This window comes from Lathyrus oleraceus, chromosome 5, assembly GCF_024323335.1.
Source record: "Lathyrus oleraceus cultivar Zhongwan6 chromosome 5, CAAS_Psat_ZW6_1.0, whole genome shotgun sequence".
In the NCBI taxonomy this organism is placed as follows: Eukaryota; Viridiplantae; Streptophyta; class Magnoliopsida; order Fabales; family Fabaceae; genus Lathyrus; species Lathyrus oleraceus.
The window spans coordinates 178,814,097-178,886,185 of NC_066583.1; the positions used below are offsets into that span (position 1 = coordinate 178,814,097).

Here is a 72,089-nt window from a genome sequence, read left to right on the forward strand (position 1 = left end):
TAGCTATATTTGGTTGGCTGTCAAGGACCTTTAAGTTGAATTGGTGCTAACAAGTTGTTAAATACTTGTTTGACCGTAAAGCTCATGGCTAGGCAAAACCAGTTATTAATAATAGATCAGGAAAGTTAAAAGACTCACTGCTGTCATTTTGAATAAAATAACACTATTTATTTAATGGAAATTTTGAAGGTCGGAAATCATATATTCAACATAAGGAACTATGGAGAGTTATGAAGCATCATTTATTCACTAAACCCTTTTACACTGTCAGCTCTTGTTTTGATAATAGCTCCTATGTTGAGAAAACAAAAAGCCTATTGAATTGAACGAGACTTGGCGACATCTTATGAACTATAATCATGAATTGTCAATATTCTATTTTAAAGTTTTATCCATCGTTGACATTAATGATGACTCCTTAATTAGGATTTAGAGTGACAACTGGGAAGTGAGTGATATGATGTTCAAACACATATTTGCAATTTTTTTGGGGTTTATTTGTTACCATAAGAAGTAATAAAGTGGATCTTTATCATAATATTGTTAACAAAATCTACCCTACCCTCTCCATTTCCTCTCAGTTTACCATCCTCAAATTGATGCTCACTTGATAAAAGTGTGCAACACTTTTTTGACCATGATATTCTCATATTTGATCATAATTTATGGTAGCTGTAACATTCTTGTAAATTATGATGGCAAGTTATTGGCAAAGATGTTGAGAATTTTTTAGCTTGATCAATCAATGCCTGTTTTCTTGCAGGTCAGTGAATTTAAGTCGATAGAGAAGTTCAAAATTTTCAATACTTGTAAGTTTTGTTGGTTTGCTCCCTGATTGTTATAGATTATATTCACATTTGGCGTGCTTACTATTGACAACATATGATTTACAGATGGGTGAACTTAAAAGCAATTAAAAGGCTTGTTGAGGCTGATGCTCTGAAGATGGAGATTATTCCCAATCCTAAGGTTAATATCGGTCATTTTCAATAGACATGCAATAGCTCATCTTTTCCGTTTGTTTTATTTTCTTTTATAGGGTTGCTATAGCGTTGGCTAGTCGCCCGACTCTTTGACATTAAGATCTAAATTGCTGACAAAATTTGTGAATTTAGGAAGTTGATGGAGTAAAAGTTGATCTGAAGTTAAAGTTCCAGAAGGGTACTCTTCAGATATCAGAAGACTTGTGTCTATGAAAGACCTCAAGTTAAAGAGTTTAAAGACCCATGATTATATAAGGGGATTACGCAGCAAATCGAGTCAGTTGCATAAAAAAAAAAGGTATAAACACAATTATATGATATTTATGCATAGAAAATGTTAATTCTTGATCTTATACTTCACCTAACTAATTTTATGATATTTTAGGTTCATGCTATTGATATTGAACAAAAAGAGGTTGTTGCTAAGAAGACTGCGGCTAGCAAAAAAAACATACATCTCAGAGATGCTTTTGCTACTTAGTTTTATTTCTTTTTAAGTTATGAATTGGTTGTATATTTAGAATCTTTAGAAGTTAAACGATTATATATCAGTGGATTGTTGTATATGTATGGATTGTTGTATATGTATGGATTGTTGTATATAAGGCTTGTTGAATGCAATGTGTGAAAAAGGGCTTCAAATTATACAGTTTTAGGTGTACTGCTTCAATATACAGGTTGTCTAAAATAAATAAATATAGCGCTTTTTAAAAAAAAAAATTTAAATAACCACCCACTTTAGAGGGCGCTTTCCAAAATAAGCGCCCTCTAAACCCTTTAAATTTCCACTTTAGAGGGCGCTTTCCAGTAAAAGCGCCCTCTAAACCCTTAAAAGTTTCCACTTTAGAGGGCGCTTTCCAGTAAAAGCGCCCTCTAAACCCTTAAAAGTTTCCACTTTAGAGGGCGCTTTCTTTAAAAAGCGCCCTCTAAAGTGGCCCTTAAAAGGCTTAAAGAGCCACTTTAGAGAGCGCTTTCACCAGGAAAAAAAGCGCTGTCTTTACCTATGCCAGCGCCAGATTAGAGGGCGCTTTAAAGCGCTGTTATAGACCAAAAAAAGCACCCTCTTTTCCCTTATTTGGCGTAGTGAAAATAAAGAAGGAATAATTCATTCATAACAGTCAAAGCCAAAATGGTAAAGTCAAATTGGACAAATTGCCAAAATGGCTAAGTCATTACATACAAATCCACAAAGGGCATAAAGTCATTACATCAAAATCAAAATTTGCAAGAGACAAATGCTTTAAATAATTATAACCAACTCAAAAGGGGAGGGAATCCTTCATCTTCTGGTACTTTGACTTCTAAAGTTTCAAGTGTTGTTCCCATCCAGATTTGTTACAAGTAAGGTTATCAATTTCTTCTCCTAGCATTTAAGCCATTTCCATGTTATGCATGCCAATTTAAACTTCCTTCGCCAACTCATCTTCATCCAGTTTTAGGAGTTCCTCTTTGCGCTCCTTAGCCTTGACGATCTTGGTTTGCAACTCTTTGATTTGTTGTTCCCAAGCTTCAATATTTTTGTCACAGGCTTTGACCTCCTTCTTATTTTTCTTAAAAGCCTTCTCCAACTCTGCACTTTTTGCAATAGATTCAGTGGATGCTTCCCATTCTGCTGTTTGGGCCTCTGATTTGTTTTGAATTTTGTTCGAAGCTTCCCTTGATCGATTAAGGTCAGCAACAACGCAATCAATCAGCAGCCTCAAATCCATGACAAGATATGCAATTTCTGGGGAAACATGTATGACATCAATTTGTTTCAAGAGGTCCTTAATACCATAGGAGGCAGAAGTATCACTCTCCAAAAGCTGGATCAGATCAGTGTCGAAGGCCTTCTCTTTGAGTCTATGGAGAACTTCGCCACCAGACTTGCTTGTAGTTTTCCCCCTGACACTGTCGAAGTACTGATACTCTTCCCTAACGAACCACCCCTTGCACTGATAACAGTCTTTAGATATTCTAGTGGTTTGCTCTGTTTTAGCGCTTCTAGCTCTTAAGGAGATAACACAATTGTAGTTTTAATCGAAGGGTTTGTAGTGTCCTTGGCAAAATTAGCTTTTGGATTGGTCTCAGGTTGTTCTTGTGTTTGTTTGTCATCTTGTTCATTCTTTTCCTTGTTAGCATCATCATCTTATTCCTCATCCTCATCTTCAGAAGGCTCTGTGTCGAAGTTGAACATGGATTGATCCCCTTCTTCTTCGTCATCAGGACCACACATGCCTTGGCTAGTTTTTAGAGAGCCATCTTCTGATTTGTCTTCAAGAATCTCCCTAGCATTCTGCATTTCTTAATGCTTTTCAATGGGAGCATCTTTCTACTTTTCATCCCCGTGTTCAGAGCCACTAGTGTGGGAGTGTTGAATGTTGGTTTTGGGTGGCGAATCTTTCTGCATTTCTGCAACAGGTTTGTTTATTTCACCCATAGACCCTTTATCAGAGTCGTTGGGAGTTATGGGGTGGTATGTAGGAGCACCACTGCTTTCTGGGAGGATCGTTATGACAATTGGTTCGATTTGTGGTTGTTTGGAACTTCCTACAACAGCCTGAAAATAAGACGAAGATGTGTGAGTCGAAAGTAAAAGAGGATGCAATTAATTATTCAAAAAGATTAAGGTGAATTATTTTTCCTTAGGGCCTTCAGCCCCAGGACTGGAGTTTTTTCTTTCCATTTTTATGGAGTTTTCTTCGACTGTGACTCAGGTTCATCCTCAAGTACCCTTGGGGTAGGAGGTTTCTTTGCTTTGCTTGTTTTTGCTTTTGGTTGGGCAAGAGCCTCTTGAATCTTCAATTGTCTCTTTTTTCTTTGTTTGGCTGGTGTTGAGGTATCTGGAGATGGATCATCATCATCAGATTCGATTACCTCGACCCCAGGTTCCTTTTGCTTTCTTTTCCTGAGTGTTATTGGTGGTTTTCGGCTAGTCTGAGAGAAAAGAGAGTTCAAATGATTAGAAATGTGAAGGTAATACATAAAACGATAATATCAATGTATAAAATATACCTTTGTTGTTGTTGCTTTATTGACATCTTCTTCTTTTGCTTTGATGGGTTTTTTGGTTGTGGAGGCAGGTTTCTTGGGCGGATTTTTTATAGTTGGAAAAGAACCAAATTATTGCAAGATAAAAGTGAAGAATTAAGAGAAGAAGTGAGTCGAAAAAACCTCACATTCCACACCTTCATATATTTCAGACTCTATGTGAACATCTTCTATGCCAATATGAAGGTGCCCTTTGAAACTGTCCAAGTTGTGCTCGGTCGAAACCACCCAGTTAACCTTTTTCTAAGATTCTTGTCGAAAGATTTTTACAAAATCTCCACAGACGAACCAGTCTGGAAATGGAGGGCTAAAGGCCACACCAAATTCAACACCTGGAAGTCGAGGGAATTTGGGAGGATACATATTAAAAGTTGTTTCGTACCGTTGTTCAGGTTTAACGTACGAAGGCAGTTTTAAAAACTCCATTTTCTTGATGAATTTTTATTTCAAAGTGACTGCTGCTTCGCGGACGGTTCGACTAAGATCATCAAGTCTATAGGCAGTTTCAAAGTACTTTTGGAATGCTTGGATCTCTTTGATGTGAGTCGAAGTACCTTTCTTGACCTTCTCCTGCACAGAGGTGAAAGCTTTGGTGAGGTGTTGGTTGAATGCAAAGACATTAAAAAATTCTTCAGAATAGTAACCGTGCCACCAGGTGTCGAATTCATGGGTACAGAGGAAGTAGGGTTTGGATGCAACTGGAGTGAGTTGTGTCTGGCCAGCATATCGAGCTATTTGCTTGCTGCTTGCAGCCTCAGTATGGATTGCATTATAAAGAAGGAGGGAATTCTTCTTGGCATAGAGAGGTTTTGGTAGGATCTGAATAAGGCCAAATTGTCGTGCAATAAGATTTGGTTGGTAAGCTATGAGGGTGACTTGGCTTTTCGATTAGTTAAGCCTAAGGGATAGTACCCTGGGAGTAAGAAATGCTTCCCAGATGGCAATTGATTATGCCTTTTTATCTTTCGACGGAAAAGGGAATTTCCTCGTGAACCATTCAGGACCATACATTCTTGAGGAGAAAAGACCCATGGTTGGAGTGAAATTATAACGTTTAGTGAATATCATCACATAGTTGGTGAAGCTTTGTTGAAGGTTTCATCCTTCATCACTTGGAGTTAACATGGCCAGGCGTGTCCCTTCGACTCTCATGTTCCTTACTTCGTCAGCATCTGCGTCGATGGGGTTGCGAATTGGAAGGCATGCTTTAAAACTAGCATTCAACCATAATTGTAGCAGCCAGAAGAGGCGGAGAGTAATAAGTTCCCTTTCATCTTAATGTTTTTGAGAGCAGTCACATCTTCACCCAAAGATTCGTAAAGGTTAGCCAAAATCATTTCGCTGAGACAGACATGCGTCCAGTGTGGAGTTGGTTCTCCAGGGTAAGGTACTTCTTCGCTACCTGAAGGGACTTCGAGCAAAATATGCAACGGGACAACCATAAAGCAAGGAAAGCGATGTGCTATGTGTCAGAAACTTCGTCAATGTCCTGGTCATGATAGTATGATATATGGGTGGTAAAAGCAGCTCTAGAGGTGTCGAAACCAATGGTGTCCTTAGACATGAAGTCTGGATCGTAAGTTTCATTAGTGGGTTTAAACCCAGTGATGACAACTATATCAAAAAGTGTGAGTGTCATCATTCCACAAGGGATGTGAAATGTATGGTGAGTGTTATTCCAAACGTATAGGGAGGAAACTAACATGGTTTGGCAGTAGCCAATTCCTATTTTCGACGACTGTATCAAGTTGAATATACCAATCTCTTTACAAACTTGAGATTTTTTCTTTTCTATCTTCTCTAACCAACCTAGATAATCAGAGAGATCTCTAAGTAAAGGGCATGATCGAAAGACCCTAAAACCATTATTCATGTAGGTTAGAATAATGGGTTTGTTAGTCGAAGGGTTGCCTTGGTTATCTGGGTTAGGGTTTTCCTCAGTATGGATCTCATCGCTAGCCTTAGGTTTCTTAGCACATGCTATGGGTTTATACCTATGGTAGGTTGGGAAGGACTCCTTGAGCTTACTATGGTCAACATTTGATTCCGATAATGGTCCTAACATAGCATGAGTTTTGCCAGAATTAGAGATATGGATCAATACATGTGACAAGAAAATTCTTCTTTGTTCTTCAGTAAGAGGCTCAGGTACATATTGCTGATTACCTACAGTGTTTGGGCCTAATATCTTGTCAGCAAGAGGAAGACCTGAAGATTTCTTAGAATCTTTTGTGTTCTTTGTTGATTCTTTGGTAGTTTTTGCGGATGATGCCATTGTTGCAGAGAGATTGAAAGAAGAAGTAAAATGGGTTTTTGTTTGGGAAAGATGAATAATGGAAGAGGTTGTTTTTGAGGAAGTCCAGAATGAGGAAAAGGTTGGAAAAATGCTGAACATACCTATTTATAAGCTACTGAAGTGGAAGCGGTTTTTGTCAAACATTAATGGTTGAAAAGAAAATGGGATGCATGTCAGTCGGAGAAACCATGATGAACGGTGGCAGTTAAAGGCTAGCCACGATCTCTTAGGGACTAGGAGGCGTGATGATTGCATAAAGATTCTCGCGTGGGTTTTGAATAGACGTTTTGTAAAAGTTATCATCATAACTGTGACGTCATAGCAGGTAAACAATTTGTGACGTCAAATTAGATTTTCAAAAAATACCCTTTTCTTTGTTATGTCGAAAAAGACATTTTTTGGGGGCAATTTGTTAGCTGGAAGTTTCGACGTCGAGCCTGATTCAATGGGCAAAGGAAAAGAAACTATCTTTGAAGATGTTCTGGACTTCGACATAAAAACATTGTTTGAGAAATTCAGTCGAAGTGACCCTTGCGTAAGAGGGAATTGCTATATGAGACTTAGAAATATTTCTAAGTTTAAAGTGGTAATTCGACGGAGACAACATTAAGGTTGCATTCGACACAAATGTTTGAATTTGAATAAAAGAAGGATAACTGTATTTTATCCTAATCCAGTTTCAAGAAAAGACGCGTGGAACATTATGATGGATTGAAGACATGTCGAGTGCGACGTGTCATTGTCTGGGAGAAAAACCGTTGGTAGCAGTTATTTCGACTTAATATATATGGGTCTTAGTGTTAGGATTTCAATGTGTTCAATTGTTGTACAAATATTCAAAATTACTCAAAGTATCTAGTGTACTGAGAAAAGAGTGTCATTGAGAATGTACGTTTGATAACAACATTTTCCATATTTTAATTAAAGTTTATTTATACTTTTTCCAGAATTTATCTTCCCTTGCAAGTTATTTTCAAGCACCTTTATTGTACTTTCCTTTATATTTTACAATTTATCTCTTAAAAAACTTTTAAACAAACAATCTTCAAACATAAATGTTCTCGAAGTGTTCATCATTTTTCAAATATAATTTCAACATTATCACGTGTCTTAGGATCAATTTGATATATCCCATGAGTAACTAAAATATCTCTGATTTAGAAGACCAACTATTATTTATAAATTTTTACGGTAAACAAATACTTCATACCAGATTTAAGATTTAATTTTTTTTTTTCAATTAGTGATTATATAATTTTTTGAAATCTATTCTGATATTAAAATTTACAAGATATTTTAATATAAAAATTCTCTTTTAAAATTCTAATCCAATAAACACTAGAAAGAAAATAAAAAGTTGGAGAACACTAAAATAAATTACAATTTGCACAATAGACATAGACGAACACTAACACCATTCCCATTCCTTCCTTTCTCCCCTCTCAGTCGCCGTCACTCCATCGACACCATTCCCAACGCCGTTACAATGCAAGCCATCAACCGTTTCATCTCCGTCACACGAAGACTCACCACCGAACTCCGCCACGAAAATCGCCTCCATTTGGCACCTTCCAGAGCATTCTCAACCACAACTCCCGGAGGAGGATCCCTCGACGACGCGAATTGGGAAACACCTTCAACTTGGTCAACAGGCCTAACAAAGGACCACTTCAACGGCGAAGCGAATCCTCAAACAACTCTTTCGGATCTCCAAGAAATGGAAGACAAGCTTCAGGAGTTGGAAGAAGAGAATCGGAAGAGCAAATCTTATGTTGATAGTTGGAAGAAACGAATGGCGGATACGTGTGTGTTATTGAAACAGGTTCGTGAGCCTGGTGCGAGAGGATCGTATTTGAAGGATAGTGAGAAAGCTGAGATGTATCGCTTGCACAAAAAGGATCCTGAGGTTTATACTGTTGAGAAGCTTGCTAAGGATTACAGGATTATGAGACAGAGGGTTCATGCCATTCTTTGGCTTAAGCAGCTTGAAGAAGAAGAAGAGAAGAAGCTAGGTCACCGTCTTGATGATTCCGTTGAGCTCTTGCTCGACACTTTCCCTGAGTCAGTACTTTTTTTAGTTATACACAATTATAATTTATCTATTGATTCTTCATATGTTGAGTTGAATTTAGGGTTTATGGTTTATTTATTGTTTGGCCTAAAAAGATTGTTTGTATGTTCAGTTGAATTTAGAGTTTAGGGTTTATGGTTTAGTTTTTGAATTGAATGTTCATATGTTTAGTTGAATTTAGGGTTTATTTATTGTTTTTTTTCCTGTGTTGTTGCAGATTTTTTATTTCGCATGATAGGGAGTTTCATGTAGCGTCTCTTCCTTATAAACCCGACTTCAAGGTGATGCCTGAGGGGTGGGATGGCATTACTAAAGATTTGGACGAAGTTCATTATGAAATCTCCAAAAAGGAGGATGATATGCTTTATCGAGATTTTGTTGAAAAGATGAACTTCAACAAGAAGAAAGTGAGTTCTCTTTGGCGGCTATTCTATGTATTGTCAATGAAAAGCATACCTGTTATATTGAAGTAGATAGATAAATGTCTCGTGCACCTTATTTTGGCCTTACTATGTTGCCGTAGATTAGTAGAAGCATTTGATTTCTTCTTTCTCTTTAGAGATTTAATATGTATGGGGATAGTTTGGCATGACATATCAGTTGTTTGTTTGTTATCTGTAGAGTATAGATGGTATCCAAATTTGATGTAGAACAAAGTGCATATATAAGTCTCTGCTGAGAAATAGAAAATATTTTGAGTAAGAAACCAGGAAAGAAAAAGATTCTTCTTGATAATTCAGGTTTTGGGTGTGATATTCAAAACAAAGGACCTTCGTAAGCCTTTAGCTTTTATAGTTGCAACTCTAACCTTTCAGATTATGTGATCTTTGTTAGATGCTTCAGCAGGGCTTGAATTAGTTAGTAACAGAAATAAGAGGTGGTGTCTGTTAATGTTAGGATTACACAATAAGAGGGAAAAATAGTGTGAATTATGGAGTCTTTAATTATTGAGAGTGGAATTTGGAAGGAAAAGTCTAGGTCTTCTGAATATCTAAAATGTAGAGCAGAGATACATTTTAATCGTTACATTCTGGGGTCTTTGTACTTGTATCAAATCAATGCTGATCAGAGGGCATTCTTTTTGTAAAATAGATTGTTGTTTAGCATGTATTCTAATGAACCAGTGTCATAGATCTGATTTTCAATTAAGTTTAGTGCAGTTTTCTGTTAGAACCCAACCATGAACACCCTTAGTTATGATAACTCAATTACAGAAGATATGTTGCAACTACAGCACGGATGACAGTAACAGCAGATATGTGACTATAGCTAAAAGATTCTTCAAAAGAAGGAAATTGTGAATACCAGAGTTTTAATATGCCTCAGCTATGAAAAACCGCTTGGTAGGAAACAATGCAGGGACTAATTCCTGTAAAGAGCACTTGAAACCTTCATAATGTAGGAAACAGATGCTGGTATATAATGTGTGGTCCTGTTAAACCCATCAGCAACAGTAGGCTTTTGATTACTTTCACTGATGATTTTAGCACTGAAATATGGATTTTTATGGGTAGAAAAGTCATAAGATTTTGCTGTTTTCAATAGATTAAAACTTCATGTTGAGAAGGAAGTTGGTTCATTTCTTAGATGCTTACAAACTAATCAAGTCAGAGAGTTTATGTCGCACTATCCTAACTTTTGTGATCTGCATAAAATATATAATTGGAATTGAAAGTTACTTAGCATGTTAACACAATAATAGAACTATTATGTGAATATGGTTTGCTGTATGCTGTCAAAAAAGAAAAAGTCCCAACTTCTTAGAGTGTGTTTGGTTCAGCGTTTTTTCATTATATGTGCATCTAGCGGTTGAAAAAACGTGAAAATTACAAAGCTCCAACTTGGAGTGTCAGCCATAGGTACGTTTGGGTGGTATGCCACTGTGGTTCCAAACACTTAGTAAGTTAGAAGAAAACGACTTCTAATATACATATACTACTAACCAAGTCCGTTTAGGAACCCTTGCGACTTTAAACAAGACACTAAAACTCTTAAATTCATAAGCTTGGCCTGCAATATTACCCGGAACCAGAACTTATTTAAACAATTTGAAATGTTTGGAAAGTCAAAGATAACCCTCTTCTAAACTCTTTCTATTGCTCCTGCACAGACTGATGCTATTCACAATGATGCTCCTGACTACTGCTCAGTTAGCATATATTGTCAATGTAATTTGAAGCTGTGTTACTCATTTGATCAATATATCTTATGAAGATCTGGATGTCATATTATAGGGCAAAGCCTGGGCATAAAATTTGTATGGTTGTACGTATATTAAGAGAAATGGAGTGGAAGAGTGAGAAATTTGTATTGTTTAGGTCTATAACTAGGATACACAATTTTCCCAATTGTATTTTTTTTGAGTAAATTATATAGTATATTGAAAGGGAAATGGAGTGGAAGAGTGATGAATGATGACATGGATGGTTGATTTATTGAATGATGACATGGATGGTTGATTTATTGAATAATGACATGTTCTGGTGATGCTGTATTGAACGTTCTTTAAAAACATCTAGATTGTTCGATGGACCATTAATAATGAATGTAGAAAGTTTGTCTGAACTCTAATGTGATTTGGCAATTGGTAGAAGTTTTGGTGAGAAATGCAAATCAAATGGTAGGTTAAAAATGGTTTTCCTGAAAATTGTTGTATATCATTTTGGTTGATTCACATTACAACTAACCTCCTTAGTAAGATAAAACCTGGATGCTACTATATGATATCCTTTTCAATTGTTTGATCAAAATACTTTTCTATGTAAAAATATATTTCAAAATATAGTTTTGGCCTTTATTATTACCAAATTTCCGTGTTTGCTGATCAATGCACATTTAATAAGTACGCGAGTGTGCAGCTCCCCTAACATCCATATTCTGTCTATTCTATGATCTATGTGCTGCTAGTCGTTTTTTGTTGTTGTTGAACTCACTGAATAATGTGGTTGTGATCATTGTACAGATGGCTGGAGAGGTGAAATGCCACAAGTATAGTCGACGACGCCCTGAAAATGGATGGACTTTTACTGTGGAAAAAATGGGAGCCCGTGGGAAGCGAGGAGGTGGCGGGGGCTGGAAATTTGCTAGCATGCCTGATGGATCAACCCGACCACTGAATGATATTGAGAAAATGTATGTGAAGCGAGAGACTCCACGCCCGCGACGCAGGATCCTTCCCTGATTACATTTTTATTTGTTTTGACTAGCTGTTAAAATTAGAATTTTTAGTCCAATGCATCAAATGGTTTGGGATATGCAAAAATGTATTTTTGTTTTGTTATTTATCTTTTTTTTTATGGGGATTAGTTATTTAATTAATCCTGATCATATTGCTTAATTTATGCACAATGATGTCAATAATTAAGATCCTCTTTGTTCTCAAGAAAAAAAAATTAACTACCACAGTTTTAACGCATACTTCGCGCTTAAATGTTATGCTTGCATTCAATTTATTGGAAAAGTGTGTTAAAAACTATAGACCCTCATGAAGAGATGATATTCCGGAAAAGTGTGATTCTGGATGAGATTAACTTTTATAGATTCGTTACTTTTTATAATCTCCATGATTTGTTCATTCGAGTTATTTTGAACATAGAAAATAGAAAGTCAATCCTATTTAACAGTTCACTTGAATTTATAAGGCTTTAAGGGCGGGTTTGAGATAAGGGCATTCTTATTGCACCTTACTGGTGCTCACGCAACCCGGTGAGTGCTACTAAGTTATGAAATATACAAGGGTGAATTCCGGATTAATTTTATAGAAAATAAGATTGTGTCTCGGTTGAAATGTGTTTTGATGTATAATAGGTGAGTATTATTAAGTTGTGAAATACACAAGAGTGAGTTCCGGATTAATTTTATAGAAAATGAGATTGTGTCTTGGTTAAAATGTGTTTTGTTGTTTAATAGGTGTATGTGTTTTGTTGTTTAATAGGTGTCCAGACATGTACTTTTGGGTGAGTACTACTAAGTTGTGAAATACACAGGGGTGAGTTCCAGATTAATTTTATAGAAAATGAGATTGTGTCTCGATTAAAATGTGTTTTGATGTTTAATAGGTGTCCAGAGATGTACTTTTGGGTGAATACTACTAAGTTGTGAAATACACAAGGGTGAATTCCGGACTAATTTTATAGAAAATGAGATTGTGTCTCGGTTAAAATGTGTTTTGACGTTTAATAGATGCCCAGAGATTGAGATTTAATAGGTGTCCAGAGATGTACTTTTGGGTTTTATTATGGTTGTTCTTTAGAGGCGCTTCTGTTTAAGTGCTAAAGCTTATTGTATGAAGTAAACGACTAGTCTTGTGTTAATTGGATGTTCTTTTGCTTCAAAATTTAACGGGGAAGATGTTTTGTCTCTTGACATTTTTCATATTTTAATATTTTGTTAAAATTTTATTAAAATATTTGAAAAAAAAATCCGGTAGAATTTCACAGTAAAAATTGTAAAATCTGGTAATGTATTTCAAAAGTCCAGTATGCATTTTTACTGTTTAAAAAAGTGAATTTAACATATCGAATTTTTTGATAAATCTTATATTTTTGACAATTTTTTGGGTTTTTAGGAACTAGGTAGTTCATTTTTTTATAAACAAAAAAAAATTAACATTACCCGACTTTTTGAAAAATCAGGTATGCACGGTAGTTTTCCGGCATCTTCGAAAAAATCTGTAAAAATTATTTTATTTTCAAGAAGAAAATTATTATTTTATATCTCATATTTGAAAAATGCAGTATAAAAAAATATGATTTCGGAATGGAGTCCGAAAAATTATATGATTTCACACCTATTATTTTAAAAATATGTGTAAAAAGTATTCTTTTTATATTGATTTAAAAAATCCCGTAAAACTCATTTACATCCAAGAAAAATCCGGTCAAAATCTTGTAAAACTTAAAAAAAAATCCAAAAATAGGGTAACACGAAATTTCTCTACAAATCGTAAAATTTGCAAAGGGTATTAAGGTAAACATACTACTACTGTGGGATGTCAGGTCAATTTTGGAGATGGCAAAAAGAAACCTATCGATATACGCAGACAACACTATAACTATTGGTGGGATCAGTTGGAGAAACACTTGGATTATAAAGACGAACCTATCAATAATATTGTGATTAAAGATCAACTTTTATAAAAGTCTTTTAGGATCTATTTGAGAGTTGATTTTTAGAGTCAATCCTCCAACCCTTTTCCTATACTGCCATGAGCCAAACTCCTACATAGAAAATCATTCTCACTGTCTAACAAAATAACAAAAAAAAAAACATCACCCATCTCACATGATCTCTACATTACATAGAGCACACCCCTCTTTCCACATTCATTCTATTACAACCGTTGCCAATTCAATATCCGTTTTGTCTTTCTTACCCTCCCTCTTAGAAAACTTTATCCGATACTCCCACACTTATCTCCTCAACCATATAATTTATAAAATATTCTCATTTTGTCCTTGTAACATATTAACTAATTTATCATTTACTTTTTACCATTCCCTTGAGTTTTTTGAATTTTGAAGGATTTTGCACCCCCACATATGTTTATCAGATAAATGTGAGAAAAGTCTTCTGATGCATTTTTCTTCTATACCAGATAACTTATTATTATGTTTTCTGTTTTGTATTTTATTTTCCCGGAGAACTTGTTAGTATGTTCTTCGGTTTGTAACATGTACTTTGATAACTTCGTATAATGTTATTAAGTGAATTTCATTTTGTGTAGCATATTACTTAATGGTAAGTTATCCGGTAGATATTTTTAATATATTTTTTTATATTGTAGATATGAAAATCTATTACATATATGCAATAAAAATCAAATATGTGTAGATATCATTGATGCATTCTCAACTACACAAAATTTTGATACATGAGAAGAGGTGATATGGTGGATTAAGGAGGTTGGAATTAGACATAAAGTACTTGTTATCATCACTCATTCATACACCGAAATAAATAAGAGAGAGAGAGAAGTAACAAAGTAATATTTATTTGTGATAGAGGTGGAAAATATAAGGCTACATATAGTGGAACACAAAGTGCCATTAAGAAATATAGTTGTCCATTCAAAACTAGGTCAACATCGTCGAAAGATGGGTATGGATGGAAGATTGATGTAAAATGTGGATTTCATAACCACGGTTTACCTGATAGATTAAAAGGTCATTTGTTTGTTGGACATCTAAGCGTAGATGAGCAACAACATGTTGTTGATTTGACAAAGAATCATGTTCCACCCAGATACATATTGCTTTCCTTGCAAGAGGGATATGCAGAGAATGTCACTCAGATCACGCAAATATATAAACATAAGAGTAAGTTACAAAAAGAGATAAGAGGTCATAGAAGTGAGATACAACATTTGTTTAAGTTGATAGAGGATGCATATTATGTTTACTATAGTAGAAGAAGAGATGACTCAGATGTTGTGAAAGATATTTTTTAGGTCCACCAAAATTCAATCAAGTTGTTAACAATTTTCCTTTTGTGTTAGTTATGGACAACATACAAGACAAACAAATATAGACAACTTTTATTTGAAATAGTTGGCATGACGCCGACCGTGTTGACATTCATTGTTGCATTTTCCTATATGGAATATGAGTAGACAAAGAACTTTTATTGGGTGTTGGATAAGATGAAACAATTATTTGTTAAGAGTTGTGTCCACAAGTGATTTTGATTGATAGACATCTTACTTTGATGAAAGCAATTGAAGTTGTATTTCCAAGGATGATTAATTTGTTTTTTCGATTTCACATAAAGAAAAATGTTAGTGCAAAATGCAAGCAATATGTGGTGAATGACATGCTAAAGGTGATAAACACATTATGGATGAAAGTTATATGAGCTAGTGGTGAGGTTGTGTATCATCAACGATTGCAACAACTTAAGCATACATGTGTTGAGTGTAGTGAGTTTATTGATTACATGACAGACACATGATTTACTCCTCCTAGGCATAAATTTGTTGGAACATGGATTAATCGAATGTTGCACTTGAATAAGAACACGACTAATAGATATGTACCATTAGTATCTATATTTTATATTCTTTTGATGTGTTGGTTTGATTTTTTTTTCATTTTAGGGTTAAGTCTGCTCATTGCAAATTAAAGTAGATGTGAGTAACAATATAAGTGACATGTGTAAATGTTGGGAGGCTACGAATAACAACTTAAAGTTACAATTGGACAACACTAGAGCTTACTTTCAGGATAATTTTTATGAAGTTGAGCACACGCACACTAGTCCATTTTATGGTAATCTATGTGGATCAGTATCCCAAGCTGTTTTGAGAGGCATTTCCGAAAAGGTTTAGGACCCTATAACTAGTTATCTTACTTCAAAAATATAGGACAATGATCATATACGTCTCGGGGGAGAGCCCATTGAGCATCAATCCCCCGTCGACCCCACCACCCGTCAGAGATCAAAATGTTATCAAGTCTACTAACTGAACCACTATTAAGATGAAACCAATTAAACTTCCTCCCTAAAAGAGGAAGATCGAACAAGTTCATATGGAAAATAAATGAAGATAAAGAAACACATTCAGCATCACACGAGGAAACAAAGGTACCACCACTTTCTCTCTGCTCATTAGCTGAAACATTGGCATTAAAACCACCAAGGACACACTAAACCTCACCATCAAAGGTGGACTTACACAAACAAATATCATCCCACATACTCCGCTTATTAGCCAACATAGGTTTGGAATACACATTAACCACAAAACATACCAATTTCTTAGCTCCCCACTCTAAACAAACACCAATGTATATAAGATATTAAAAAGAGAAGAGAGCTTTCCCTTCGGAGTTACACTAAATCGATAGAAGACCTCCACTATTACCCTTCGCAAGTTTAAAACTCCACTCACAACATATATTCCCCACAAGAACCAAAGAATCAGAGACCTTAAGTAGTTCGGTTTTTTGGATAGCCACAAACTTCAAGGTGTGGATCTATGTACTTATAGGTTATGAAGCTCTGCATCTAAAGTTTCGACGATGACAATGCATGACAATAAATTTAATCTAATATGATAATAAACAAAAAAAGTATATTATGAATCATCATCAAAAGGATTCAAGATCAAGTGCACATACAAATCAGAAACCATCTAACAAAAGTCTTGAAGTCTTGGAGAAAGGTGTAAAAGCTTTCCAGGTCATGTCTATCTGTCTGCCTGAGTGACCTGAGTATTGTAAAAGTAAGGTAGTAGCTTAAAAATACTAAGACAACTCACACACATGCCTAAAAATATATTCTCACATGTGTTTAAACTTAAAAATCATTTTCTAAACCAAGACAAGTGATCAAAAAGTAGTCCAAGCCTTTTAAAACTTTTTTCAACTAACCAATTGATTGGTCAATTATGCTAATCGGCTGGGAAAAGTTTTTTGAGTCATCTAATTGATTAGAGCATCAAGCTAGTCGATTAGAAGAGTGATAGTCGATTAATGTAATGACTTGTACAACACATTAATGACTTGTAACTAACTAACTAACTAACTAACTAACTAACTAACTAACTATATATATATACATATATATATATATATATATATATATATATATATATATATATATATATATATATATCCAAAAATTCCTTTTTTTGGTGTGGTAATCGATTAAAAGTGAGTTGTCTAATCGATTAGAGCCTTATGCTAATCGATTAGATATTTAATTCGTCCCATGGATCATTTTCATTTCTTATTTTTACAACTATATAGAGGAGGCACACATCAACTTTAAATCACGTCACTTTCCAACGTTTTGATAGTCATGTGATCATGAGTGACGTCGGTCGGGCGAAGAGGAAAGAGGTTTTTAGTGAGGATGAAGTCTTATGTTTTTTTATTTGTTTTATGACTTAACATATGTGATTTCATTTTGCAGATAACATGGACCAATTGAATATGATTTACGACCTTGCTAACATTTGAGGTATCAAGACCACCCCTATTGGCTAGGCTGTGATGCCCCTTATTACCATTGCTCCTGCTCTGTCTATTGCTCATATCTTGACCACTGATACCACTGCTGCTGCCACCAAGGTCGACCACTTGTCAGAGTTGCAACCATTTTGATTGTGGAGGATGCGCCCCCATCCCCCATTTCAACAAAAAGGAACAAGATGAAAACCAATATTCCCTAATAGATAATGGTTCTTCCAAACGGGACCGTCTGTGCAGGGATGCTTCTTCAAAATCAATAACTCCTTTTCTGTGTATGCTTGTAATTCTTCCATCTCAGCTTGCTCACACTCCTTAGGAAGTTATTGATATTATATCAACAGAGGATTTGTCCTTCGTCTAAAACCTCCTTGAGGCAAAGAAGATAAAGTTGTTCTCTCAGACGTGGGAGTTTTTCTTCTGGTTCCTAACCGAACTCTCCTCACCGAGCGCATATTCAAACGAAGATGAGATTTTTTGAAGGACATGTATGTAAAGTCTCTCGTTAGCTTTTACAGATTGAACATGTCTTCTCTCTTTTACCTAATCATATCTTTACTGATCGACAAGGCCGGGCGAGAAATTAAATGAGAATGACGACCAGAGACTCCTTCAGTGATACTTTAACTTTACGTGACGGAGCTCGGGATGTCCTTCCCATTCATTACTTAATGGATTACCGAAGATCAAATGATTCCTGCTATCCGGTTTCAGTTGGCGAATGTCTAGTTTCTCTAAGGCCTTGAATTAGAACTTATTGCTCGAAGTCTATCATATACGAGGCTGTTGGTGGTATTCTAGATGTGGTATATGATAAATTATATTGTTGCAGAATTTAGAGTAAGAAAATATATATTTTTTGAATACTCTTATATTATTGAATCCACCATACACTCACTTTTATATAGGCTTAAAGGAAATTAACATAGGAGACAATAAGTTGGTAATCAAGATGAAGACTCTTTGGTTCTCTCAATCTTAATGATACAACTCTACCATAAATCTAAATAAAAACAATTATTATAATGTGATGGTTACAATTCTCTCATAATACATACTAAAGATAGTGATGGTTACAACACATTAATTTTAACACTCCCCCTTAATGTGTTGCTCTTTAACTCCCATTGCTTCTCTAAGTTGCTAAAATTTTCCTCTAGGCAGTGCTTTAGTAAAAATGTCTGCAAGCTGCTCTTGTGAACTGCAGAAAGCTAACTGCACATCTCATTCTTCAATCACACTTCGAATGAAATGATGCTTTATGTTAATGTGTCTGGTCCGACTATGAAATACAGGATTCTTTGCCATGGCAATAGCTGATTTGTTGTCACAATGAAGCTGTAGACTTCCCTCTTGTTTCTCTCCAATATCTTCTAATATTCTTCTCAACCAAAGTGATTATTGTGTAGCCAAACCAACTTCTAAATACTCAGCTTCAGCTGAAGATTGTGCCACGGTATCTTGCTTCTTTGAGCACCAAGAGATCACACCTGAACCAAGGTTGAATACATAACCTGAAGTTCTCTTCATATCATCAACACTTCTGCCTCAATCACTATCATAATAGCCTTTAGCTTCAAGTTTAGAATTCTTCTCGAATCTGATTCCATGCTTCATAGTTCCCATGACATACCTTAGAACTCTTTTTTCTTCCCCAAGATGTAAATGACTTAGTTTACTCATGAATCTTGAGAGTAAACTAGTAGCAAATATTAAGTCGGGCCTTGAAGCTGTAAGATAAAACAAACTTCCAACCAAACTTCTATACATGCTTGCATCTACTAATCTTCCACCATATTCCTTCTTTAATTTTTTATTCACCACTAAAGAAATATCAATAGGTTTGCAGCCATACATGCCAAACTTTTTCAAAATATTTTCGGCATATCTCTTTTGACAAATAAAAACTCCATATTCATCTTGGTAAACCTCAATACCAAGAAAATGATGCAACAAGCCAATATCACTCATCTTATATTTTTTCATCATTTCTATTTAAAATTTTCAATCATTTTCTTGTTACCCGTATACACCAAATCATCAACATAAAGGGCAACAAGAAGGATATCATCTTTACCTTGATGCTTCACATACAAGGTAGGCTCACTTTGACTTCTTTGAAATTCTTGCTGAATGAAGTAGTTGTCAATTTCACTATACCATGCTCTAGGGGCTTGTTTCAACCCATAGAGAGCTTTCTTCAAATTGTAAACTTTTTCCTCCTGACCTTTAGTCACAAATCCTTAAGGTTGCTGCACATACACCTCTTCTTTTAATTCTCCATTCAAGAAGTCCGACTTCACATCAAGTTGGTACAAATTCCAACGTTTTTGAGCCGCTAACACAATGACTGTTCTCACGGTGTCCAAACGTGCAACCGGAGCAAAAGTCTCACTATAGTCAATTTCAGGTTGTTGTGCATAGCCTTTGACTACTAACCTAGCCTTGGCTCTTTGGATTGAACCATCTGGATTATGTTTCAATTTGTACACCCACTTTACTCTAATAGCTTCTTTGTCATTTGGCTTTTCAACTAGCTGCCATGTTTTGTTCTTTTCAATTGCATTTATTTCTTCTTGCATCACATTCCTCCAAACATCTTCTTTGATTGCTTCATCAAATTTTTTTGGTTCCACAACACAATAATTGCACCTTGCATAAATATCACTCAAGTCCTTCAATTTTATTGGAGTTGAGCTGGGAGATAATGAACTTGAAATTGGTGAACTTGGAGAGGATGAAGAACTTGGTGTACATGGGTTTGGTTGCTCATTTTCAATTGCTAGATTTTGTTGTAATAAAATTGCAGGGACTGTTTTCTCCTTCATTTTGTCTTCTTCCCAATTCCAAGAAGCCTTCTCATGAAATACAACATCCCAGCTAATGATCACCTTGTTTGTCTTCAAATTGTAAAGTCTATAGCCCTTTGACATGGAACTATAGCCAATAAAGACACATCTTTCACTTGTTTCTTCCAGCTTTGTCCTCTTTTGTTTAGGAATTTGAGCATAGCAAACACACCCAAAAACTTTAAGGTGGTTAACTGAAGGTAATCTTCCACTCCAAGCTTCAAATGGAGCCTTATTCCATACAACCTTTGTTGGACATCTATTCAGAAAATACACAGAAGTATTAACATCCTCAGGCCAAAAGGTTTTAGGCAAACCTTTCTCAAGTAACATAGACTTCGCCATCTCCATCACGATTTGGTTCTTTCTTTCAGATACACCATTTTGCTGAGGTGTATAGCCAACAATGAGTTGTCTTTCAACACCTTCAACTTCACAAAATTTGTGAAATTCATTCAAGGGTGTACTCCTTCCCCCTGTCACTTCTCAACATTTTTATAAACCTACCACTTTGTTTCTCAACAAAAGCTTTAAACTTCTTAAAAATTACAAAAACATCAGATTTTTGTCTCATAAAATATACCCATGTCATGCGGGTAAAATCATCAATAAATAAGATAAAATACTTGTTTTTTCCATGAGACAAAGTATTCATAGGACCACACACGTCTGTGTGTACAAGTTCCAACCCTTGTTTGGCTCTCCATACTCCTTCCTTTGGAAATGGTTGGCGGTGGTGTTTGCCAAGCATACATCCTTCACACACACCAGATTTTTCTTCAATTATTGGAAGCCCATAAACTATCTTCTTTTGATAAAGCAACTTGAGACTATTGTAGTTCAAGTGCCCAAGTCTCTTGTGCCATAAACAAGAGTCATTTTCTTCTTTAGCCATCATGCTGATTTTTTTTCATAATTAAGAGAAAGTGGAAAGCTTCTATTACTGGTCATTTTTACAACAACAACATTTCTTCTCTTTGAATCAAAAATTCTGCACTCACGACTCTCAAAATTTAGAGAATAGCCATGCTCCAAAAGCTGTCTAATGCTTAGCAAGTTCTCATCCAACTCTGGCACATAAAGAGTGTCATGAATGACTTTGCTTCCTTTCTTTGTTGTAATCATTCTCGTCCAACTCGGGCACATAAAGAGTGTCATGAATGACTTTTCCTTTTACTTCAACATGTTCTCCATTTCCTAAATTAACTTTTAAGCCAAATAAAGAATCAATGTTTATAAAAGCTTCTTTCTTTCCGGTTATATGGTTGCTACAACCGCTATCTAAATACCACACATTTTTATCTTCTTGAAAATCTTTTTGACAAGCAAAAAACAAATTGCCTTCATCATTTTCTCCTTCTACAAATGAAGCATGTTGTTGACTGACAAAACGACAATCCTTTTGAATATGCTCGAATCTCTTGCAATTGTGACATTGTGGTTTTTCCTTGTTCCAGTAATCATTCTCGTTATGAGTGTTACTCTTACAGAATTTGCACCATTTATTTGATGCTCCTTCATGCCATCTTCCACCATTCACGCCTCTTCCTCTTCCTCGTGAGTTTCTTCCTTTGCCCATGCCTCTTCCAAATTTGCCACCTCTAGAAGACTCACCTCTATTTTGTATTGGGGGCCTATTTTCACCATTGTTGGGATGAATGTTGAGTTTAGATTTAAAGGCACTCTCAACTGATTTTTCAGAGTGTCGTAACAACCTTTGTTTGTAGGACCTCAAAGACCCCATCAACCCTTGAACATACGTAGTTGATAGGTCCTTAGTTTCTTCTATAACAACCATCATAGGATCAAATTTTTCTGTAAAACTAATCAGAATTTTATCTACAATTCTGCGATCATCTATTGTATCTCCATGTGACTTCATTTGATTCACCAATTCAGAGAGTCTATCAAAGTATTCATTCAAACTCTCATTCTCTTTCATTTTCATAGTCTCTCTTAAAAGATTGAAGTTTCACAGTTCTCACCTTTGAGTCTCCTTCAAACTCTTGTTGTAGAATATTCCATGCTTCCTTTGATGTTTTTGCTCTTATAATCCTTGGGAAAATGGATATAGAGATTTCTCTTTGAATCATCCTGAGAACTCCAACATCTGTGATCTTCTTTTTCTTCTTCAATTCTTCAAGTCGTTGGCTTGATTCTTCAGCCTCTGTTGGTGCTGGTTCGTCATACCCGTTTTGGACGAACTCCAAGACATCCAAAGAGGTGAATAAAGTCTCCATTTTAACAGCCCAAAAATCATAATTTTCTCCTTCAAACAAAGGAACTTTAACATTGCTACAAACTGTAAAACAGTTGCTTGTGGAAGCCATTTTTTTTGTTTCTGCTACAGCTGCAAGGATCTGCAGCTCTGGTACCACATTGTTGGTGGTATTCTAGAGGTGGTATATGATAAATTATATTGTTGCAGAATTTAGAGTAAGAAAATATATATTTTTGAATACTCTTATGAAGCTAGCGGAAATATACCCGAACGTATCACACGCTCGAACATACAACAGAGTCGCCATCGAACTTTATTTATCCCCAAAGGGAAGGGAAAACATCGATAAAACCTGGGGAAAAGAGATATATTGGGTAAGGAAGTCGGTTATGCAAGGGGAAGGTATTAGCACCCCAAACATCCATGGTACTCCATGGGAACCGTTTTGATTATTCTTGCTCGAATAGGTGATAACTATAGATTACTCGTAAAGAATGGGGAAAGGAAAGGAAATAGATAAAGTGCTCGGTGAGGATTGGGGCCATCATGCCTACGTATCCTCATAGTGCAATGAGGAATTCAGAGCTTCGTAGTTCAAGGAACTAGAGGCAGGAGGTGGAAAGAAATGTGATCAAAGTATGATTTGAGCCAAAGAATAGTGTTGTTTGAACTCCAAAAAGGCGCGAAAGCGTGAACCCAAGAGTAAACCAGTGTGAACCAACAAGTGAGGGCGTAGAGCACTTATATCACTGTATTGGAACAACCGAAAAGAGAGGAATTATGTGTTTGGGATGAGATCCAAACAACTCTTGGTTCACAAGGAGGTACAAGATGGAGCACAAAAGTATAATGTATTAGGCTCAAAGATTAGGTATATCACATGGAGTGAAGGAAGGTAGTATACGAAGGTATCATGGAGATGAACGGAATGAAGTGACTGAAGTCACATAATAGAAGAACTTGGTAACAAGTGACTGAATAAGTATTGTTTGAAATCGAAAGGTGAAAGTGTATTGGAATCCATAAGAGGAGTGAGATTTCTACCATAGAGAGAAACAACGTTAACCGATATGTGGACTAGCAGGCCGCCACTGTAGGGTTTTGGCTAAAAAAGGAAGAATTAAATGTTTGGGATGAGAGCCAAACAACTCCAGGTATGAAATGCGGACTGTTCGTTAGGCGTCCTAAAAGGGTATGTATGGAATTCCAAGGAAAGTGTATTTCGATGTCAAAGAGACAGTATGTCACTGGGTGAACGATTCATGATCGAAGGTAGAAAATGGATAGTGGAAGATATGAACGATGCCCTAAGGCAAAGGAGGAATAATTAGAAATATACTCGCCAAGGATTTGCATCCTCGTGCCTACGTATTCTCATTGTGCAATGAGAAATTCAGAGCAATCGTAGTTCAGAACTACGAGGATAGAAAGAGAGATGTTTGTCTAAGCAACAGGGACTCACAAGACAAACACTAAGTCAATGGATAACTGCAATGCAAGGAGTAATGTATCACTTGCTGGGGAATCGATAATTCGAGATCAAATCAGGATAGTATCTTGGATCCAAGAGAAGGATAGACTCTTAATCAAAGAGTAAAGTGGCGTGTTAGCCGAAAAAGAATGAATTGAATGTTTGGGATGAAAGCCAAACAACTCTCGATTGAAGAGATGGACCGTCATCAGGACGTCCTAAAAGGATATACAAGGAGTCCAAGGAGAAATATGATTGATCTCGAAGAGATGGTATAGATTGCATGAATGAAGAATGATTGCTTGATAAATAGGGTAGCTCGCGAAGAAACTGGGTTCTCCTGCCTACGTATCCTTATAGTGCAATAAGGAAATCAGAGCTTTCGTAGTTCAGCCCACTAGGGATGAAAAGAAATTGATTGGAGGCAAGAAGAAATGTATGATTGGGATTGAAATGATTGGAATGGAATAATGAGAATTGAATAGGATGAATAGACTTGATATTTATTGGATGATGAGAATCATACTAACTTTCAAGTGGAGGGAGAAGAGTCTTCGTAGTTGTTTCTTGCATTGATGATGAAGACCTTATCAATCGTTTGATCGAATCGTAATAAAGTCTATGAATGGAGGTGAATACGATGAGCGATGGGTCATATGTCCCATACCCAAAGATACTCAGAATGGGGGTAGGAATACTCCAGTCCTACTCCTTCTCCATTACTTAAGGCTTGTATCGTACAACTTGATTCATGGTTAATAAGTTGTTGATTGTTGTCCTTGCTTTTATTGTTTTTGCTTTTGTTGTGAAGAGAGAGACTTGCCAATTGTATGGTTAGAATTGTGCTAAAGTCTATGAATAGAGGTGAATACGATGAGCGCTAGGTCATACGTCCCATAACCAAAGATACTCAGAATGGGGGTAGGAATACTCCAATCCCACTCCTTCTCTATTGCTTAAGGCTCGTGTCACACTCTTCTAACTTTGATTTAACAAGTGTTGAAGATGACACCTTTGATGTGCTTGAATAATCCGCTGCTTGGTATGACTGAGAATGCCTTGATTGAAGATCTTGTCTTGAGGTCTTGAGCTCCACAGCTTGGAAGAAAAGTCTTATTAAGTGACCAAGGGTCTTTTGGTCACTCAATTTAGACTGTGAGATTATACGAGTTCAAAGGATTTAATTAATCAAAATTTCTTTTGATCAATTTAATCATGGGTTTTGATTTGTTTTAGGGAACTAGGTTTGGATCTAAACAAAGTTAGTAATTGTTAGAAACTATCCTAAGGGATCATGCATTGATTTGTTAAAATTGATTGAATATTCTAAGTTAGAAGTCCTAAGGGAGCATGTGTAGATTGGTCAAAATCATGATTAAAATTCTATGTTAAGTCCTAAAATGATTGAACTATAATCCTAAGGGGAGCATGCAATTCTAACTAGGGGTGGCAAAACGGGCTCGGCCCGCTGGGCATGCCCGTTTTGCCCGCACTTTCGTGCGGGACGGGCCAAGGATTTAGGCCCTCACCCTCAAATGTGTCCGCCCCGCCCCGTTTTTTTCGCGGGCTTTTGCGGGCACGTGTATTTACATAAATTTTTGCATTTTTAGGCTTAAAGAGTGCAGTGCCCGCGGGCTTTCCCCGCCCCGTCCTCACTTTTTTGCGGGGCGGGTCTAAGTTTTAGGCCTGCATCCTCAATTATGACCGCCCCGCCCCGCCCCGTTTTTTTGTGGGCTTTTACGGGGCGGGCCTAAACAGGGCGGGTATGCCCGTTTGCCACCCCTAATTCTAACACAAAATACCAAAATAAGCCCATAAGGGCAAAATGGTCAATTGCAAAAATATGTCTAATTTTATCCATGGCCTAAAAGGGATTCTAACCTAAAGTTGAAATTCTAATCCTAATTTTGAGAATAGTGAAGTTCTAAATTCAATCAAAGACCAATTAAAATCTAATCAAGGTCCCAATTAAAATTCTAATAAAAAGTCCTAATTAAAAAATCTAAAAAACCCTAATTAGAACTAAAAATCCTAAAAATCAAGATTTTATTCCTAATTGTCAAACTTACCTAATTAATCTAACCTTGTACTAATTAACCTAATCTAAAATTGTAAAAAAAACAATTAAAAAAAACAAAAGAAATGAGTTTGGTTGGGGAGGTGTGAGCTGGAAATGGTGGTGAGAAACTGAAATGGTCGTGTGGGCTTCAGACAAGCTCAACTCTGTTTTTTTGGCCATAGGGGCGCACATCCAAAAAAACAGAGTGGAAACCACGCTGGGCTGATGCTAAGCCCAATATCAACTTGTTCACTTCCCAGGGGGGTGAGTTCTAGATTCGCAGGGTGAATCAGGAAAAAGGCCAGTGGGCTTTGCCAAAGCTCAATTCTCATTTCCTTACTAACCAATGGGGGTGTATCAGCAACTGTGGTGTATGAAAAGCAAATTAATGGACTTAAACTAGCTAAGTCCAATCCTCTCTCTTCTGTTGACTTGTCTAAGTCAACAGATTCAAAACAAAGTTCAAAGCGCGCGTCCATGGCTCTCATCGTCCGTTCGCTATCACCGTGTCAGCGTCCATCGCCGGCGCTGGCAGTGGCTTACATCTAACCACCGTCACTATTAAATGCGCCAAACCAAGCCAAGCAAGAATAAGGGAATAGAATCGTGAAACAATCCCAGAGTTGGGGGAATCGAACCTAAACAATGGAAGAACCCTAGGTCTCTAATCTTAAATTAAATGGAGTTCATCACGAATTAATCTCCAATACCAAAGGGCTTTCACTCCCTAGCCTCAAAGCTACACTCCAGTATGCTCAATGTAAGAAAACATTACACAAGATAGAATGGACTTACCGGAGAAGACGATCGGAAACTTCAACAGGTGAGTTCTTGATCTCATTTTGCACGTTCCTTCTTCCTCTTTCTTCTTCTTCTTCTTCTTCTTCTTCTTCTTCTTCTTCTTCTGGATTGAGAATGATGAGCAATGCAGTGGTTAAGCTCAAGCTAAATTAAAGCTTCAAGGTGAAGCTTCAATGGATTTTTTGTGAGAGAGTGAGAGAGCTTTGGTGAGGGTGAGGGAAGAGATTGCAGAGAGAGTGAATTCGCGCAAAATGCTAAGGTTCTGAAAATGAGAGAGATGAATCTCTTAAATAGATTTTAGGTTTGGAACTTGTTAGCTTTGGATTTAGGTATGGAGTTGGTTAAACATGGTTTGGAGTTAGTTGGACTCAACTCACTAAGTTAATTGAAAACTCAGTTAGTTATGTTAGGGAAACTCAGTTAGTTATGTGAGTTGATGTTGGTTAGTGAGTAAGTGAACTTGAAGTTTGACTGGCCACTGCAGGTTATGGTTAGATTGAGGTCATGTTGAAATGATTTTGATGACTTGTTATTCATGTTGCAGGTTGAACTTAAGTGACTTTGCTTTTGCCCTTTGAATTGATGAACAACTTGGTATGTGAATGTTAATGGCTTTGGTACATAGACTGGTTGCTGTAGGTAACATTAGAATTAGGTGATGAAGTCATTGGATCAGGTAACCTGCTAACTGGTAACTGTTAAATGCAAGAGTGCTTTGGTTTGCTGCATGCTATTCTGAATGAATGTGGAACCATTGTACTCAATGACAGGCTGGGTTGGTAATGCCTTACTTCAATTGCAGCTTGGTCAATTCCTCTTTGGCTTCCTTTTGTTAGGCCTGATGATTTATTCCCTGAAAAGAAACTTGAGTTTCCTCACCTTGGTGACATTCTTTCATGTAGAATCAAGTAGAATCTGTTGTACTACTATCACATGCCCTGCTATACCATAGGTTGCATTCACTTGGCTATTTTACACATGATGACCCTTGTTGATATGCACGTCCATTGATGGATTTTGATTGTGGAAATTGCAGCTGGTGTGCAGTCACAGGTGAAGCAAGAACAGGTCATGTGAAGCAAGATATTGGCTCCACAACGCAGGTGCCTCATTGTTACTGTTGATGATGATGCCATGATGAGCTCGATGGTTCCATTACAGGTCAGGACAATGGCATGGAGTTTCAAAGTCTGGACTGCTCCTTACATTCCATTATCTCACTGAACTAATGGCATGATGATTGGTGTGATATGCTATCCCAAACTCCAATCTGGCCAATGTTCATGCAGCAGGTTAGGTACTCTTTGGTTTTGCTATATGTGCTGGCTGTTATAGCAATAGGTATTCCTGGACTTGCAACATGTATTGAAACCATGGCTGTCATATTTTGTAGCACCTCTGCACTGGTTTTGTAAGGCTCCATCTGGATTAATTCAGCAAGATAATGTCATGGTGCCTTGATGCTTTAGCTGCAACTGTTACATTGCAGGTTGATTTGTGAGGCATTAAGAAATGGTTGGTCTGTTTGCAGGGATAGTCCTTTTGTCGTAGCTTTCATGAGCCCTCTCCATAATCATGAACACCAGACCTACTGCATGTGTAAGTGTGTCAAAGGGTCATGTAAATTTCCTGTGATTAATGGTGCTGCTGCATGATGACTGCAGTTGGTAGCAGATTCGACCTTTATAACCTCATTGCTTGAATCTAGTAACATGCGCATTTATAGCGTGTCTCCACTGCAGGTCTTGGCTTAAATAAGGCTTGGGAATGATGTCCACTGCAGGGTCCAAAACAAACTCCTCATGCCTTTGTTCAATAGCAGCAAAGCAATGTAAATGATATTGCCAAGTGTTGGATGGTTTGCTGCAGTAGCAGGGCCGGACTTGTTGCATCATGGACTATTCACTAGTTGAACCATGCATTTCTTTTGACTTGGTAAGTTTCTTTGGTTAGAGCCATGAGTGGTAAGCAAATGACAAAGTGGTGCTGTTAGAGAACTCCTTGGAAATTGATTAGGGACAAACCAAGGCCAATGGTCATTAATTTCCAAAATGTCAAAATGACATGGTTTGCACAATGTGAGTTACTTGTGATGGAAGCAATCAAGAGAAAAGACATTACCAAGCATGAAGATTGGATGAATCATCACAACAAAAGGCTAGGCCAAGTTTGGATGACCAAGGGCAAATGAGAGTTGACTTTGGTCCAAGTTGACCAAAAAGTCAACTGTTGACCAAAGTCAACAAATGGTCAAAATTGCATTTTCTTTGTAAATGGACATTGAAACAATGGTTAGGGTGAATTTTAGGGTTTTTGGATTTTGGGTTGACTTTGGTCAAAGTTGACCAAAAAGTCAACTGTTGACCAAAGTCAGCAAATTGGTCAAAATGTCAAACTTTGTATTTTCTTATGTTGAATCACATGGAATAGTTTAAAATGACATGAAATGGATTAACAAATGGTTTAAAATTGGTTTCCAAATTGTTTTATTTTATGACTTAGACTTTTGAAAAATAACTTGATTGATAATGTACATGAACAAAATCATCAAGTGAGACCATAAGATTAGGGTTTTGACATAGTGTCCATGTACCAATGGCATGACCAACAAAATGGCTTGAAGAACAAGGAATTTGGATATTCATATGATCAGGACCAAAGGCATACCCCCAACCATATGGATATAATCATTGACTTGGGACCAAGACCAATACTCCAAGAAGGGTTAGGCCAAGCAAAAATGACAAAGGGTAAAGATTGAAGGGTCATGAGTACACAACGAGGCCACCAAGTTCATCTGATTCCCATCTTCTGATTAGGGTTTTGGATACCAAGATAAGGCCTAGGTGAAGCTCCATGAAGTCATGCCTTGAGGAATTAGGGCTTTGAAGGCCCTAGACTGTCTGGCCACACCTTTGTTGAAATCAAACCTTCACCACCCTCATTAGGGTTTCACATCCCCTATGCTGATGATGTGGTTAGACCATGCCCTTGGACTTTGATATCTATGCAAACCCTAGCTTTTACGAGCCCGAGTTTCTTCTGAATCCATGATGAATGATGCATGTGGATGAATTATGAATGTATGCAAGTCATCTCATGATCAAGTGATTGGATGCATAGGTGAGAAAGGGGAGGGAAAATTTAGGGGTACAACATCTTATATTATTGAATCCACCACACACTCATTTTTATATAGGCTTAAAGGAAACTAACATAGGAGAAAATAAGTTGGTAATCACGATGAGGACTCTTTGGTTCTCTCAATCTTAATGATACAACTCTACCATAAATCTAAATAAAAACAATTATTATAATGTGATGGTTACAATTCTCTCATAATACATACTAAAGATAGTGGTGGTTACAACACATTAATTTTAACAGAGGCATCTTGTATGGACTTCTGTCGACACTGGAAGTTACTTGTTACCACTGTCAGGTCTATATCTACGATCTATTTAACTTCCTCGGCCTTCGACATCTTTGTGCACTTGAATTTCCAATTTTGACGCAATATTAGTGTGCTAGGAGGAATATGTGTTTCAGTCGAAGGATCGCCATCAAGCACACAAGCGTAATTGATCTCGGTGGTAACAGTGAGGTACGATGGACTAAAACCGAAATATCTGGTACTCCATGTCGTAACAGTGTACAATATGATTCGTTATGATTACTACTTTGGTTGTCTACAATTCTTTGTTTGGAATTCGGTTTACTTCATCGCGATCTAGTAATTCAGGTGCGTTACAATGTTTGTTCATCTCTCGAGAGTTCATTCACCTTCTAGAGAAGGCGCGTTCGTCACAGAACTACGTCAGGAGCCGTTGCGGCGAAAACCGTTTTCGATGATGGATAATTGAAGTGATGCGCGATTACGAGGTTCATCAGGAACCTTCAATAGGATATTCAAAGTAATTCTGATACAAATCTGAATTTGGATCTAGGATCATTCGTTGGCCAACTGCATGGAGTTTCCGTGGGAACCAGAGATTCCAAAATTCGATGAACCGAGATTGAAACGATGCTTGGTCGGAACGAACATAACATATCTTCATACTCGATTATGAATGCTTTTGGTTCGCTGACCTGAGAAGGTTACGGACTAGCTAATCGAAGAGCAAACATGAAATAGTGGAAAACGCGGGAATCCAAATTCGTTTTCCACAAACAGTACCAGTGTCTCATTCCGTCTCGTTTTGGAACTATAATTACATGCAATTGATGAATTGAGAATTCTGAATCTATTTTTTTTCCACACACTCTAACCTCTATTTCTTTGTTTTTTTTATAAAAAAAAACAAATTATTTTCTAAAAAAATTCAAAACGGGAGAAATACTTTCATAGGAACACACCTATATCCATATTCTTAGAAACAATAAATAAGAAAAGAGATTTTTTTTAAATATATTTTAAATTTAATTTTTTAAATTGAAATCATGGAGTGGTGGTTATATCGAAATAAAGAGAAAATTTTATTTTTATTTTTTAATTAATAAAAAAATTGTGATTGATTGTTTATAAAATTACGTGGTATATTCGTTTTTATGCAATGCAAGTATTTTTTCTCAAACGGTGTCATATATATTTATATTCTCCGAATTTTTGAAAGAAAATTGGTTAATAAATACGACGGGTTTAGGGATTTGCTAGTGCACCTTAAGAACGAATCTATTTGTAATCATAGTTTTTTTTAAAGAAAATTTGTTAATAAATATTGTCGATAGGGATTTGCGAGTGCAACTTAGGAATGAATCTATTCAAAATCATAGTTACTAAGATAAAAAATTTAGACAATTTATTTTCTCACCTTTCTACCTTCATACAAAACTTTAGTGAAAATTCAAAAATGCCTTCAGATTTTTGAGATGTATCTCCGGAAACATTCATTTCCCACAAAATTGAACACAAAATAGTGAATCACCGTGTTTTACTTAATTTCGGATATGCATATCGGGATAAACCTTTTTTTTACAAAAAATGTGTTTTTTGATATGCATATCCGAAAAGTATCAATTGTATTTTTAAAAAAAACTTAATATTGAGTGTATCCGAAGAATCAGACCTAGTATTCATGCATCAACAATGCAACAAATATGTAAATACCAATAATGTCCATATTGAAAGAAAAAAAACAATTGGAAAATAGAAAACGATTAAAATAAAATTATAAAACCCGATAATACAACTAAAAATTAAATAAAATCAAATTAAAAGTCTACAAAAAATTTCAGATTTTTTCGAAAATATGAAAATAGAAAATAAATCAAATAAAATAAAAAAACAATGAATTTATATTTTTTTATGGTGGTGTCCCGTATTTAGTTCCTAAATAAGGTAGACTTTTAATTTTTTATTTAGTAAATGACACAATAAGATTTTGATTCAGTGTCAATTTAGTTCCTGATTTTCTTCTAATGAAATGATACAATAAGATTTTGATTCAACGTCAACTTTTTAGAAAATCGAATTTTTTACACTAGGTCGCTTAAGGCCAAAAACACAGGAGCGCAAGGGCCAAAACACGATAATACAATTCCTTGTTCATTGTTAAGGCCAAAACACGATAATACAACTAAAAATTAAATAAAATCAAATTAAAAGTCTACAAATTATTTTAGATTTTTTCCGAAAATATGAAAATAGAAAATAAATTAAATAAAATAGAAAAACAATGAATTTATGTTTTTTAGGGTGTTTTGCCCCTGGGGCTCCTGTGTTTTTGGCCTTAAGCGACCTAGTGGAAAAAACTTGATTTTCTGAAAAATTGACTCTGAATCTAAATTATCAATTAAGCAAACCTAAGTTTTTTTTGGAAGTGTGGGCCATTTTGTTTGTCATGGTTAACTCAAGTTTTGTTCTTGAAACTTAGGTAGATTCTGCAACTAATTCAAGAGCTTATCAATACAAAGAGAACAAGTTTTAACATTAATAAAATGTACTTATTATTACTGATATATAGCTTCTAAATTTTCAATTAAGAGAACGACCTGTTTTGAACAATTTTTGTCTGGGACAGAAGTCCTTATTACTTGTCATGGTTAACTTAAGTTTCGCTTTTGAAATTTATGTAGAATCAGCAACTAATTCAAGAACTGCCTAAGCATTTAATAGATATAAAAAAACTCCAAACACAAAAATAATGATAAAACAAATCTAAAATCATATTGAGATAGTTTTAGTACTAACTTATAAAATATAGTCTTATTGATCATATACAGGAAGAATGAAATTGCAGAAACTAAAAAAGTAAAAGCTGATAAAGAACCTCTACTTCCAAGATCATATTAGCTTTGCCAAATAGATGACAATAGCTAATTATCTGAAGGCATTGGTTTTCCATAAATTCTAAAAGCACTATTCTAAGCCTAATTATGTATTTGCGTGATAAAGTAGCCGATCGAAAAATCTCGAAAGGATCAAAGAACTGGACAGCCTTTAACTATAATGCCTTTTGCAGTAGGACAAGCAGCCAAGGGACACCCTTCAACATTATTTCCCCACCAGTTAAGGTTAATGTTGTTTGAACCCAAAGTAAGAAAAAGTAAGATTGTCATGAAGGCGGTTCCGGCGTCAAGACCGCCAGACAAAACATAATTGTAGCGCTTCCACCAATCTTGTTTGTATCTATATATAATGTACCCTGAGATAAAGCCGACGGCAATCCAGCTTGTGAAGTTGACTGCAGTTGCAGGAGGCATCATTGATGTTGAACCCAACAAGACAGGCATGTGAATTAGACGAATCCATGTTTGTCCCGGGAATGCCTTGTGAGCAAGCCAAACTAGAAAAGGTGCAATGGCTCCACCAAGGAAGAACCAATTCACATTGCTGTATTCGCCGAGGTTTCCGAAGATTCTGCGTGGTCCAAGAAGTCCCCATATAACTGACGCATCATAGAAGACATTGTCCATTGGGCAAGTCCAAGGGCTATCAGATGGTAGTTTGGAAGTATCACAAAGGTCAGGGATCGTCCCCATCAACCACCAAGCAGTTACTGTGTACACAAGTACTGATATGAATGTTCCTACCATCTACATACAATGCAGACAAATTTAGTTTTTTAACAAAGAATTCCTACTCTAGAAAAAAACTAACACATACATGGACACCTGATACAACACTAATACATCAAGAAGAGTAAAAATTTAAGAAAGTAAATGAATTGAATCTAATCACATGTGTTAGTGTTAGACATCAGACACACATTCAATCAGAAGTGTTGGTGCTATAGAGTTCGTAATATGTGAGATTCTAGTGGTTGAAATTTATAATGAGAGGAATCATAACTGACCTGAGCCATGAACATTGTTCTTGGTGGAATCTTCATATAATGACCAAGTTTAAAGTCTGCCAAAAATGTTAGTGCCTGAGACATGCTAATGTAGCCATACACCTTAAAGCACATGTTAGCCACAGGGCGCTCCGGATACATGTAACCAATGATGTATTCTGTTATAATGTTTAAGCCTGGTTGCTGTTAAAAAGAAAGAAATAAACCTTAGACAGCTATAGCACCAATATAAAGTTAGCAAGTTTTGGAAGTAAACCATTAAGATACCTGATTTGTAGTGGCTGTTATTATGCCGATTGGAAGAGTGAATAAAATGGAAATAGCACAAGCTAGCAATACGCCCCACCAAGGCAATTGAAGTGATTCGTTGTAGTACTCGCAAATAAAAACAATAAGAGCTATGTTCACCACTACAATTATGTGAAACCACCACATGGGGACTGACTTGTACTTCCTCATAAGTCTCGAGTGTATGTCAGTTTTTTTACCGGCTCCAAAAGCACTTTTACTTTGCGCCCATATTTCCCTGCACAGTGCATATCACATAAATGTAGATGACATCATGTATTTTGCAATAGAACTTGAATATGGTGAGGAGGGTAGTGCAGATTTCCATATAAAATTCAAACACAAAGATCTGAATAAGATGTTTCGCGAAGTGATTACCTTCCATGGAAGAGAAGAACATGCACAATTGTAGCAGAAAGTGTGGCAAATCCAAGACCATAAGTCATTGCAAAGAATGTGCTGAGATGTAGAGGCCCATTCTTTGCATAAGCATCCCGATCAAGATGGAAATCAGAATTGACAATGGTCGAAATGTCATAGATCGAACCATTTCCCATAAAAAGCTTATTTGAAAATATAGGAAAATTCTTGGCGTCGTAGACATTGAACCAGTAAAAAATTGGTGTCATCACATACATAATGATAACAAATCCAACAGCGATATTTGCGGTAGCAAACCATGGGCTGGCTAGTGGACTGCCAAGGTAAGAAGAAATCGTAGACCAATCAAAACCAAATGCAGCAATCCCAAGACCTTTCATACCAGAACCAAGTTGTTGGACAAGGATAGACTTGGGAGCAATCCAACACATCCAAGCAAAAGATGTCAACATTGAAAACATGTAGCCTGGTAACACATAGTATGCCATTCCAGAGATCATAACAAGGAGGAAAAACTGAGTCCGGGTTGTGGCTCCTTTCGGTCTTTTGCTTTTCTCATGCAGAGCACTGCATTAATATAATGGTTTTAGAATAGTTACATTTTTGCAAAAATTACTTATACTGAAGAACACATTAATTCAATAAAACACACCTGAATAATGAGACCTGGACCAGATTAGAAGGCCACCACATTTCCGCAGGCTCCACAAGAAATTTCCTAAACAGTCCTGCCCAACCAAATCCCAGCACCTAAAATTGAATAGAGAAGCATAAGGCAATTTTCAGTGTCCAACACCCGTATGACACTCATACAACGCGTTTTGGTCGATTCAGAAAAGTGTTTAAACAATAATTTGATTTTTGGCGAGCAAATAAATTGAAAAAACGGTATAGAATTATAAATAGATATACAGAAGAGAACCTGAGTGGTGAGCATGAGTAGTAAGGCTGGAAGGAAACTGAGTTTCCTTTTATACATAAGCTTCACTGCACTCAAAATATGAGTAGCATAAACGGATCCAGCACCAGAATTAGCAAAGATGGTAATGAGAACATGTTCCTTGATATTGAATGGACCTCTATTCATTGAGAATTCAAACCATGTATCTTTGAAGAAGACACGAGTTGGCAACACTCTTGCCATGAAATGACCAAGTGGAACAACAGCAATCTGAGCAGAAATTGAAGTGACACTCAAAGGCTGTGTTCTGTACCAAAAGAATTGGTTCACAAAGGACAGAACCACACATGAAAGAATCCCAAGAACCCACATTCTGAATGTGACAACAGGCAACGTAGGGTCATCAGTTTTTGATACTGTGAGCTCAACTTGTTTAACAGGACACTCTTCATCCTCATTCATCTCTGTGACACTCTTTTTTGACTCAATGCCAAACCTTGAAGTTGAAGACATAGTTGCAATGATATCCTATCCTTCTTTTGCAGAAAAACAAAATTATTATGAGATCAAATATAGATCTTATGCATACATGTAAATACAAAATGAGACAGTATGAGGCATCAATGTATCATACACAAAAGGACACTAAGAAGCATTACATCATTTCAGGCTGAACAAAAGACTAAGAATTCAGCAAAGTTGACTCTACTAAGTCTTTGTATCGTTGTATTTACGTTGGTATGTGTGGTAACGCTTATCCAAACAAGCTCTTTCAAGATATCAAATCATTATAACTTTTTTCTTCCACTTCTGACTCAATCACTATAATATTATTTATCGGCAATAAAAATAGGCAGGCACCAAAAATGACAATTATGTCAAGTTCAATAAATCTTAAAAATATTTAAACTTTTAAATGTACAATCCTAAGTTAAGAAGAAATGTAGTATAACTTTAAATGGCCAAATAATTACAAATCTTAAGTTTTCCGGAAATAAATAAAAAAATCTTAAATTTTAGATTTGACATAAAAAACAAAACTTACGTGAGCAATAAAAATCCTAAAAATCATATAATACTTTGTAACAAATTAGTATAGGTTTGGTTCCAAGAAGTATAGAATTGATTATTTTAAAATAAGTACAAATGATTTTTTGTCTTTAAACTAACTTTTAACTTGAAGTTAAGATTTTATCTTTTGAATACACAGTTTTGCAGCTTATAGCATAAACACTTATTAAAATAAGTGCTTATAAATATGTTTGCATAATTTTCTTTTAACAAATGATAAAATTAATTATTTTTTTATATATGTTAAAATTTTTTTTATAAAATATATTTTAAAAAAATAAATAAAAATTATAAAAAAAATATCTTAAACTATTTTAATAAAATCTCTCAAACCATCCCAATCAGCCAATTCAAACCGGCTTTCAATCTGTTGTTCAATTCAATATTAAATAAATGTATTTAAAAATAGATCACTTTATATTTAAATTTCATTAAATTTAAATCAATTTATTCAATATTAATTTTTATCAACAATGAAACACACACTTAATAAATTTTATTTTTTGTGGTAAAAAATAAATATGATTTTGTTTATATTAAAAAAAATCAAATTGTTTGACCATAATTCTAAAAGGATAAATTTAAATAAAATCAGATAATTTTAAAATATCAGATGTTTTTGTTTAATTGCATTTTAACCTAATAATAAAAAAAAATAAGTGACCTAATTCAATATTTAAAAAATAACTTTGATAAAGTTATTTATTTTTTAAAAAAAGAGACATTTTACCAACTTTTTAGGGCGCAAAGGGAAAAGAAGTTAAAAACCTAAAAGCAAAAAGTCTTGAATCATGGACCCTACTAACCAACTCCAAGAACAATGAATATACATTAAATTGAAATTGAATGAACTCAATTTCAATCTTATATATCGAATTCAAAACATGAAGTTGAAAACTAAGCCAGCATCATAAAACTGGAGCAAAATCCGATCTAAAATGAGTAACATTTAAAGATGAACGATACAATGGTGCAGCGAAGAGAAAGAAGAGATGAATAATCAGTGAAAACAGGAAGGAAAAAAAACTGAATCAAAACAAAAAGAGAAGACTTGATTCCATAATGAAGAGATTAGTTTATGATAAAAAATTATGATTAGTGAGTAATGCAAGAGGATTAAGAGGACTTAATTACCTTTGAGAAGGATGGATATGAGAGTAACTGTTAGTTTCTTCATCTCTGCTTGCGATGTTCAGCTTCTCCTTTTCTATTTATAAACAATTCAATTTATTATTATTTTTTTTTCCTTAAAGTCTTGTAGTCCTGTAATGTTAACGAGTTTAATTATGATTTTGGTCCTGTATTTTTATTTTTGATCTAAGTCTTTATATGTTAATTTTCGTTTGATTTTAACCTTCACATCAATTTTCCATTACAAAAAGCTGGTGTAACGTTGCTTTTCAAAAAAGAGTCCCACAAGGCTTTCGAACCTAAATTCATTTAGTTACAACAAAGACAACAATCCATTTATATATATATATATACTGCAATTATTTATATAATTAGTTTACTAATAAATTTATATACTGCAATTATTAATAAATTTGTTAAATAATTAGTTTATAAAATATTTTAATTATCTAGTTTGTTAAATAATTAATTATAAAATATTTTAATTATTTAATATTTTAACTATTAATATTTAATTATTTAATTATTTAATTTATTAAATAATTAGTTTACAAATATTTTAATTATTTAATATTTAAATTATTAATAATTCAACTATAAACTAATAATAAAATAATATATTAAATAATAATAATTGAAATATTAAATAATTTATTAAATATTTTGAAATTAATTAGTATTCAACAATCTAATATTTCAACTATTAATATTATATTTCAGTAATACACTACAAAATATTTGAAATATTAAAAAATTCATATTAAATAATATATTTTAATAATATATTTTAGTCTATATTCAGTAATATATTTCAATATTAAATATGTTAATGAATTAAGTAAATGGATTAAATAAATGTATTGGTTTCTCTAGTGGTTAAGAACTATGATGTTGATGTAATGATCAAGGATTCAACTTTTTTGACACTATTTTTTAAACTTTATATTTTAGGATTTAATCTCAAAATAAAAAATAAAAAAAATAAAATTGATATGGAAAAATTACATATTAAAAAAATGGAAAAAGAAGGAAAAAAATGTCTGTCATGTCAGCAACTTTAACCAACTCAAGGGTTAAAATCAAAAGAAATTAAACATATAAGGAATTGCCCATTAACCAACTCAATATTTTTGTAACAAAATTTTGACGTCAGGGACTAAAATCAAAATAAATTCAACATATAAGGAATTACCCAAAAAAAAAGATATAGAGACCAAAATAAAAAATACGTAAATTCACATAGATCAAAAAACTATCTAAATCTCTCTTTTTTTAATTTAAAAAAAACCGTGCATCATCTTTGGATTCGGTTTCTTTATTTGAAACTACTCTCATTAATTATCTATTTATTGTTAAGAAAGATTATCCACTTAATCTATTCCCTCTCCGTTTCACCATATGAGTAACCTAGTTGACTAATTAAGAAAAATGAATAAATGAAAGAGAAAAAATAATATTTTTACTAAAGTACTACCACTTATCAATTATTGAAAATGATAAAAGGTAGAATTAAAAAATGTTCATCAGAAATTGAAACGAGTCATTCATTTTGGGACATTTTTTAATTCTAAATGGGTCACTTATTGTGGGACGGAGGGAGTAGTAAGTATCGGTCTTTTATCAATTTAATTTTTAAACTATTATAATTAATTAAAAATAGGCTTAATGCATCATTTGGTTTCTTAACTTAATTTCTGGTTTCAATTTAGTCCCTTATTGAACAAGCGTTCGTTTTAAGTCTCTTAAGTGTACTTCTGTTAGCCAGTTTGATCATGTCTGTTAAATTTTATAAATTTCTGTTAGTTTGTACATACGTGACACTCCAGGTGGACGATTATTAGATGACATGAAACTATTATATTATATTTTGATTTAAGTTTGTAAAATTAAAAAAAATACAACCTGAAATGTTTCATATTTTCATTTTCACTTCATCCATTTCAATTTCATTCTCTCTCATCAGAAACCCTAGAAGTAGAGATGGATTGAAGACTGACCCTCAAAGGTACTGTAAGATGAATGAGAGACTTATTGGTGTTTCAAAAAAGACTACAACTGGTGTTAAGAGGCTTTATCATATGCAAGCCATTTTGGTTTTGGCCGAATTCAGTTAAGAGGTAATAAGAATAAGTTTACTCTATTGAATTATATTATGCTCTTTCTGGATTCTAAAATGCTTTATGTACAGATTCGAGTCTCAAAAGAAGACTTGGAGAGAGAAAGAAGAGTTGTCATGGAAGAGTGCGGGGGAAGCAGAAATGCAATGGGGAGGCTACATGATGCTCATTGTGTTTTGTTGATGGAAGGTTCAAAGCTACATGAATCCAATACTTGATGCCTATGTAGTACCAACACACCGACACCTTGTAGTTAAATTCAACAATTCAATTTTCTCAAGCTATTACATGTGTCAAGGTGTTAGTGTTTTGTTTGGTGTAGTGTATGAATTAGTGTTTTATAACTTGTTGCTACTAGTCAATGTTAAGATGGTTTTGTCCTATAAGTTACATAAGGGTGATTTTTGGGAATTATTTATGTTGTTGCATAAAGCTTTTAATTGATTTCATTATGCTGAAAGGTTCCAATTGGACTTGAGAAAGTGATTCAGACGATTTCTCCTGAGACCGTGAGGCGTTTTTACAAGAAATGGTATCATTTATGCAATATGGTTATTATAGTAGTTGGAGATTTTTCTGACACACAAGTTTCTTATGTTATTTATCTTATTTTTATGTTAAGGCTTGTGGTTTGGTTAGTTGTTTCTACTAAGTACTAACATTTTTCCCTCTTACAATTTTGGCCAGAAAATCCCAGCACCTGAGTCTCCACCTATACCAACATTTTAAGTGTCATCGCACAATGAACCATGATTTTCTTGTCCAATAACAGTCTGCAGTTATGATTAGTTATAAGATGTCAGCAAATAAGCTTAAAACGATAAAAGACTATAGAGATTTACTTGCAGAATTTATGTTTCTCTCATCATTAAACTAGAGATTCTTTAAAATATCTCGCAGTAAAGGCCAATATTATAACTTCATCATGTAGAGGAAAAGTATCTCTTGAAGCCCTTTAATCAATGTTAATATATGTGCTTTCACCTTTGATCCGAGAAGTTGCATGTTCTTTGTTTTTGAACTCTTTTATTTCACTTTCATTGTTTTCTTCTTTTATCATTCCAAATTTATGACAATTACATTTTTAGGTTGCAAGGGTGCGGGTTCATGGCTTTTCAAAGGGTGAAATATCTATAGTTCATGCATTTCTGATGTCAGAAATTAAATTTGCCTATTTGGAACGAGATCAAATTCAATCTACCAACTTGAGGGATGAATATCTATAATTATTATACTATATTTCTTTGTTTACATTAAAATGGACAATAATAAAGTGTGCATCATTTTGAAAATAATATTCTTTGTTAACGCATCATCTTATCATTATATTCAAGATTCTGTTAATATAAAAAAAATTGGTACTTTAACTATATATAAGGTTTCAATTTAGTCTCTTTACTAAATTGTTGACTCACTTGTCATGTTGTCATGTCACATATGCACAACTTAACGTTTTTTCATAAAATTTAACAGAAATGACCAACTTAACTAACGAAATAGTTTTTAAGGGACTAAAATATAATATTTATTAGATAAGAGACTAAAATGAAAATTGAAATTAAGTTAAAGGATTTCGGCACTAATTAAACCTTAAAAGTATTATAAACTATTATGTTGTGTAGTTATTTAATCATTGAATTAAATACTAGATGAATAATTAATTAAATAAAAAAATAGTTTCATAATATTTTTAATTGATTTTAATAGGTTAAAGACTCTAGTTTTTGTCTTTAATTTAAATTTTTTAAGATTAGAGATAAAAATTAAAAAAATACGAAATACATGACAAATATCTGAATCACTCAAACCAATCAAAATATAGTAATAATCATCTCAAACAAAAAATGTTAATAATTTATATATCAATAAATAATGCTATAAAAATTATATTATTTTGTTTCATTGATTGGTGTATAGACATATCAAACAAAGTTGATTAAAAAAAATTTGGTGCATTAATCATCATACATAAAGGAATATAAAAAATTGTCTTGTAGTGTTATGTATTGTCTAGTAATGTTTTGTCCAATACTTTTTATTTTGAAAAACAAATGCTCTCTTAGCTTTTTTTAAATAATATATTTATATAGAATGATAAATGAATATTTATGATTAATATATTTTTAATGTTCACATAATTAAAACAATATATTAAATTTAAATATGTTCTAATATGGAACCAGAAATAATCAATGAAATGATTGTGTGAAGGTTTTATATATGTGGATCAAGCTTTTGATGCGGTGGAGAAATGGTTGACCTGTAAGGTTAGAACTCTAACGTCCAAGTCAGTGAGATAATGAGAAGTAATGTGAGAGTGGGATGAATTTGAATATCTGAAATGACACATTTTACCCTTGTATATCAAGATCGATTGAACTGTTCACGTATAGTGTGGTGTGTTGTATGGACAACCGTCTGATTGGATTGGACAATGATTGATGCGTTGAAGTGTAGAATTTTCTACTTGTGGCCAAGCAAAAATCTACCTGTTCTATGTGTCTTTCAACTCAAGGTTTTCTCCTTATCCTTTTTCCACGGGCCTTGCAAATGACACAGGAAATTTGGTCTCAATCCCTTATTCCTATAGTGTAAATGAGGGATTTTCCATGTTCATCCTTATGCCAACTGCTATTAGTACTAAGTGAAGAGTCTTGATGGGATTCCACTAGTATTGGAAACATATTAAATGTTTTTATTTCGATCAAATATGTTTCATAGGGAAGTACTTATGTGCGTCCCTATGTTTGACCGTAATGATACCTTTTGTGTCCTAGGATACTCAAGTACTCTGAATAATTTTCAATGTGATCTTGACCATTGGTGGTGTGATTCACACTTTCCAACAATGTAGATTACATGATTCACTGTTGCCGAAATGCATATAAGAGGTTTTTGGTAGGGGTGGCAAACGGGCATGTCCGTCCTGTTTAGACCTGCCCCATAAAAGCCCGCTAAAAAAATAGGGTGGCATGGACATAGTTGATGGCAAGAACTTAAAACGTTAGGCCAACCCATAAAAAATGAGGGTGGGGCGCAGTGTGCCCATTGACACTGCACCTTTTAAGCCTAAAATTGAAAAAATTTAAGTTAATGCTCGCACCCGCAAAGGTCGTAAAAAATGGGGCGGTCATATTAAATGTGTGAGCCTAAAACCTTGGCTCGCCCCTCGAAAAAATTCCGACAAAACTGCCGATTTTGTCACCAATAGTTCCTGGATTACTAATCTTCTCTTTTTACGTTGATTGTGGGTTTGAGAAACTCTTCTTCTTCTTTGTTTGTGATTTTTTCCATTGTTGCCAACTTTCTTGCTTAGGCCTTTATCCGTGACTAGTTCATGCCCCTTCTTTCATTGCGTGAGCTCTCAAATTTATTTCTTTTAAGGTAACATCCAGACCCCTCTTTCTTTCAATCTTTCTATCTTTAATAAGGTTTATAGAAAAGGACCACAGGGTTTGAAGGAGAAAATTGTTGTTGTTTTATGTTGGTTGGGTTGTCACGTGTATTTTAACAGGAACACCAGATTTAACTTTAAACTTACCTCATGTTGCGATTTATGTTCATATTTCTTTCATGTGTTGACAAAATCCATTGTAATAAAGGACATCCAAAATGAAGTTCAGAAGACAATATGAGATAACTCGTTGGTTTAGATGGATTAAGAGACGTTGGATATTGCCTCCGTATTTATTGTTGAGGGTGGATTAAACCATACCTTCATGGACGTGGGACCTTTTGAATATTTGAGGGTGTTTTCCCCTAAGAAAGACGAGAGGATATACAAGGTTTTATATCTGTTTAAAGTTATCTTTTTTGCATCTTTTTAAAGCTTAAGACAACTCTGCTTATTTAGCATGGGGCTAAGGTTTGGTATCTCTCTAGAAGTGTACAAAGGTGTTTGAGGTCTACTTGGAGATCATGAAACATTTCAAAGATCTATACTTCTTGGTTACCCCCCTCAAAGAGGTGGATCATGCCAACATGTGCACTATAGAGTCTAGGTTGCTTTACTAATGTTCATACATACTCTCTATGTTCTAGCATTAGAGCCATTTATAGGTGGATTCCGGATCTTACATTTATAAAATGGATGATCCGTCTTGATAGGAGATATTCTTGAAAAGGCAATTGGTATTTTTCTTTGAGGGTCAGCATTACGTTGATGACATAGTCCCTTCTGTTATGGGGGCAAGGAAACAAGGGAACTGGCACAGAAAGACACACTTGTTGGTGAAATTCAGCTCTAAAGAAGATATGAAGATCATTTTTTGTAAGTGATGACAGGATATCAGTGCACATCATTTAGAAAGAAAAATCGACAAATTCTGACAAGAATTGAGCAAGTTAGAAGCATTTAAGTGAAAAAAGCTGGAAAAACGCTTTTGGGTAAAGAAAAGGACTTAGTGAGATAATTGTAAGTTGAGCATGCGTCTAAGAGGGGGGGGGGTGAATTAGGTTCTTTGAAAACTTTTTTTCGATTTTATGAAAACTTGTTCTTTCTTTTCTGGTTTGGTTAAGCAATGAAACGTTAAAGTGCAGAAAGTAAAGAACACCAAGACATATACTGGTTCCCCTCACAATCCGAGAGTACTCCAGTCCCCTTACCACATGTAAGAGATTTTATTATAGTTAGATCTTATGGACAAGACAACCTAGTCTTTCTATACAAACTCTAACAAGAATACCAAGAACAATCCTCTTAGATTTTTCACTAAGTCCACTAAGAGAACAATCCTCTTGGATTTTTCACTAAGTCCACTAAGAGAACAATCCTCTCTTAATGACTCCCTTGTTTCCAACAGTCCTGGACAACAAGGATAATAAGGACAAAATGAGTTTTTACAAGTTTATGACAGATGGAATAATATATCAATCTATTGATTGCTCTTCTCTTTTAAAGTAATCAATCTTCTTTATGACATACAAGTGCTCTAATGATGATATGGATGAAACTATATGAATGTATGTGAAAATTATGTGTAGAAAGTTTCAACAGAAAATTTAATCAAGAACACTTGAGAGAATTTGAAAAAATGAAGAAAAAGATTGTTTGAAATGTTTGTGTAAAGGAGGTGTCTTCAAATTCTGGAAAAAAAGAGTTATATATAACCCTTAGATACCTTTCTAAATGGTCATGATACATGAAAGGATGCCATTCTTCAAGAACATATTTCATAAAAGGTGTTCATGAAAGAATTCATTTCTTTCTGTCACTGGTTCAATGGTAATCGATTACCCAATATGGTGTAATCGGTTACACCTGAGCCAATGTTGATTTTTTTGAAAGTTTTAACTGTGTAATCGATTACCCATATTATGGTAACCAATTACCTGCTGTAAAACTGGTCACATAAGGTAACACACATAGCTGGTAATTGATTACCTTAAACCTGGTAACCGATTACCACCAAAACAGAAAGACATAATGCAGTAAGAATGAAATGTAAGGCCAAATGGAAAATGTTTAAGAGGCCTAAATAAACATGATATGTATGTATGAAAAATCTTGAGCACATGAATTGACATAGAGAGGTTGAGAACTTAATACCTTAATAATTTGATAAAATCAATAACAATCTTCAAGACTTGAAATTCTTTTATAAGTGAAGCTTGAGTCTTGAACCATTATTTTTGAGATGCATATTTCCTTGTAGAGCATGTCTTCATCAAAACACTTTGAGAAGCTGTCTTCACATTCTCCCCCTTTTTGGTGATGACAACTCTTTATTGAAGGTTTTATCCAATCTTGCTTTTCTAATAATTGAAACCCCCCATTGATCGAAGCTCCCCCTTGATCCAAGATTGAGGAAATTTTTAAATTAATTGCTAGCTGCATTGTTAGAGAGACATACAACATACAACAACCAAAATATGTCTTCTCCCCCTTTGTCATTAGCAAAAAGGATGGGAAAGACGAAACAATAAACGACATATCTGTTGTATGATGATAAAGCATATAATATGAACATAAATAACAAAATAACCAAAACATATATAATTTAATACAAAACCAACTTGTTCATACATAATAATTAAAATATAAATTTAACGATAGGGAAAATTCAGCATAACAAAAGAAACAAGAAACAAAACAGAATAATTGTTTTTAAAACACGTTAATCACTTTCCGACATTCCCATATCCTCTTCATCTTCTCCTTGATCTTCACCACCTTCCTCTTCATCACTCATCTCCGAGTTTTGGGATTTGGTAAGATTTTCCAAAAGTCTCTTAATGCAAGCCATTTTAAATTTCTGCTCACAATAATTACGCATCATAATAGATTCAACTGAACAAATTTTGTTGTAGATGACTTCATTGGAGTACCCGCCTTCTGGAGCCGACGGAGGAGCATTTGAGGATTCATCTTTTTACTTATACATGTCATCCATGTCCAAAAAGATACTAGTATTCCTAACCATCGTTAAAGCATTGATCTCACATTCCTTAACAGACATGTTCTTCTTTGGTTCCCGTTTCAGATCAATACCACAACCTTCCAAAATTTTGGTGATTAGCCTAGAATAGGGTAATCCATCAATTAAGGATTGTTGGTGCTTCATGTGGTACATGATAGTGTATGCCCAATTAACCTGAATCTTATTTTGATAACATACATCAATTGTAACTCCAAATCACCAATTTGGAAATGATTTAAGTGTTTCGGCATCAAAACATAAGAAACCAAGTAATGGAGCATCCTATCACTTACGGTCAAATTCTTTGAAAACAAAAGTAATCGAGAAGAAGCTGGATTCTTCTTCCCAAGAATAGCTTGTTGAGAAACACGACAAATATGAAAGAAATAATACATCTTACTATAACCTTCCCATTCCAGGACTAACCCATGGTGAAATGCTTGACCAACAAAAGGAATTCTCAAATAGTTTCCAAAAGCTTCTAAATCCAAGATAATATCAGTATTCTTAACCTTAGAAGTGAGGACATCATTATCACCAAAAATAATAACTAGATTTGCATAAAAATCTTTAACTAAATCCAGATAAAAATTTCCAGAGTCAGAAACCATAGAATATACTCCTTGCAGTCTCAGAAGCTCAAGAAAGTCAAAATTGTGAGAAGGGAATGAGGAAAGATTACCATATTTCACCGGCATAAGAGACCGATTCCGGAAATCAAAAGTAAGTCTTCTGGTTTTGAGAGATGGTGCATGTTGTGCAGCTTCTTGAGGTTCTGAGCTAGCTTCATCAATTTTGGATTTTCCCTTATCTTTCCTTGAAGGGGCCATGGAGCTTGAAGCATTAGCATTTTTTGGAAAAAAAATCGGATTGGGGTTTGGAAGGAGTTTGGAAGAAGTTTGGGTAAGAGAGATTGAGAATATAGAGAGGTTTATGAGTGGGGTTTTAATGTAGTTTTAGTTTAGGTGATGGAAATAAATGAGAGAGGAGAAGTTTAAAGGTTTAGGGTAGATGAAGAGTGAGGGGGTTAAGAAGAAGAAATATTGGAAAGTGATAGAGTAATGAATAAGCACTTATATAAATAACACATATTTAATAAAAACCAAAAAATATGAAAACGCAGAAGAAATATTGGAAAGTGATAGAGTAATGAATAAGCACTTATACAAATAACACATATTTAATAAAAACCAAAAAATATGAAAATGACCAGGTCTAATTGATTACACCGAGAGGTGTAATCGGTTACACTACATACAAAAATAGTAGTGAATCATGCAAGCAGGTATGTAATTGATTACATGCTAAGGGGTAATCGATTACCTTAAAGAAAAAAACAGTGAGTTCATCAGGATCAACATGCAATGAATTTTAAAATACCAACAATTACACATGTTATTACATATCCTTAGGCAATTTTATGTGAAACAAACAAGTCATACAAACATTATAAAGGCACACAAAATTTATTTTTTCTTCAAACTCATGTAAGAAAACACATACATACACTTAAAAATAAAAGATGTGAGGTAATGAGAGAGTGTACCTTTGTATTTGTATTGATTAATTTTGAAGAATCAAATGTCACAATCATCTAAAATACCAAGTTCACTTAGAATTTTGTAAAAAATGATTCCTTTGGGAGAGGTTTTATGAATATGTCGGCAAGCTGATTATGCGTATCCACGAATGAGACTTCAACATCGCCTTTGAGCACATGATCACGCAAGAAGTGATGTCGAATGTCTATGTGTTTAGTACGAGAGTGCGTGACTGGATTCTTTGTTATATTAATTGCACTTGTATTGTCGCATCGAAATGGTATGCATCCGAGATTTAGTCTGAAATCACTCAGTTGTTGCTTTAGCCATAGAATCTGAGCACAACAACTTCCTGTTGCCATGTATTCTGCTTCTGCGGTGCTAAGAGAAACATATGCTTGTTTCTTACATGCCCAAGAAACTAATGCATTTCCTATGATATGACATGTTCCACTTGTACTTTTTCTATCAGTTTTACAACTTGCATATTCCGAGTCAGAATATCCAACTAAATCACATATACTACCTTTTGGATACCATAGGCCGACATTCGTTGTTCCTTTGAGATACTTTATGATTATTTTAAGAATGTTGAGATGTGATTCTTTTGGATTGGCTTGAAACCGTACACAAAGACACACACTAAACATTGTAAGGAACCAATCATACCTCGATACTTTGTAAGATCAATCGAAACACTCGATTCATCTTGATCAATATAAGTTCTGGATCCCATTGGAGTAGACATTGCCTTGCAACTATCCATGTCGAATATTTTCAATAACTCTTTGCAGTACTTTGATTGGTTGATGTAGATGCCATCGTTTAGTTTCTTAATTTGGAGTCCAAGAAAATAGTTCATCTTACCCATCGTGGACATATCGAATTCTCCTCGCATCATCAATGAAAATTCTTCACACATTTCTTTGTTTGTTGAGCAGAATATGATGTCGTCAATGTAGACTTGAACCAATAAAGTGTTACCTTTTATTTTCTTAATAAACAAGATCTTGCCAACTTTACCTTTTTCAAATCCCTTTTCACAAAGAAAGTTGCTAAGACGGTCATACCATGCTCTTGGTGCTTGCTTTAGGCCTTAAAGAGCTTTCCTCAACTTGAAGACATGTGAAGGATTCTTGAAGTCTTCAAACCCCGGGGATTGTTTGACATAGACTTCTTCATTGATGTAGTCATTCAAGAATGCGCTCTTGACATCCATTTGGAATAACTAAAAATTTAATGAATAAGCATAAGCAAGTAATAAACGAATAACTTCTAACCTTGCAACTGGAATGAACGTTTCTTCAAAATCAATGACTTCTTCTTGATTGTATCCTTGGGCCACCAACCTTGCTTTATTTCGAACAATTATACCATTCTCATCAAGCTTGTTCTTAAACACCCATCTGGTACCTATGATGTGTTTACCACTTGGCCTAGGGACAAGTTCCCAAACATGATTTCTTTCGAATTGGTTTAACTCTTCTTGCATAGCAACTATCCATTGGTCGTCTCCTAAGGCTTCATCAACTTTGGAAGGTTCAATTTATGAAACAAATGCCATATTTAAGCATGTATCTTTGATATTTAATCTTGTTGCAACGCCTTGACTAATATCACCAATGACTTTATCAATTGGATGATCTCTATGAGTTCTCCATTCTTTAGGTAGATCATTATCATTTGACTCTTGTTGAATTGGTTCTTCATGATGTCCCATTTGATTATCATTGATGCCTTTGGAAGTATCTTCTTGAGGAACTTCTACAATATCATCATCATCACACAAAACAGCATCCTCCATGGGAGGGTTAGTTTCATCGAAAGAAACATGCATAGATTCTTCAATAGTTAAAGTTTGTTTATTATAAATTTTATATGCTTTACTAGAGAGAGAATAGCCAAGAAAAATACCTTCATCGAACTTTTCATCAAACTTACCAAGGTTGTCTTTGTCATTGTTTAAGACAAAGCATTTGCACCCAAAGATGTGAAAATGAGTAATGTTTGGTTTCCTTTATTTTAAAAGTTCATAAGGAGTCCTTTTCAAAATAGGTCGTATAATAACTCTATTACTTACATAACATGTCGTACTTACCGCATCCGCCCAAAAATATTTTGGAAGATTCGAGTCGCTAAGCATTATTCCTGCAAGTTCCACGAGTGACCTATTCTTTCTTTCCACCACTTCATTTTGTTTAGGAGTCCTTGGTGCCGAGAAATTTTGAAAAATTTCATGTTCTTCGCAAAATTCTTCGAAAGAGGTGTTTTGAAATTCTCCGCCATGGTTGCTTCTTATGGAGGCAATTTTTAGTGATTTCTCATTTTGGATTTGCCTTGCATACTTCTTGAACGCCTTGAATGCATCACTTTTCCACACTAAAAAGAATGTCCAAGTATATCTAAAGAAATCATCAACAATAACTAAAGCGTATACATTACCTCTGAATCTTCTTGTTCTTGATGGACCAAATAAGTCCATATGCAACAATTGTAGTGGCCTTGAAGTGGACACCACATTCTTAGGTTTGAAAGTTGATTTGGTTTGCTTTCCCTTTTAAGATGCATCACATAATCTATCTTTGACAAACTTCATCTTAGGTAATTCAATGACAAGATCATGCATTGACTAGTTTATTCAAGTGTTCCATATGAATGTGAGCAATTCTCTTATGCCATAACCATGCGTCATTGTTGTTCACCATAAGACATTTTACCTTCAAAGATAAATCATCAAGGGAAATCATAAATATATTATTAAATCCCGTACCTTTGAGTTTTACCTCATGTGGATTCATCTTCAATCAAGCATTCATCCTTGGTGAACTTGATTTTGAAGCCTTTGTCACAAAGTTGGCTAATACTTAGAAGATCGTGCTTTAGTCCTTCAACATAAAGGACATCTTTAATGGATGTGAAAGGTGGTTCTCCAACTTTGCCTGTACCAATAATTATCCCTTTGTTGTTATCACCATAAGTGACATAACCCTTGACCTTTAATGCTAGATTTAAAAACTTGTTAAGGTCTCACGTCATATGCTTGGAACAACCACTATCAAGATACCAAATATTTGATGTGGTTTTCAAGCATACCTACAAAAAAATTAAGTTTTATTAGGTATCCAAATTGCTTTGGCTCCTTCATAATTAGTGCCTTTATTTACCCACACTTAATGCCCAATTGCTATGCTAAAGTTTCTAACATAGCATGCATTAGGTGTATGGCTAACTATTCCACAATAAAAACAAGTAGGTTCAAAATTGCTTCTATATCTAGGAACATAATATTTATTTTTAGAAAATATTTTCGTTTTAGGATAGTGATGAACAACTTTTGCTTTGGTCACTTTCTCTTTGGTAGATTGTTCACTAGCCTAAACAAAAATGGTTTAGTTAGAACTTTGTTTAGAAAATTTTGAGTAACCAATACCACTTTTGTCATTTGAATATCTTTGATGGCTAAGAACATCTTCCAATCCAACTTGTCCTTTCTCATATATTTCTAAAACTCTTTTTAGTTGGACAATTTGAAATGAAAGTGACTCACAATTTTTACATACAAAATTCTATTTTTCACTAATCATCTTTTGTTTTTCATCATTGACATCTTTTTCCATTGTCACGACTTTTTCTTCTAGAGATGAAATTTGTTTCTTTTGAGATGATATTGTTTTATACAGATTTTGCATTCTTCAAGAAGTTCATTTATAGCACCTTGTGCATCACTATCATAAAGAGAAAAATTGTTACTAACCTCATTTTCTTCATCATCGGAGTGGTGTGAAACCATCAATGCTATATTTTCACATTCGTCGCTTTTCGATTCGGATGAAGAACTTATCTCATTATCTTCCCATGCAACATACGCCTCTTTATTCTTGAGTTCCTTCTTGCCTTTAAATCCACCTTTCTTGGATAGTTTCAGACAATCCGACTTTATATGACCTTGCTTTCCATATTCATAGCATGTGACATCTTGTGTAGACGTGGAAGCCTCCCTTTTCATGAAATATTTCTTTCTATTTGCATAGTTAAATGATTTATCATTTTTACCAAATAACTTACTGAGTCTTTTAACAAGAAGCATAAAATTCTCATCTTCTTCAGGATCATCATTTGTTTGTTCTTCTTTTGACTCGACTTTTAGAGTGATACCTTTGGACTTCTTTTCTTGATTTTCATGTTGTTCAGGTCTTCCAAGTTCCAATTTGTGTTCTTGAAGTTTTCTGAACAATGATGCGGATGTCATGGTCGAGAGACTCTTCTTCTCGGATATGACCGTTACTTTCGGTTGCCATTCTCTTGTCAATGATCTAAGAACTTTAAGGTTGATATCATCATTTGTAAAAGTCTTTCCGAGTGCAATCAAATGATTTGTCAAATGGACGAATCTCTTCTGCAATGTAACAATGGATTCTCCTGGCAACATTCTGAACATTTCATATTCTTGACTCAATGTGTTTAATCTGGATCTTTTAACTTCAGCAGTTCCTTCGTGAGTCTCCACCAAAGTGTCCCATATTTCTTTAGCCGATTGACATTGAGATATGCGGAAGAACTCATCCATACTTAATGCACTTTGAAGAATATTGATAGTTTTCTTTTCATTAAATATTCTTTTCTTATTGTCTTCATCATATGAGCTTTTAACCTTAGATGTGCCAATACCATTGACCACACTAGTCGGATTATGCGGACCATTTTCAACGGTTTCCCATATACAATCTCCTTGTTCTTTTAAATGTGCTTTCATGCGTATTTTCCAGAAGTCAAAATATTCTCAAGAAAATAGAGGGGGTTTGTTGCTACTGCCACCATCTTTGAAAACTGGGTTTGCGCTTGCGGAAGCCATCTTCTGGATCTGAGGAGCAAGTTACCAAAAACCCGCTTTGATGCCAAATATAAGTTGAGTATGCGCCTAAGAGGTGGGGTGAATTAGGTTCTTTGAAAACTTTTTTTCGGTTTTATGAAAACTTGTTCTTTCTTTTCTGGTTTGGTTAAGCAATGAAACATTAAAGTGCTGAAAGTAAAGAACACGAAGACGTATATTGGTTCCCCTCACATTTCGAGAGTACTCCAGTCCCCTTACCACATGTAATAGGTTTTATTATAGTTAGATCTAATGGACAAGACAACCTAGCCTTTCTATACAGACTCTAACAAGAATACCAAGAACAATCCTCTCTTAATGACTCTCTTGTTTCCAACAATCCTAGACAACAAGGATAATAAGGACAAAATGAGTTTTTACAAGTTTTTGACAGATGGAATAATATATCAATCTATTGATTGATCTTCTCCTTTAAAGTAATTAATCTTCTTTATGACATACAAGTGCTCTAATGATGATATGGATGAAACTATATGAATGTATGTGAAAATTATGTGTAGAAAGTTTCACCAAAAAATTTAATCAAGAACACTTGAGAGAGTTTGAAAAAATGAAGAAAAAGATTGTTTGAAATGTTTGTGTAAAGGAGGTGTCTTCAAATTATGGAAAAAAATGAGTTATATATAACCCTTAGATACCTTTCTAAATGGTTATGATACATGAAAGGATGCCATGCTTCAAGAGCATATTTCAGAAAAGGTTTTCATGAAGGAATTCATTTCTTTATGTCACTAGTTCATTGGTAATCGATTATCCGATATTGTGTAATCGTTTACACCTGAGCCAATGTTAAATTTTTTGAAATTTTTAACTGTGTAATCGATTACCCATATTATGGTAACCGATTACTTGTTGTAAACCTGGTCACAGAAGGCAGCACACATAACTGGTAATCGATTACCTTAAACCTGGTAACCAATTACCACAAAAATAGAAAGACAAAATGCAGTAAGAATGAACTGTAAGGCCAAATGGAAAATGTTTAAGAGGCCTAAATAAGCATGATATGTATGTATGAAAAACCTTGAGCACTTGAATCAACATAGAGAGGTTGAAAACTTAATACCTTAATAATTTGATCAAATCAATAACAATCTTCAAGACTTGAAATTCTTTTATAAGTGAAGCTTGTGCTTGAGTTTGAGTCTTGAACCATTCTTTTTGTGATGCACATTTTCTTGTAGAGCATGTCTTCAGCAAAACACTTTGAGAAGCTTGTCTTCACAAAAATAGGTGGAAAAAGGGAAAAAAACACGTTGAACCCTTAGAAAATATGTGCCCATAATGCGCCAATGTTTCCTCTAACGCGCCCACGCTAAAAGTCAGTGTGCCCGCGTTGAAGTAATGATGGCGGAACACGCCCGTGTTGAAAGGCAACCCGATCGTGTTGCAACTTTTTGCTGACACATTTATGACTGCTTTATATGTAGAAGAAAGATGAAAAAATGGGGTTTCGACTACCAAGACTTGAAAGTGAAGTTTAAGAGCAATTTTTGAGCTTTTGGAAGCCATTTGAGAGCCTCTTCTTTAAGGATTCCTCGTGTTCTTTAAATCTACACGATTAGTATTGATTAATTTCAACACGAGTAGCTAAATTTCCTCTTAGTTTAGGTTTTATTTGATGGTGAACCTGTTTTTACTTGATTGGGACATATGATTGGATGATGTTAATGTAATTGCTTTAAATCTTTGTTATTATTCAATTATTGATTATGCACATTGCCTTTTGTTTGTTACGAAATTCAAATTGATATTGATAATAATGACTACTGACCCTAGGGCTATTTATCTGATATACTTTAACCGTTAAATTCTCTAATTGACTAGGGATAGTAGGATTAGGAATTGTGACTTAGGGATTAACGAGATTTGTTGCCTAGTATGACATTACAATTGACATCAGGGATCGGGGAATTAACGCTTAGGGTAGTGAGCTACACGCTAAGGGATTGGATGTATGATAGTGTTAATCTATTGTGTAACTATATATTCATTACATGTTTATTAATGCGTGTTTCATCAATAAAATAGAAATAGGGATTCTGACAATAAAACCTGATTGTTTTTCTCATTATCGTTATAAAACTCTTTTCTTGCATTTTCGACCAAAACAATCTGAAAAAACCTGTTTTTAAATTGCATTGTACAACATACCTTGTTTTAAGTTTGCAATTCCTGTGGAGACGAATTTATTTTCATTACTTCGATAACAACAATAATAATCTTGCTAGTAAATTGTCCATCAGTAAGCTACATGGGAGACACCCTTTCTCTTGAATAACTTTTTGGTGTTATCTTTTAAAATATGTCTATTATTAGCTTGCAGGAAAAATCAAATGTTACAAGACAATGTAATAGATGAAAAAGACTCATCGGGTCATACCTCTCTTGGTGGGTGCTACCAATTCTCTAGCCACATGGGAGGTTCGGACCTTGGACCTCCTCTTGGGTCGGTTACTCTTTGCTCACCTACCCCAGTGCATACAGAGGTCCCTAATCCTCTCAACCATGTCGTAGTAGAAGATGTTATGTGCTCATCCCCACTCGTGGTGCGGGAGAATTATGTCATTAGTCCTGAGCTTGAGGTGCCTCAAGAGTAAAGGCCTTTCGTTCGACGATGTCGGGCGCTTGAGAAAGACTTGTGATGGCTATTAAAGTGGACTTCATGAGATTTTTTTAGATTATTTTTTGAAATACAAGTTGGTGAAAAACTTTAATTGTACTTTTATAACCTAGTTCAAAAATTCTCTAACCCTTCAAATTTATATAACTTTGGAACAATTTCTTCGGTTGGGTGCATCTTTAAAGTTTTTTCAAAAGTTATAGTGAATCATCTCAAGATAGTCATAGGAAATATAATCTTATAGGCATAGTCAAATTTTGTGAGGGGCAGACAAATTTTGGAAGACATAATTATAGCTAACAAAGTAGGACAAAACACAAAGAAGTGGCAAAACAAGTTGATCTTATTTAAAATGGATTTGGAAAAGACTTATGCTTCAATTGAATAGGGGAATATAAATGTTGTAATGGATAAGATGGAATTTTCATGGTTAAAGAGTAAATGTATTATGTAATGTGTTTGGCCAAATACTGCATATATTCTCATTAACGGTAATATAACTAAAGAATTTATGACGGGGAGATGTATGATGCAAGGTGACACTCTGTATTCATTCTTGTTTCTTATAACAGAAGAATGTATGATTTTTATATTGAATGATTCTATTAGAGTTGGTTTTTTCACAGGTTATAATGTTGAGTACATGATTTCACATCTACAATTCACTGATGACACATTGATTTTGTGCAAGAAGAGTTAAGAGAATATTAGATCTTTAAAGATGAATATGATCGATCCTCTTGGAAATAACGACAGACTTGAAGGTTAATTTTCAAAAAATCTTGTTGGTTAGTTTCAATGTATTAGATTATAACTAGTGGAGGCTTCAATGGAGTTAAAATGTAAAATTGGTCAAACTTTATTTCTCTATCTAGCTCTTTCAATTAGGCAAAATCTTGTTTGTCGATTGTTATAGAATCATATGATAGAGTGAATTAAAAAACATTATTGAGTTGGAAGAGTAAAAACATGTCCATGGGTGGTCGACTTGTTCTCATCAAATATGTTTTTACGTCTTTGACAATTTTTTTCTTTCCTTATTCTTGACTCCTAAAAGTATTATTTCTTCTATTGAATTCTTATTTAAGTATTTATTTTGGGGTAGTAGGGATGTCTGTAAGATATATTTGGTTAACTAGAACAACATGTGTTCAGATAGACAATTAGCTGGGTTGGGGGTTCAAAGGGTAAGGAAGTTCAATTGTGCCTTGTTAGGCAAGTTGTGGCGGAGGCTGCATGTTGATCAATATAGGTTGTGGTATATGGTGTTAGATTTAAAATATAGGGTTGAAGATGATCGTATTAAGGTTATGGTAGTAAGATGTATGTGTGGTGAAGAGATGTGGCAAGATTCAGAAATGAAACGAGGTTGAGTTCGACTAGTTGGCTAGATGTCATATTATCTCAATTGATGGGTAATGATGAATATTCATCATTTTGGAAGGACTCTTGATTGGAGGGAGATATTTTTGTTTAATGTTTTTTTCGCTTAAATGAATTGTTGGGTGATGACAATATTTTTGTAGCATAAATGAGAAGATTAGGATAGGGATCTAGAGTCTAGGGAGGAGGTGGAGGAGGAAGAAGTGACTAAGCACCGCTCTTTGTTAGATAACTTTGTTTTACAAGTTAATATAGTAAATTATTGGATGTAAATCCTTGATCGTGATGTTTCCTACACTGTGAAAGGGGGGTATTATATCCCTACTCATGAAGACCATATTGATCCAGTGCCAAATGGGAAACTTATGTGGAACAAAATTATGTCAGTTAAAGTCTCTCTATTTGCATAAAAGTTGACCATCACTAAGATCCCAACGAAACACAATTTGGAGTGACTAAGAATAATTTTGCCAAGCTCATTGGAGTGTAGAGGTGATTATGGGAAAGAGGAGACCATTCTACATGTGAGTTTTATGGCACATTTTGGATTTGTGTTCTTTAATGGTTGGGGATTTTCTATGTATTTCGAATTGATATCGACAATCGTGCTCTCAAATTGTGTGTCCTCCATTCTTTAAGTAAGGAGACTTATTAGTTCTTTCAAGTCATCTAGTTGGCGGGCATCTGAATTATTTAAAAAAAGAAATAAATCGCCCATTAAAATTAAGGCTTATACAATTGGTTCTTATTGGTGTCTGAAGGCAAAAATGTCGGATATGTTTTTTTTTGAATGTATGACTTTATTGTTTGAATTCACTATTGACACCTTTTGTGTTTGAGTGAACTCTTGTTTTTTAATATATTTAATTGGGTTTTTTAAAACATAATTTTTAAAATTAAATATTATTTGTCTTAATTTAATGATAACTAAATTTTATACCGTCATCATTATGTATTACATCACATTATAAAAAACTAGCCACAACAATTTTGTAAAAGTCATACTAAAATTTTCATTTTTTTATAAAAAATCACAAGATACAAAATAATTTTTATTTACAATGAATAAAATTAAAATGACTCATGTTCACACCATTAAAAGAATGTTTTAGTTTAAAAACAACTCCACTGTAATAATAAAAATATTGGGGGGAAAATGAGGATTGCTCTACCTTTTATTTTAATCATCATAAGAAATATTCTATATGATAAGTATGTAGTCAAAAATCAATCGATAAATACTGATAGGTATATACATAAAAAAAATTATATGTAGATTCAATTTGAGAAAAAATAATAAATATTTGATAAGTTTATTTAATAGTAGGTGATATTCTTTTGAAACAATTATTTTTAATAAAGATAATTTATTAAAAAAAAAAAAAAAAAAAAAGAGGGACGTAAAGTCTAATTCATAAAATATTATCAAAAATGATAGTTGGACATGCCCAACATATTTTAAAAAAAAAAACGTTCAAAAGTATAAATAGTAAGTGAATTCTATCAAGTGTCATAATCAACAACAAAAAATATGCATTGACTAATCTATCTGCACATATATTTTTCTATATGAAAATGTGAAATATTTTGAATCTAAATGAGAGTATGGTGTTTATAGTATTCTTCCATTTAATTAAAAGATGCCAATGAATAATATTCAAATTAGAAAATGCACGAATGTTCATCATTAAGTTAATTTTAAGCGAAAGACTTTTATAACTCTTCTCGTTAGCATGTTCGATAACAAACATGATTTCATACGATTTAGTTTGAAAGAATATGAAAACTCCAATCTTAGTTGTGAAAACTCCCACGAATATTCCTAAATTATCCCTAAGTCTGCTACCACAAGTTGATATTCCAGAATTTTCTTTTAAAGTTTCATATGTGTTGCACTTAATTCAATTATGACTAGGAAAATATCAATTAACTTATATGTTTTTATGTGCGAGAGGAGGTCGACATTTGATGTCAAATCATTTGATAATTGTAAACTCGTGAGTTGAATAGTACATGTGCCCCTTGAAAGAAATAGATGTCATATAAATCAATTGTTTAAAATGAAGAAAGTCTCAAGAGTGTAATTTCCTGCTTTATTCAAATCTATAAAGTCATCATTCATTATGACATTTACAATTTCATTACTCTCTATGTTCTTCACAATATCATTAATTGGTATAGCATGTTTGGACTTTTTAAATGTGTATCTTATAGACTCTTTAGTCAATGGCTTCTCAACATTTTTGCCTTTCAACTTCCAATATTTGTCAATACTATGACCAATACACACACATTGATCACAAAAAAGAGGCAAACTCTCGTATTCTAATTCAACAAAGAATGCATAACCCTCTTGTTCCACCAAAATATGATCATGCAGAGTATCTGACATGTTAAGGTCTATTTTCACACGCGCAAAATGCCCCAACTTTTTTTTTCTTGTAAGTTCATCAATTGATAAAGGAGTTTCAAGACCAAAAACAATTGCAAATAATGTAGTTTGTTCTCAATGCTCTAATGGTAAACCATGCATCTTCAGTCACACTTGAGCATGTATAATCTTCAAAATTTCAAGTCTAAAATATGGCGTCTACGCCAGCAAACCAGGAGTGAGGGCTTAACATTCCATGTCCCTACACTCCAATTTTTTTTAGATCTTTCCTTGATTTGAATGAAAATTGAAAATAGTCACGTTCCAAAGGAGTTAAATCTCAATTAGTAATTGAACTTCATGATTTCATGAGTTTGTCCTATAATTCTGATGTCTTCAATGACATGTTACCTTTACTAGTGATCAATCTCCATTGTAAATTATTTTTGTAGTGTTTGAATCCTGCTTTGTAAGATTCTCCAGATATCTTGATCGAGAGACGATTTACCTTTGAGGTAAGACTTAACAAAATTAGAACTCGGTATGTCACACGCATTTTGAAGAGTTTGTGTAAATATATATTTTTTTATGTTTGAAGTTGGGATGAAAACATAAAAGTCATTCGAAAAATAAAAACGGACCATGGAAAGCATGTGGTCTATCCCAAAAGATAACAAATAAATTATTTGATTGAATTCACATCATTGATCAAATTAACAAATTAACTCATTTATATTTGTAAAGTAACATAAAAAATTATATTTAACTACTACAAATATAAATTAATTTATTTTTCAATTAAGGTACCATAAATAAGGTTACCATAAATTATGGTATCTTTTAATTATATGTATAGTAGTATTTAATTTAATTTTCAATTAAAATACCATATACAAAACTAAAAGAAAAATTTTAAATTTTAAATTATAAAATTTAAATTATAAAAGACTTAAATTAAATTAATAAAAAAAGTTATAAATTTGAAAAAGATAATAGTTATTGGACATATTTTTCTTTGAAATAAAAATTATAAACTTTAAGCCATAACTTCAAAATATAACCCTGTCAGACCCGACCCTGTGTAGGAGCAACAAGTTCTACAACACCACCCAATCCTAAATTTTGGAGGGCTCCAAAATTTTGAAAAATCTATTTTTTTTACATTAATATTAATAAATATAAAAAAATATTATAATAAAATCAAATAAATTTAGAAAATGCTAAAATAAAAACCCAATACATTAAAAAAATAAGATTAATCAAAGCCAAAATAATTATGATTAAAATTTATTTTATTAATATATAATTATATTTTTATGTGTCATTTTTAATTATTATAAATGTATTTTTTATTTCAAATTTTGCCCATTTTTAAATTAGAATTGGGTCGGCTATGAACCCTGCTAAAATGAGAGAGGAATTTCTTAATGCACCCTTGAGGAAAATAGTGATAAAACCCCAAAGAGAATGGTCTTCGCAACCAAGAGTGGATTCAGAAGTCAGTTATGTAAGGCAAATGTTTTATCACCCCTCACATCTATCGTACTCGATGGGAACCACTATAACATCCCAAATTTAATTAATTAATTAATTAAAATTATTTAGATTTTTATATGATTAATGGATGTTTTAAATTAATTGTGTATGATTATGGGAGTAAGAGTTTGGTATAGTTGTTGATAATTAATTAGAATTTTAATTAGTGATTGAAATAAATAGTGTTTTCTTCAAATTAATTAAATAAATAATAAAATAACTAGAATATGAGCATCTTAATTAAATAATGAAACTTAGTTATTTTACTTATTTAATGGGGATAATGAGAATTTTTAATAATTTGCCTATAACTATTTTATTTAATTGGTTGGAATAAAATAGAAGAGTGGAAATAGTAGGGAGAAAAAGAAGAATATTATTAGTATTATTTTATTAAAAGAAAATTAGAGCCAAGAGGGGTATGGTAGTAAATAAGATGATAAGCGAGGGCAATGGTGGACGTTCCTAATGAGGGGGGATTAAGTTAATGATAAAAAGGTTACTAAGAGAGTTTGGAGGATTTTACGTAAAATAGAATTTTATGGTGAGAAGAGGCAAGGGTTAGGGCTAAAGGAAAACTCAATTGTTAGAGCTTGAAATGTGCATCTTGTTGAAAAATCTAAGGTAAGGGTGAGAACTTGTTCCAATAGTAAAGGGTATGATAGAAGGATAGAATGGAGGAACCCTTAACCTCCTTAGGGTTGGGTGTTTTGATTCATGATTTTGAATTTTGATGCTATGATGATTATTATATGATGATTATATGATAAATTTTGTGTGCCTTATATGTGTGTAGTTTTCTATTTTGATGATTGAACTTATATTCACCATTTTTGTAATTTCGAAGGTTTTAGGCATAATCTTAAAACTGTGATTAAATGATTTAATTGTGTTAAAACTGTAAATTAACTTTAGATAATTAGAGTATTGTATGGGTTATAATTCTATAAGCGTTTGGCTTTTTAGGAAATCAAAATCGGAGGTCCGGAAGGCCTCCAACGATGAAAAATACAGAAAATTCTGCATTTTGTCTGTCACGATCGCGCTCAGCGCGGGAGCCTTTTTTGTGTTTTTCGGTCGAAATCGTTTTGGCCATAACTTTTGATTCGTAAGTCCAAATAGAGTTCTGTTTGAAGCGTTGGATATATGAAATAGAGGACTATAACTTTGTTTCAGGGCTAAAATGATTTTGGTGATTATTTCATGGAAGTTTTTGGGGTTGAAGAAGATGAAAATTATGTTGGAAATTTTAGAAAACAACAACTTTTTAGTAACGCTTTCGTGCACGGTTTTGATCATAACTTTCAACTCGTGAATCATTTTGGGTTGGGGTTTGAAGAATTAGAAAGATGAATCTAAGAGAAATAATTTGATGGTGATAAGTTAATTGATTTATTATTATTCTTATGCCTATTGTGTTGGTGAAGTTTTTGTTCATACGTTCGGTTAATGAATTGTTGACACATCCCGACGATTTTGGTCATAACTTTTATTTTGTAAGTACGATTTTGATGACGTTTGAAGCGTTAGAAATCTAACACTTAGACCTATAACATGATAGTGATTATTGATATGTTTAAATAATATTCACATGCCTACTATGTTAATAAATGTATTGGTTTATATGTTTGGTTGATGAATCGTTGCATTGTTGTAATATCATGGTGTGATAATTATGTTGTTATGTCGATGATGTTAAGATGTTGACGAATTGCTGCTGTTTATTAATATTATTCATGTGGTAACATGAATTGGTTGTTACATGATGAATGATGTCATACATAAATGATGAGATGTGTGTGGGGATCCTTTAGGTGAACCTTGTTGTGTTAATGCATGTTATTTAAGAGTCATGCATCTTGGTGTACAGGCTTCGGTCCAATTTTGGCGAGCCTCGTATCTATGGTGATGGGTCAGGTATGAGTAGCTAATTCTTATTATGATGGATTAGTGAAGCGTTACCTATATTGATGGTAACGAGTTTTGGTGAGCCTCGGTCCTATTGTGATGGATCGGGTTCGAGTAGCTAATTCCTATTATAGGGGATTAATGAAGCGTTACCTATGATGATGATAGCGATTTTGGTATGCTCCGATTCCAAGAGGGAATCGATCCTATGGTGGGGATCATGGAGTGAGATGAACCTGAGTGTTCATATTTGGTACCACATGCATGTCGAGTCGGTGTTGAGTACATTGCATAAGTGTTGCATTTGTATTGGTTGTTATTGATGTGTTGTTGGATGAGATGTTGTTGCATATGATGTTAATGATAATTGAGATATGGTTTTGTATGATGTTGATGATAATTGAGATGTTGTCGTGTATGATGTTGATTATGATTTAGATGTAAGAATATGTTATATTGTTGTGCATGATTGTGTAGATGTTGTACTCTATTCTTCATTCTATATCGTTATTATTGAAATGAACTCTCACTCCTTTTGTTTGAATGTTGCCTTTATATGGGCATCATGCAGATACTCAAGAGTAGTATTGCTGAAGTAAGTGGAAGGTTGAAGGTGAGAAAAACAAGAAAGGGGGTTTGAATTGTTTGGAAAATAAACGCTTTTTCAAAATGAAAATCACACAAGGATTTTTATACTGGTTCGCTTATAACACAAAGCTACTCCAGTCCACCCGGCCAAGGTGATTTCGCCTTCAACAAGGACTTAATCCACTAATCTTGAAAGATTGATTACAAACAACGTCTAAGAGAAGGATCTCTTAGTCCTCTCAAGTATACAGACTACACAAAGTCACTTGAGGAAATACAACAAAGATAAAAGCTTATGTAATCTAGAGTGCTTCTAAGATAAGCAAATATTACAACAGTAAGAACAAAGTGTTTAACGTTTCAAGCAAAAGCTTTGTGAAATGTTGAGAGAGATGAAGATTGTTTTTGTATGCTTGCTTTCTCTAACTTCTCAAAAATTGATGTTTCAGTAAAATCTTGTGATATTGTACTTGTATGTCTCAATGTTGATTTGCAGTCCTTTATATAGAAGAGGAGGATCCGTTGAAAAATCATAGCAGGTAATGACTCTTGAATAATAATTAGTGCCATAACTTATGTTGCTTGTTGCCAAAGCAACTTTCTCTTCTTGAATGACTACTTTCCAAAAATAGTTCCTATTCATTTGAATTTGGAGTTAACGTCTCTTTCTGTATTAGGAAGTCCATTTCCATAACTTTACTTGAAGTTAACGTTACTCTTCCTTATTTAGCAATTCCATAATCAGAGTCTTCGTGTTTCTGGAGATCTTGGAATCTTGCTATCTAACTTCTGATGTTGATCTGTTTTGAGTTCTGATGGTTACTTCAGATAGCGCTGAGAACTTCTGAAGTTTGACATACGTTGTTCAGAGTCAGAACTTCTAGAGCGTACTTCTTGTTCAGATGCTTCTGATACTTTGCTGTTTTGCTCAAAGTTAGACTTTCTCAAACGTGTTTCTACTTCAGATGCTTCTGGTCTTCTGATAATTTGTATCTGGTATGATTCTGTATCTGATGATTTCTTCCTTCTTTCCTTAGAACCCTGCACACTTAGAAACTTTTCGTTAGGGTGCCATTTTTGGTTTCATCCTTTGTTATCATCAAAATCATGGAATCTGTTGTAGAACAATTTTTGTTCTTACAAAGGTAGCTCTTGGATTACTTCTTTATTTTGTCACTTTTACTAGTGGTACCTTGCTCTGATAATGTAACATCGGGTTGGGTTAAACGCTTACTTTATTCCTTATGTCTGATTATGTTGAAGTCATAAGACTAATTTTGTTGCTGAGAATTCTTAAGATGTTGAGTTGATTGATTAGAACTCTCTTATTTTGTTATTGCAATTGATGTTGATACTAGATGTTATTACTTGCTTTATCTTCCATAATTGTGATGATAATTCCACTACGATGATACTTTAAAATGGAAGTGAGCATGCAGTGACAAGTTATGAATGTCTTATTTTGTGAATATATAATACCGGTCAGATGAGAATGATGTCGTGTAAACATCCCAGGTATGATTCAAATAAGTGGGATGTCGTGTAAACATCCTTATTACAAATGTGTGTATTGAAACTTACTGTTGAAACCTGTGTTACGGAGCAGGTCATGTGTGTTATGAATGTGTGACACCCTACGTGGTTTTATTTTATATTTAATTTATGTGATAAATTATGTGCGGGATTTAGGGTGTTACAACCACTAGCTTGTATCAATGTGTATGGATGTTGTTTATCTGAATGTTACTTGCTATCGGTAAATGAGATGAATACAAATAAGATGGAAAAAGAAAATAAGTTTTAATTTATTGTGCTCGCCAAGGATTTTAACCCTTGTGCCTACATATGCTTATTCGTGTAATAAGGAAGTCAGAGCTCCGTAGTTACGCTCACAAATGAAGTATTTGTTTGATTGTTTTTACTTAACAGTATTGACATTCACGTTTTACAATCAAATTGCTTGTATGCTCGAGCATGAGAGCGTTAAGTGTTTGTTTGTTTGTGATAGAACGAATGTGCTTGGATCATATTCTGACAGTTAAACATTACTTGCTCACACATGAAGGCTTAAGCGTTATTCATAATAGAACGGAAGTAACACACCCTTTCTAAAAAGCTTTTGAAGATCCCTAAAGAAGAAAATGATTTGATTGGTTTGGGTCGATTTTAGACTTAGAGAAAAGCATCTAACCTTTGGCTAAGTATGACCAACAATCTGAATACTTGGGAGTTGAGAGGAAAATTGCATCCTAACCACTCTTTTTCATCCAAAAGAAGTTTTGATTTGTGAAATGATTTGGCAAGTTTAATCATTGTTACGTAGAGGGGGACAAATATCTAACCATGGGCTAAGTACGACCAACAATTAGAATACTCGAGAGTTGAGAGGACAATGACATTCTAACCACTCTTTTTCTCTCTCAGAGTACCGGATTGAACTTGTTTTATTGTTAGATGTTTCAAGGAGGAAGTCAAACATCGTGCCACACTTGAAGCCATAATGGTCCATGTAATCACACAAACAAGTGAGGTTAGTATGAAATCAAGGCTAATGAGAATGATGCACCAAATGTAAATATGTTCAAAGATTTAATCAATTCACATGGAAATGAATCATGAACAATTAAAGGATGGTTAATCATATGATCATGGAAAATGAAATAGACATACACAAGGCATACATCATACAAATTGAAATGGCATTTTGAATTTCCATAAGATTATCACAAACCAAATGAATCGATTAAATGGAAAATTAAAATGTGTATTAAATCTAAAGATCAAAATCCACCTAAACATGAATTAGGAATTCAAATTAATAAAATCAAATTGACAATCTAAATCACCATTGAATCTCATGAACATGGATATGGCAATCATAATGTAATAGCAAATTGAATGAAAATTAACTAAAGAACGAATCATGATAAAAATCCACAATTAAGCATATTAACTAGATCAAAAAGAATTAACCAAAACCTAATGGCAAGTGATACCAAAGCAGACATGATTAAACTACTATTGAGTTAATTCTAGAGAGAAAAAAACAAGATTGAATAAACATGATGATTAAACCTAAATCAAGATTTAATTACCTAATCAATTCTAATGACGTATTAACCTAATGATAAAAAAACTATATTAATTCATATGATAAAAATCTAAACAAACCCTAATTTTAACCCTAACAAGAAAAATCAGTGGCAATGTTAATAAAAAAAATCAGAATTAACAAAAAATCAAGTAATGATTAAAAGGAAATTAATGGAGATTAATAAGAACATGGGATGTGGGGTGAACTAATTAGAGGGATGTGTATTAGAAATGATGCTTGGGCCATCAGATTTTTGGGCAAAAAGAGGCCCAATTTCCTCAACACAAAGCTCGGGTCCTCATGAACACGCCACAACCATAATCTCAGCAGCATACCCAAAACACTCCTCACACTCATTCAAAACAAAAATGCTCAGGTCAAAAATGCAGAGGAACTCCTTCACGACATTGGAAAAGGAAGCTCGCTCGGTGGCATCCACGAACCAAAGAAATTCTCACCTCAACATCTGATGTACTCTTCTTTTCGTGGTTGATTGAGATGAAGATGGAGCTTTTATTCGTACGTTACGTTGTTGATTGAGATGACGATGAAGCCTTGTTCTTGCATTGAATTTTTGATTGAAATGACGATGAAGCCTTGTTCGAATCGTGAGTTTTCCCTTTCAATTTCTTGTTATGATTTGAATTTTTCTCTTCCCCTCCCTCAGTTGTTATGAACTTTCTACCAATTTCAAGTTTCCAATTGCAATTGAAGTTGAAAAGAGTTAGAGGTATTTTTCACTATCTGGAGGTTATGACCGTTAGGTAGTCATCTGAGGGGAGTTCTGAAATCCGTTGTGTAAAAAGAAGTTATTGCAGGTTAGAGGCTTTGTTTGAGGGAATGCGGTTCAGTTAGAGGGTGATTGAAGGTTGGAGATTGGGAGAGGGAGATTCAAGATCATTCTTGGTTCTGTTATGAGTTTGTTGAATTCTGTTAGAGGGTGATTCAAGAATTTAGAATGGTTATCAGAGGTTCTGTTATAGGGTGGTTTAAAGTCGGTTAGGAGTTAATTTTAGAGTTTGTTAGAAAAGTTGTTTGAAGTCAGTTAGAGTGGAGTAGGCATGGCAACGGGGCGGGTCGAGGACGGTTTTTACCTCCCCAAACCCAAACCTGTTCGGGTATCCCCGCCCCGTAGGCATGGCAACATAACCCATACCCGTGGGTACCCACCCGAACCCGTCCCGAAGTTGACGGGGAAAATCCACTTTGACTGGGTTTGGGTTTTCCCCGATTATAAAATATGGGGACGGGTCGGGTAATGGGGACACTAGTACCCACCCCGAACCCGCCCCCGAACCCGCCCCGTTTATTTTATTATGTACATTATTTTATTTTTTTTATAATTTAGAATATTAAATATGTGGTTAAAGTTTTGATATTTTAATTTAAATTTATTATTTAAAATATTTGAAATGTATGTATGAAATTTTTTTAGATTGTTTTATTTTATTATTTGTAATGTAATTTTATTTTGGAAAAAATAAATATTTCTATTAAAAAATTTGATTTCATTAAATGAATGGTGGCGGGGCGGGGATACCCGAACCCAACCCGAACCCGTTTGGGACGGGTTTGGATTTTGATTCTCCATCCCCGTTTGGGTTTGGGGCGGGGAACAGGAATTGTTTTGGGATTCGGGTTTGGGTTTGGGGAAGGTAAAAACCGTCCCCGACCCGCCCCGTTGCCATGCCTACCGCCCCGGCACCATTCATTTAATGAAATCAATTTTTTTAATAGAAATATTTATTTTTTTCAAAATAAAATTACATTACAAATAATAAAATAAAACAATCTAAAAAAATTTCATACATACATTTTAAATATTTTAAATAATAAATTTAAATTAAAATATCAAAACTTTAACCACATATTTAATATTCTAAATTATCAAAAAATAATAAAAATGTACATAATAAAATAAACGGGACAGGTTCGGGGTGGGTATTAGTGTCCCCATTACCCGACCCGTCCCCATATTTTATAATCGGGGAAAACCCAAACCCGAACCCAAACCCAGTCAAAGTGGATTTTCCCCGTCAACTTCGGGACGGGTTCGGGTGGGTACCCACGAGTATGGGTTATGTTGTCATGTGGAGGTTCAATTATTTTATGAGAGGTTGGTTTTGAGGGTTCGGTTCAATTGAGTTTTTTTAGGAAAGTCCTGTTATCTGGTGGAGTTTCTATTAGTCTGTTTTGTGCAGGTTTTTCTTTGCAGTTAGAGAGAATGGTTCAGTTATAAGTTAGTTATGTGAATCCTGTCATGATGGATAACCTTGTTGCTATTTGTGTTGATGTTGTTATGCTTGGCATGCCTGCTGTTATTCACAAACCATGATGGATTCGATGGATTTTTTGATGGATGGATTGGATGGATTTTCTCTTAATGGATCAAATTGCCACCCCTAGTAGGTGATGTATTATTATTACAACCTTGATGTCTTTGGACCTGTTATGATGTATGCTTGATATTTTAAAAGGCTTGTCATGGCACATGATGTGTAATATGTATATGAGCCATTAGATGTTCTGAAATGCTTGACATGCTATGTAATTATTGATCTGCATTGTTATGGTTTGTAAGCTAGTGTATTGCTTGATGTTGGTTTTTCGCTTGAATGGATTTATTGCTATGACATTTGGGTATGTTATGTTATTGTTTGGAAATGTGGTTCATGATTGAATGATGTTATGAGAATGCAATGGGTTGTTAATGATTTGTGATGACTTGTTAAGTTTGTGAATGCATAAAAAATGCTATGTTGGTTAGTGATGTTGCCATGTACTACCTCCGTTTTTTTATTATAAGTCGCTTTAGAAAAATATTGTGTGCCACAATATAAGTCATTTTATAATACCAATGAATCATTAATGTTCTTTTTCCTACTATAACCTTAAGTATTTATTATTCTCTCTCATTTCAATTATATAAAATTGTCTTTCCAATATCATTAATGAAGGACAATTTTGTAAAACCCTCGATAATTTTTCTTTTTCGTACCATAATTATTATATTTCTTAATACGTGTGAAAAGTCAAAAACAACTTATAATAAAAAATGGAGGGAGTAATGAATATGGTGCTAATGGTTGGTTTGGCCTTTTGTAGGATGTGTAAACATGAAATGGTGGAAATCAAAGCATGACTTACACTTGAAGAAAGATGGTGATGTTTTGGATCATGGAAAGACCAAGTGGAATATTCAAGTGAAACATGGACATTAGAGTTTAGGAGATGATCCAAGTGGGTTAGTTGACTTTGGTCAACTGGTTGACCAAAAAGTCAACAATTGACTAGAAGTCAACCTATGTAGAAAAATGTACTTTTGTGTAATTCCTTTTGTATGGACCTTGGCAATGTAATTGAAATGATATGTATTGATACATTGTGATGCAATGGATTGACATGTTTTACAATGAATGGTTTGGGAATGAAATGAAAATGAACTTGAATCATGACTTAATGGAATGAGTGAAATGGACTTGAATCATTACTTAATGGAATAAGTGAAATGGACTTTGAATATGCACCACAATTCCTTTAAACCAAATGAAATATGCTATTAAATTAGACCTGAACCAATGAACTCCAATCAAGCAATGCCGCAGACATGTAAAACTTTGATTGAATGCACCTTAATCAAGGCAATATGACCATAAACAAGTATGACCTTTGATGAATTATTAATAAACCCAATGAATCATCCATGAATAACCAAAGGACCCAGATAATCCTCAAGCTTGAATTCACACAAAATAGATGATAATGCCATAGCTGAAAATTAGGGTTTTGGAATGATCTTAATGATGCTTGCAATCCAACACCAATGACTTAGGGTTTCCATTATGCTTCATGATAAAGACAATCAAGATGAAGGGTTCACCATGCCATGTAATAACCATAACTTATGACTCATCCTCTTTCAATGCCTTGTGTGACCAAGGTCTTTGAATCCATGATTTTATGCTTCCCAATGCAAATGAATATACTATGATGCCATGGATATGCAGATGAAATATCAAACCAAAACTTAGGTAGAAATGAAAAGGGGGGGGGGATTTTGGGGTATGACAATCCTATATGTTTCTTAGACACCACTCAAAAAATTTAAAATGTCCCCCAGTTTTGGGAGATGCATATATATACGCACATTCAACGTAGGTCATTCTGAGGGACACCCTATAGGTTGGTTTTTTTTTAATTCCAGAGATGCATGTCCGAGATATTTCAAGAAAATATTCAGAATTGATCAGCTCAGTGAAAAATATAGAGATGCATCTTCGATAGCTTGGTAGGTTTTTGAAATGTTTTGTCACCTTTGTATGTCAGATATTTCTGGAGATACATCTCCCGAATAATCTGCTAAAACACACAGTTGCATAATCACACAACCATTGTTGTTTTTCTTTATAAACTCTCACCAAAAACCCTTTCATTCTCAATTCATTTTTTCACTCCAAATCTCCAATCTTCTGGTTCATCACACCAAAGGGAGAAAAAGAAGTTAGAATTTCAAGTAAAGATCATTTATTTTAAGTTGCATGGCTCATATTAATCCAGTTTTTTGTCTAGAAAAACAAGCTTTTTCTTTTTCCGGAAATGTATCTCAGAAATGTGTATGAACTTTTCCGAAAATCCATTTCCGGTATTTGTGTTCATTTTCCAGTTATGTTTTTAGCAGTAGTCCTTATTTACTATTTTATGGTAATTGTTTTCATTAGATATGGTGCACCCCGATATTTTCCACCAAACAAGTTGTGTCTCTGAATGTTCGAGGTGTTGTTGTGAAGGTAGTAGATGTTGGCAACACGTTTAAAAATGAGAAAGAGTTTGAATCTCTTGTTCAAATGCTTCAATGGATTCGTATGAAGGCTTCAAACAGAGATTCAGTATGGTTATCGGAAGGCCCGATATTGGTTTGGATAGAAGATGTACTTTTGTGACAATAATGTACAAAAGAGGCGGGAAATATAGACCTCCATTCCGGAATTTTAAAAGAGACGACACTGGTTCAAGAAAATCTAAGTGTCCCTTTAAAGTGCGTGATTACATGATAGCAAACAAAAATTGAATATTTAATGTCATATGTGGTTTGCATAACCATGATTTGTGTGAAAAGTTAGTCGGGCATCTAATTGTGTGTCGGCTCATGCCGGAAGAGAAAGAATGCATTGCTGGCATGACATTGAATTTGGTTTAATCGAAAAATATTCAATACCAAACTAACAAGGTGCTTAGGGGGGATATAACTAAAATGCAACAACTCTTGAAACTGTTGGATGATAACAGTTACGTGTCTAGGTACCGAACGTGCGAGGATGTAGTTACTGTTAGAGATATATTTTGGACTCATCATGATTCCATAAAGTTGTTCAACACGTTTCCTACAGTGCTCATACTTGATTCAACATACAAGACCAATAAGTATAGACTTCCATTGTTGGAGATGGTTGGTGTTACCTCAACTGAGAAGACATATTCTGTCAGATTTACATTTCTAGAGAGCGAGAAAGAGGAGAATGTTACTTAGGCCTTAGAGGTGTGTCGGGAAATGTTGAAGGACCAAGTTGAGATGCTTAAAGTTATAGTTACTGACCGCGTCACCGCCTTGATGAATTTGATTGCAAAGGTATTTCCTACTTCTTACGCATTACTCTGTAGGTATCACATAACAAAGAATGCGAGAAGTCGGGTTAAACCCACGGTAAGGACGAAACAGATAGAGTCCGAAGATGGAAAAATGGTGAAGGCGGGTGTGGTTGTGGAAAAAATAATGGATGCATTGAATCGTATAGTAAATTCTT

General features: G+C 34.3%; 6 protein-coding genes across 8 annotated transcripts in view; 2 read left to right on the plus strand and 4 right to left on the minus strand.

Annotated features, from left to right (window-relative positions):
* The first annotated feature begins 7,660 nt into the window (after positions 1 to 7,660).
* Positions 7,661 to 11,797, plus strand: LOC127081783 (protein GAMETE CELL DEFECTIVE 1, mitochondrial). The gene is made up of 3 exons (XM_051021999.1): positions 7,661 to 8,370; positions 8,598 to 8,787; positions 11,343 to 11,797. Exons 1-3 carry the CDS (start codon positions 7,796 to 7,798, stop codon positions 11,559 to 11,561), a joined length of 984 nt encoding a protein of 327 aa, XP_050877956.1. The 5' UTR covers positions 7,661 to 7,795; the 3' UTR covers positions 11,562 to 11,797.
* A 7,100-nt stretch (positions 11,798 to 18,897) lies between these two features.
* Positions 18,898 to 19,320, minus strand: LOC127079561 (uncharacterized mitochondrial protein AtMg00810-like). Its single transcript, XM_051019945.1, has one exon. It carries the CDS (start codon positions 19,318 to 19,320, stop codon positions 18,898 to 18,900), a length of 423 nt encoding a protein of 140 aa, XP_050875902.1.
* A 1,965-nt stretch (positions 19,321 to 21,285) lies between these two features.
* Positions 21,286 to 22,528, minus strand: LOC127079562 (uncharacterized). The gene is made up of 2 exons (XM_051019946.1): positions 22,184 to 22,528; positions 21,286 to 22,074 (listed from the first exon to the last, which is right to left on the minus strand). Exons 1-2 carry the CDS (start codon positions 22,526 to 22,528, stop codon positions 21,286 to 21,288), a joined length of 1,134 nt encoding a protein of 377 aa, XP_050875903.1.
* Positions 22,529 to 32,891: 10,363 nt separating this feature from the next.
* On the minus strand, positions 32,892 to 37,988 carry LOC127081789 (oligopeptide transporter 6). 3 transcript variants are annotated; one of them, XM_051022005.1, is made up of 7 exons: positions 37,821 to 37,988; positions 35,637 to 36,151; positions 35,367 to 35,464; positions 34,712 to 35,281; positions 34,313 to 34,571; positions 34,046 to 34,228; positions 32,892 to 33,785 (listed from the first exon to the last, which is right to left on the minus strand). In XM_051022005.1, the coding sequence occupies exons 2-7, from the start codon at positions 36,126 to 36,128 to the stop codon at positions 33,171 to 33,173; spliced, it is 2,217 nt and encodes a 738-aa protein (XP_050877962.1). In that variant the 5' UTR covers positions 36,129 to 36,151; positions 37,821 to 37,988; the 3' UTR covers positions 32,892 to 33,170. The 3 variants fall into 3 exon arrangements, with proteins under 3 accessions (XP_050877962.1, XP_050877963.1, XP_050877964.1); XM_051022006.1 differs by having other exon boundaries at positions 35,637 to 36,148; positions 37,821 to 37,984; XM_051022007.1 differs by lacking the exon at positions 37,821 to 37,988 and having other exon boundaries at positions 35,637 to 36,251.
* A 13,540-nt stretch (positions 37,989 to 51,528) lies between these two features.
* Positions 51,529 to 52,647, minus strand: LOC127079563 (uncharacterized). The gene has a single exon (XM_051019947.1). The coding sequence runs from the start codon at positions 52,645 to 52,647 to the stop codon at positions 51,529 to 51,531; it is 1,119 nt and encodes a 372-aa protein (XP_050875904.1).
* Positions 52,648 to 71,836: 19,189 nt separating this feature from the next.
* LOC127079564 (uncharacterized) overlaps positions 71,837 to 72,089 on the plus strand; it is a 789-nt gene continuing 536 nt past the window's right edge. Inside the window, exon 1 of the mRNA XM_051019948.1 lies at positions 71,837 to 72,079. Coding sequence (XP_050875905.1) covers positions 71,837 to 72,079 — 243 coding nt within the window. The remainder of the gene's footprint in view (positions 72,080 to 72,089) is intronic.

What these genes read in the sequence shown, in the direction of transcription:
- LOC127079563 (XM_051019947.1), bottom strand. Translation starts at nt 52,647, where the DNA reads ATGAAAGCACATTTAAAAGAACAAGGAGATTGTATATGGGAAACCGTT.
- LOC127081783 (XM_051021999.1), top strand. Translation starts at nt 7,796, where the DNA reads ATGCAAGCCATCAACCGTTTCATCTCCGTCACACGAAGACTCACCACC. An exon ending in TTGCTCGACACTTTCCCTGA is followed by an intron (nt 8,371 to 8,597) that starts GTCAGTACTTTT and finishes GTGTTGTTGCAG; the next exon opens with ATTTTTTATTTCGCATGATA. An exon ending in TGAACTTCAACAAGAAGAAA is followed by an intron (nt 8,788 to 11,342) that starts GTGAGTTCTCTT and finishes ATCATTGTACAG; the next exon opens with ATGGCTGGAGAGGTGAAATG.
- LOC127081789 (XM_051022005.1), bottom strand. Translation starts at nt 36,128, where the DNA reads ATGTCTTCAACTTCAAGGTTTGGCATTGAGTCAAAAAAGAGTGTCACA. An exon ending in TAACAGCCACTACAAATCAG is followed by an intron (nt 34,229 to 34,312) that starts GTATCTTAATGG and finishes TCTTTTTAACAG; the next exon opens with CAACCAGGCTTAAACATTAT. An exon ending in GAACAATGTTCATGGCTCAG is followed by an intron (nt 33,786 to 34,045) that starts GTCAGTTATGAT and finishes CATTGTATGTAG; the next exon opens with ATGGTAGGAACATTCATATC.
- LOC127079562 (XM_051019946.1), bottom strand. Translation starts at nt 22,528, where the DNA reads ATGGCTTCCACAAGCAACTGTTTTACAGTTTGTAGCAATGTTAAAGTT. An exon ending in AGTTTGAAGGAGACTCAAAG is followed by an intron (nt 22,075 to 22,183) that starts GTGAGAACTGTG and finishes AATCAAATGAAG; the next exon opens with TCACATGGAGATACAATAGA.
- LOC127079561 (XM_051019945.1), bottom strand. Translation starts at nt 19,320, where the DNA reads ATGAGTGATATTGGCTTGTTGCATCATTTTCTTGGTATTGAGGTTTAC.